This window comes from Pteropus alecto, unplaced genomic scaffold (assembly GCF_000325575.1).
Source record: "Pteropus alecto unplaced genomic scaffold, ASM32557v1 scaffold251, whole genome shotgun sequence".
Classification (NCBI taxonomy): domain Eukaryota; kingdom Metazoa; phylum Chordata; class Mammalia; order Chiroptera; family Pteropodidae; genus Pteropus; species Pteropus alecto.
This window is the reverse complement of record NW_006431048.1, coordinates 4813117-4880578: the sequence shown is the minus strand read 5'-3', so window position 1 is coordinate 4880578 and position 67462 is coordinate 4813117. Positions and strand designations below refer to the sequence as shown.

At 34.7% G+C, this 67462-nt stretch overlaps 1 protein-coding gene and 1 pseudogene across 5 annotated transcripts; one reads left to right on the top strand and one right to left on the bottom strand.

Annotated features, from left to right (window-relative positions):
• Positions 1-7197: 7197 nt before the first annotated feature.
• LOC107196281 lies at positions 7198-9118 on the bottom strand (annotated as a pseudogene).
• Positions 9119-9237: 119 nt separating this feature from the next.
• Positions 9238-59506, top strand: SNX4 (sorting nexin 4). Of its 5 annotated transcripts, none has more exons than XM_025052139.1 (15): positions 9445-9619; positions 9931-10038; positions 19890-20011; positions 23867-24002; positions 24080-24229; positions 24819-24866; positions 30120-30175; positions 34943-35015; positions 40922-40983; positions 49395-49460; positions 52515-52604; positions 54048-54147; positions 56413-56558; positions 57675-57789; positions 58327-59506. In XM_025052139.1, exons 1-15 carry the CDS (start codon positions 9476-9478, stop codon positions 58372-58374), a joined length of 1464 nt encoding a protein of 487 aa, XP_024907907.1. In that variant the 5' UTR covers positions 9445-9475; the 3' UTR covers positions 58375-59506. The 5 variants fall into 5 exon arrangements, with proteins under 5 accessions (XP_006905645.1, XP_006905644.1, XP_024907907.1 ...); XM_025052140.1 differs by lacking the exon at positions 9445-9619 and adding an exon at positions 10933-10987 and having other exon boundaries at positions 10019-10038; XM_006905583.3 differs by lacking the exons at positions 9445-9619; positions 9931-10038 and adding an exon at positions 9238-9419.
• The last annotated feature ends 7956 nt before the right edge of the window (positions 59507-67462 follow it).

Here is a 67462-nt window from a genome sequence, read left to right as displayed (position 1 = left end):
CCTGAGTCCCAGCTCATCCAAGAGGCCCCGGGGCTCCTTCCTGAGGCCTCTGCTCCTTCCTGCTTTCTCAATTTGAAATGAAACTTCTGGAATAGAGGAGACACGTCCTCAATCCCACTTAGCTTCCCTGCTTAGCTTCCAAGATTAGACAGGATTGGGCTTGTTCAGGGTGGCATGGCCATACACCCTTTCTGAACATTTAAGAGACAGACTGCTTGTTGGTAAGATCCCAGATGTTGCTCTCTCTCTCCTGCATCCTGCCCTCACTTAATTCCTACTCCTCAGAATCAGCATTCACAAGCCATGCGCCTCCCCTTGTTTTGCTACCCTGGGAAGCACTGCTCTCTGAGGGGTGGTTGGTTGAAGTGGGATCCCCTTAGGAGGGCCGTGCCTCTGATAAGTGATAGAAAAAGTGTTCCCTGTGGTAGTCAGTATAGCAAGGAGAGAATGATAGCATAAGTTCCAAGTAGAAGATTCCATCTAAGACATAAATATTTAAAACTGATTCATGTTAATTTAAATTTATTCACAAATGCATCCTCTCCCCTATTATGTTCTCCCCCCGCACACACACTAAGGTTATTCTGAGAAATGATAACTGCAGCCTCAGATAATAGTTTACAAAATGCACTAAATATTGTGAAGCAACTAATACAGGAGGTGTGTCGGGCGGGTGGCTCCTCTCAGAAGATGTGATTGGTGAACTAGGAGTGAGAAGGCAGGTCAGGACATCTCCAAGCACCACCACATGATGGAATTCTTCTGTCTTCCTGCCTTATGCCCAATACTTTTTAAGGAAAATTTTTCTACTTTTTAAAGAGCTCATAATTTTAATTCCCAAAAGCAGAAATCAAATCATTCACTATGTCAGAATAAATTAAAAAACTAGACCTAACTATGTACTGTCTATAAGAGACATACTTTAAATATAATGACACCGATAGGTTAAAGATAACTAAATGAAAAAAAATCTACTATATAAGCATTATATAGCTGGTTCTGGCCATATTAGTATAGACAAAACAGTCTTGAAAAAAAGAGTATTTGCAGACATAAAGAGATACTTTGTAATGATAAAAATGCCAATTCCATTAGAAAGATATAACAATCATAAATGTATATGTACATAATGCACAACTCCAAAACACATTAAGCAAAAATTGACATAAATATAAAGGGAGAAATAGACAATACCATAATTATAGTTGGAATTTAACATCCTTCATAGTAACTGACAAATCAGTAAAGCTAGATATGATTTGAACAACACTATCAATCGCTTAGACCTAATTGTTATTTATAGAACAAGATATTCTATAACTGCAGAATAGTCTTTTCAAATACACATGGAATATTCACCAACTTAGATACTTGCTGGGCCGTAAAACAAGTCTCAATAAATTTAAAAGAATTAAAATCTTACAGATTATGTTCTCTCGCCAAAAAATAATTAAGTTAAAAATCAATAACAAGATATCTAGAACTCCAAATATTTGGAAATTAAACAACACATTTCTAAAAAATCCATGGGTCAAAAAAGAAATCACAAGAGAAATTAGAACATATTTCTAACTCAATGATAATGGAAAACATGCTATCCAATTTTGTAGAATACAGATAAAGCAGTTCGTAGAGGGAAATTTATACCCTAGATGCTTATATTAAAAAAGAAGAAAGGTTTAACATTAATGACCTAAGTTTCTACCTCAAGGAACTAGGAAAAGAAGCAAACCCAAGATAAGCAGAAAGAAGAAAATACTAGAGAACAGAAATTAATATAAAGAAAACAGACAAACCAGAGAGAAAATTACCAAAGCCAAAGTCAATTCCTTGCAAAAAGAGCGACAAAGTCATTAAGCCCTAGTTTGAAGGATCAAGAAAAAAGAAAGGGAACATAAGTTATAGAACACAAACATCAGAAATAAAAAGGAGTTATTGCTACAGATCCTATACACATTAAAAGGATAATAAGAGAATATAATGAACAACTTTATGCCAACAAATCTGACAACTTAGATGAAATGGACAAATTTCTTGAAAAACAGAACTTTTAAAGAAATTCTTCACCAAGAAAGTTCCAGGCCCAGATTGTTTCACTGATGAACCCTAGCAGAAATTTGAGGAAGAAATAACACTAATATTACACAAACTTTACTGGAGACTACTGAAGAAGGTAACACTTCTGAACTCACTTTTTGAGGGCAGTATTGCCTGAATATCAAGACCTGGCAAAGACATTCTAGAAAAAGACAATTATAGGCCAATATTCCTTATGAATACAGATATAGAATACTTAAATTGTTAGATCTGTCAAAAGACAGGCCACAAGTAGTTGAAATTTTTCTACAGATAGAGTCAATTCAATATATGGAAGAAGCCAAAACTAGACAAAGAAGAAATGGTTTGTCTCAGAAAGTGGTAAGGTACAAGATATAAAAACAAATCAAGGTTAAAACACCAATGACATTACTTTTTTTTCATCTCTCCATCTGGCAGAGATTTAAAAACCCACAATTGATGTTAGTAAGGGGAAATGTGCATTCTCAAACATTATTGGTGGAAATGTAATACAGTACATTTTGGAGGATGGTTTAGCAATGCCGATTATGAATGGGGATTCCATCCATGCACCTTCCTTTCTTAGATCCAGTTTTCAATAACAGGAGAAGGGCAAGTCCAAGTGAACAAAGATGTTCAGAGTACAGTGTTGGGTACACCAGAGCAGGTTTCATACAAAACATTTTATAAAACATGATCCTATATTTATGAATTATATTATGTATGTCCATAGGGTGGGGCGGGGAAGACTGTTTGAATATATAGTGCTTGCTTCTGAATCTCAGTATTATTGATAATTTTTATTTTCTTCTTTTTGCGTGTTGGTATTTCCTGAGTTTTAAAAACGATCATATACATTGTTTCTGTAGCAAGAAAAAAATTAAAAATCATTAAAAAAAAATAGTGTGATCCTTATCCACGGTATTATTTACAAACATGAATCTGGATAACCCTGTGGTAGGTATGTTGGCAGGAAGTTAAAGCGTCAGGTAGAAAGTTAAACTTCATGACTTCTGAAATTCCTTCTAATCTAATTGTGATTTTACATATTTCTGCACATACTTGTCATTGTGTGTGTGTGTGTGTGTGTGTGTGTATGACTGTGCATATGTTAATGCAATTCTGTGTATCTGTAAATGTATGAATCATGTCTTTTTATTCTTTGATGCTTTGACATCTTGGGACTTTGCTGACCCTTGAGAGACTGCCCCTCCCAGGGATCCTCAATTCCTAGAGGTAGTAAATGATTTGCTTACACGTGCATCTTTCATATGTAATCAACCAGTCAAGAGCCCATACTACCAACCACCTCCCTTATGGGCTCTTACCCTCTGGGCTACAAATCCCCTCTCCTAACCACCCCAGGGCCAGCTAACAGACAACTGAGGACAGCCTTTATGGCCCAGAACCTGCTGAGATTATTCAAACTAACCAATCCTAAATCTGTTTATGCCACCGCACCCATTCTTTCCACAGAAACCACACTAAAAGCTGTGCCCATGTTTTCCCTTCACTCTGCTTCCCTGTGTGGTCCCCATGCCTATTTCTAGGGATCTGTGAGTATGAAAAAAGTCTTTCTTCATGACAATCATTTCCACGTCTATGTGTCTTTCCATACCTGATGAAAACGAATCCTGAGTACTCTTAAACAGTGACTATATGTGACATACTTAGATCCTCTTCTACTACTAATTTCATTAAGCATAAACAAACACAGTTGGAAGAGCTTTTGTTCTGGCAGCAATCCTATAACCTATAGTCTGGTTCCCTGAAATTGGGGTCTATTTTATTCTTCTCAGAGCAGAGTCTTTACATATTTGTTTGGGACAGGGTGACCTATGTCTGTGAACTCCTAAAAAAAAAAATCTACCCAAATGATACACTCAAATGAATTTAATATAATTTTGGAGAAGAAAGTAAAACGACAGAACAAAACCAAAAAAACATCACCACCCTCTGTATACTCCCCCATTCCCAGTCAGAATTATGTAATAAATTCTTAGTAACTTTCGGGCAGCCCTAGTTTTCAAAGATCAGGCTTATGAATACCAAAGAAAACTGCATTACTAGAGACAATTGCCAGGTGCTTCTGAGGCTGCAAAGTACTCTTACAGGTAAGCTGTTGCTCATATATACAATGTTAGTTGAGCGGTGCCACAGGCTCACTTGTCCCAAAGTACCCTGCCAATAATCTGCCACAGTGTTTTTTTCCAACCTATCTGGTTTGAGTTTCTTAGTTATAGTGTGAACAACTATTTGCTTCAGAAGACCTCTATCAAAGCATATTTAAGTCATCTGGGAGGCGAGAAATATTTCTGTCCTTTTGTGACTTTCATGATTTTTAGCTGCTGAAGATTCCAGTTGCTGGCTTGCTAGTAGGACTTTGGGGGAGTTTCTCAAGCCATAGGATTTAGGATATGGTTTTGGTGATTTGGGGTGTATATTTATTCCAGTCTTCTCCAGGGCATATAGGCATGAATCAGTTTGTATAACTGCCTTGGCAGACAAGGAGACTGCTTGGGACAGGGCAAGTGTTGCATGTTGCATGGTCAGTTGAATAGATGGGAGCTTCAGTTACAGCTCTGTGCTGCATAGAATAGAACCAGCTCTAGTCACATGAAGCTAACAGAGAAAATCCTGGAAGGATATCATGGAATTAAGTCTGGTGATTCAGGCTTAGAAAGTCACAGAATCAAGGTAGCTCTGGAGACTTGGCACAGAGCCTATAGAAATTCATGGCTTGGGAGCAGTCTGGCCCTAGCACTACCACTGGCCCATTATTTGCTCAAATCTCCAGTATTCCCTCTTATCCAAGATTCAAAGTCCTGGGAGTTTCAGGGTCTGAGTGGTTGACTTGAAATAATTTGCCCAGAGATAGGATCTGAATTCTTCAATTGTAATGGCTGCAACAGAAGGCACACAAAAAGGCACACAAATTCCTCACACAATGGGGAATTTGCCCCAAAGGAAGATGGTAGTACTAACAGGAAGATGGCAAATTAGATATTATGCTGTGAACAAGGAGAGATGTCATTGTACTGACATTAAAATGCGAGATGGGATGCGGTTGGGGCTGGTTGCTGGTCAAGGATGAAGGAGAGAGTTGGCTCCACAGTGTAGTGGTTAGCACGTCTGCTTTACACGCAGAGGGTCCTGGGTTCGTGCCCCAAGTGGAGCCATGGACCATATCCTGGGTGCACAAGCCCCCAGTTGCACCAGCCCCAGGTTGCACGCCTCTAGCATGTGAGAGGAGATGCCCTTGTGTGTAGGAAGAGACGCCTTGCCTTCAGAGATCCAGTTCTTAAAAAGGGAAACTGCAACATCCATAGGTCAGGGATGGAAGGGCAGGGGGGATATTAAAGAGGGGAGGAAAAAAAGGGTGAAGGAGAAGGGTGTCCTTTCAGAGGAAGGAGACCGTGGGGCTCTGCCCAGAGAGCAGGAGGAGAATCCTGGGGAGGGGAGAATAGAACTAGAATGATGAACAGCAAAAGAATAGGTGTTTCATGGTGTCCCTAGGCTAACATAGGAGCCCAATAAATATTTGCTAAATAAATGACAAAATGGAAATCTAAATCATGCTATTCAGATATGAGACTGAAGTTCCTCTGACTGGATGAGGTGGAGAGTGTGTCCTCACAGAGGGTGACTCATCCTTTGGACTAGCCTGGCTAGTCACCCCTGCTCCTCAGATTTTTCCATTTCATTCTGGAGCAGTGACCTTAAGCCATCACCTAGTGTGGGGCTGGGGGTGGGGTGGGTATCCTTACTCAGTCTGAATCAGAAGAGCGGGGTGTACCTGTATTCAAAATCTCCATGGACTTAGCCTTGGGCTTTCCCAGACTTTAGCCAGACTGCAGTGACTGCCTTATATTCCAAGGAAATGTGCTCCTCAATCTGGGTTCTCAGGTGAGAAATCAACCCTCAATTACTGACAATTATTTGCCTCCTTTTCCAGAAGAATCTCTTTTTCCTCTCCCCCATGCAGAGCAGTACATTACAAGAGCTTGGATTCTGGTTGCCGTATAAATCTGGGTTTGAACTTAGGTCTTCTTATTTGCTCACTGTGTGACCTTATCAAATATTACCTGAGCCTACTTCTTCCTCTGTGAAATGGCAAAAATATGCCTTTCAGGAGCATTTCATGAAAATGTACGTAAAGGGCCAAGCACATACAAACTGCAGGGCATGGTGTTCAAAAGATAGACATCAAAAAGTTCAAGATATCACCTCTTCTCCCACCCTAGGTTTTTTTTTTCCACATAAACACTAGTTATTATCTCTTTATCAAAAAGAATTTGTTAGCTTGTAGGCAGCCCCAAGGGTAAGACATATTGTCTAGTGGATACAAATATCAATTTTTGAGGATTATGTTATTTTGCAACAGACCTGAAATAATTCCTAAGGTACTATCAGAGCTTAAATGAAATCTTCCTTAAATTCTTCCAATTCTTATTTAGCCTAAAAAATATAACTGGTTAGGTACACAAATATGTTATGTAGAAGGATGGTCACTGCAGTGTTGTTTATAAAAGCGAAGTTTAGAATCAACTTAAATTATAACTATAAAGGATTATAAGAGAAAATAAATTACAGCAATTTTTTTTTTTTATGGTAGAACTCTATGTAGTCTTGAAGAAGATTCTGTAGAAATATATTCAATCTCATGGAAAGGTGCTCTTCCTGTATTAAGTGAATAAAATAAATTATAAAATAGCATTATAATGTGATTCCACTGTTATTATATGTATACGATAATGAAGGGGATATATGTTAAATGTTAACAGTGCTTTTCTTTGGGTGTGGGCGTATGGTTAGCTTTTATTTTTATGCATAACTACTTTCTAATTTTCCCGCAATAAACACATAAAATACGAATATAAAATAGGAGAAAATGATCATGTGATCCTTTTTGCCCTAATTTTAGATTCTCCACAAACTCTTTTGATTTGGTTTCTTCAAAGCCATCTCTTAAGAAAATATAGGGACAAAGTTATATGCCATTGAAAAACTTAAAATAGATATCAAAGGCAGTCTTGATTTTTTTCGCACACGAAAAGGGGTGTAAACGAAGGGGAAACAGTGCCCTTACTCTGTTTGTTTTTTTTTTTTTTTAAATTTTATTTTTACTTTTATCAGCATTTACCCCTGGGCCGTAAGTTTTGGTTTCTTCAATTTCTTCTGGGATATCTTTTTCTTCTGTGCAACCTCCTCTTCTAGATTAGGAACAATCGACTCTTTTTCAGTGAGGATCATCTCAATGCAGCAGGGAGAGCTCATAAGGGGGTTAATCTGTCCACTGAGCTCTGTAAGTTCTGTGGACATCTTGGGAACTTTGTTCACCTGGATGCATTCAATGACCAGAGAATCTACATCTAAACCCTTAAATTCAGTATCACTCTCTACATTTTTAAGCACGTGCAACAAAAATTTAGCGCTCTTTTTAGGCTACCAACCCTGGGGCCAGCCCCACTGGCCTGGGCACACTTACCAACTCCCCTATTTTTAATGATGGAATGGCACATATTGCATCTGTAAAGTGATATCCTTCGAATACTTGGTGGCTTTTCGGATATGCATACCCTTGATGGCCTGGGCAGTCACATGAGTGTTCTTAAATTGAAAGAAGATTCGAATCTCTTGATTTGCATGATTTTGTGAGGTTTTCTGGGTTAAGTGAATGAATAGCTAACCATAAACAACCACCTTAGGCTGCTTATGGGAAAAAATGTTTTAAGCAGGGCCGAGAGGACCAAACTGAATCGAAGAGAGTTTCTCTTAACTGCCCTCCCACCAGCTTATTTCCTTATTTCCTTCCTTCCTTCCTTCCTTCCTTCCTTCCCTCCCTCTCTCTTCTTCATTTCCCCAGAAACTGCAGATAGCACTGTAGCCTTCCCTCAGGTGACACTTTGTCCAGAGCCTTTTTTCTTGTTCCTACCACCTGCAGGATGAGATACTCAAGTCACCAGCCCAGAGAAATTATCCTGATGGCTCTAGAACCTAATTTTCTCCGTATTTATCTCAAAACTGGAAAAAGGGCACAGGGTAGTAAATACAATCTGTCCCTGGAAAGATATCTATCTCTCCTGTTATAAAATATTCTCCTGATTTAAAAATGTTTCCTGAGAATTTGCCTAGCATGAATAATCCCTAGTAAACTGATAAAATGCCTTCAAACATTTATTGAATGTCCTAGGTTTGGTAAGAGAAAAATATAATAAGATAGGGTCCCTGTCTTAAAGGAGTCCAAAGTCTAGTTGGGGCAGACAGACAATTATAAATAATTGTAAAATAATATGAGAAAGGTCAATAACCAATTTATGACAATGTAATATCAGCGCTTAGATTTGATAACTAAAGGTTTTAGGGTGAATGAGAAATTCACCACCAGGCCAGAGAAAACATGCAAAGAGGAGGAAGAAATTGTGCACCACAGCTTGAAATAGCTAAGTATTTCGGCATAAAGACCAGTTTTTCTCCTTGAAAAGTGATGACCAGATTTCGTATAGGAGGTACCTCAGGGTATTCACAGTCTGGCATACCTAGTGAGCGTTTCCCATCACTTTACCACAGCGAATGCTTGTCAAGGAAGCGGTTACGCAAATTCGAAATGTTTGTAGAAAATTATCAGAAATCTCCTGGGCTTCATGAAATACTTAAAATAGAAATCAAACACTGCTTCAGTCAAGCCCTTCACCACTCTCAAACACTTGGAAGTGTTACCTTTTGCTGAATGAGTTACTCAACCTTCTGAAAGTTAATAATTTATGCTGCTCTGATCTTTCTAGAGAAAAAAACAATGAATAATGGCAGGCAAGACAGAGGAGAAGAAGAAGAATGTCAGACAGCGGCCTCCAATTTCTTTTGAGTTTCAAATTTTCTTTAGGTGATCACCAATACCTACTCTGGTCTTCACCTTCCCCTTGCCTTTCTCGATTTCTCTCCCTCCATCAGTTCTTCCGGATTTCGGGATCTCCTGGCTTAGTAGCTGAAGTTTCTTTGCAGGTCCACCTTTGCACATTAGCTCCAGCGCCAACTCCAGCCCTAGCCCAGGAGCCCTCATGAACTCTGCCACCCGGAGCAGGCCAGGGCGGGGAGTGGCGGCTGTGACGGAGGGGGCGGGGCCTAGAAGGGTGGCCACGGCGGGACGGAGGGGCGGGACGAAGGGGCGGGGCGGAGGGCGCGCAGGCGCACTGGACCCGCGGCGCCGAACTGCAGCCATGGAACAGGCACCTCCGGATCTCGAGCGGCTTTTGCATCCCGCGCCTCTGGAGCCACTGGGTCATCCCGACGCTGGGCTGGAGGCTGCGGTTGGTGAGGAATCGGAGGGGGCCCGAGGCGATGAGGGCGCCGGGGACGGCACGGTGAGGAGAAGGGAGGGCGCGCAGGCGCACTGGACCCGCGGCGCCGAACTGCAGCCATGGAACAGGCACCTCCGGATCTCGAGCGGCTTTTGCATCCCGCGCCTCTGGAGCCACTGGGTCATCCCGACGCTGGGCTGGAGGCTGCGGTTGGTGAGGAATCGGAGGGGGCCCGAGGCGATGAGGGCGCCGGGGACGGCACGGTGAGGAGAAGGGGCGGCAGACGCCGCCCGGCCTGTGTCGTGGCCTAGCGGGCTGGGATAGGCTGCCGGGGGCCGGTGGGCTCGGCTGCGAGGCCCAGCGGTGACCGGGAAGCGGGGCAGAAAGGCGGGCCTACAGGTGTAGTGGCTCAGTGGAAAAAGAGGGCCCTGGCCAGGACCTGCCAGGCCAAGGGGGGAACGTCGAGAGGACGGCAGCGACGGGAGCGGAGGGTATCTGTGGGTGCGGTTACGTGGGCGTGGAGGTGGACGCCCGGGACGGGCCAGGCTGGATGGAGCAGGTTCTGTTTTCACAGGTCGGGGAGCCCGGAGGTTTGGGCCTGGAGAAGACCCTGATGTTTCTGGCAGTCTGGCAAGGAGTTGTGCAGAGGACGTGGCTTAACGGAGGCATCGTGGAGAATGGGGTGGGGAGTGGGCAACAGTGTTTGAGAAAGAAGAGAATGGGGGACTCGAGGAACAAGTCTGGGGCAATAAGGGTGGTTGGCTTGGTGCCGCCTTTAGGAAATTGAAGATAGTGTTAGATTTAAGAAAAAGTACACGTTAAAAAATTTTAGACTCCTTATTTGGCTGTAATTTCTTCATTTGTGGCTCAGTGCTGTATTTCCCAATGAAGACATCATAGGTATCCCATGTAGCTGCTCTGTAAAGTCCCTTTGGTAATTAGTAATTTTCATTTGCTTGAGGAGAAGAAAAAAATGCATCATTTTATATTTGTAATTGCTTTCATCCCAAAATGTTTTCACGCATGATGAGTAGACCAGGTTAAATGAAGCGTTTCAGAAACTCCATCTAGTTAGTGCTCCACATAAGACCACTCTACCTTGAGTGTGCATTGCTCATCCGTTTTGCTTCCTTTTTTTTTTTTTGGAACAGGTGTTAGTGCTCATGTAAAATTGCCTTATGATAGATGGATAAAGAAAAATTAAACTCCTTTGCTGATTGCAACTAGGAAGAATTCATGTTTAGAGACCAGATAGCTGGGGACTTCAACACAGGAGTTGAAGGTTTTTGCCTACTTGAGGGCAAAATATATAGAGAGTAGCATGAAGACTTTTTGGGTGAATTTTAAGTTTTTCCTTTAATTTTTTCTAAATTCGAGAATTATTTGTGGAGAGGTTAGGATCTCATTAAATATGAGAGAGGTGTGTGTATTCTGTAGTGCATAATTACAGCTCTTACATGATTTACTTTTTATTCAGGTTCCCATCTGTAGCTTAGTTTTTCTTTCTTTCTCTTAAAAAAAATTATTATGAAGTATGTCATTACTGCAGAGAAAGTTCACACAAAATAATTTTCAGTTCCTTTGAAGCCTGTATGTTGTCCTGGGTTATATCCATTTCCTCCACCACAGAGGTAATCAGTATTTTGAATTTTATATTAACAGTTCTCTTGCTTTTCTTTATAATCTTTATCAGTATGTATTCCTAAACAATATATTGTTTAATTTTACTTAATTTTGAAATTTACATAAGTGTAATAATTATAGTATGACTTCCTTTCTTTGCTCAATATTGTTTTTGAGATCCATCCAAAATGTGACTTGGTGAGTTTCTATTTGTGGCTTTATAGTATGCCATTTAATAGATAATTCTACAGTTGATTTCTCCTTCTGTTTACAGATGGTGGGTTGTTAGAAGATTCTTGCTATTTCTAAAAAATTGCCACTACCATGAACTTCTTCCTATATATCTCTTGGTGCAAATGTCTGAGAGTCTAATATAAACTTAGGAGAGGAGTTGCTGAATTGTAAGGTAGTAGCATGTTCAAACCTAGTAGGTAGTGCCACAATGTTTTCCAAAGTGACTATACCAGTTTATACTCCCATCAGTAGTGCCTTATCAATACTTAATATTTTCAGAATTTAAAATATTTGTTGGTCATGTGGATACGTGTTAAAGCGATTTAGGTTGTTTCAGAAGTAAGAAGTATATCTTTCATTAGCTACATCATGAGGTTAATTTGGTTATGATGATAAAAATTTGGTAATTTTTTTTGTGAAATTCTTTAGAGACTTAAGTAGTATGAAGTTGAAACTATAGTATAAAATCCATTTAGGCTAATTTAAAAGTGATTCTAAATATCTCATTTAAAAAATCTGTGTGTGTTCACTTTAAGATATGTGAAAACCCAAAGATGACATTATTCAGTAAAAGTTGTAGTTACATAGACTCTTTAGGAAGATGTTTGTGTTCCAAGAGACCATCCGTTAGTGACCAAATTTAGAGCATTTCCTAAAACATCTCCCCAATTATGTAATTCAGAGACATAAGACATTTGGGCAAATATTTCAGAATCACCAGGAAGTTTTCCTTTTGTTCATTCCCAGTTGAGATTGTTATAATTATAGCCATGTTGCTACTGTTACTGATAGGAATGTGTTCTGTGCAGAAAGGTAAGTTACATTTGTTGTTTGTGTGCTGTATGCACTTATAAGGCTCTTTGGTTTAATTTTCAAAATTACCCCCCAAAGATAGATAAAGATGAAGCTGAGGCTCAGAAATAAGTGATTTGGCCAAGGTCACAAGGTAGCGGCATGGCTGGGATTCGGACTCAGGTGTGCTTGGCTTTGAAATCAGTGCTCTGTCCCTAACCTTTTTGGCTCCAGGCACTGGTGCTTCTGTGAGAATTTAATGCCTGATGGTCTGAGGTGGAGCTGAGGTGGTGATGCTAGTGCTGGGGAGCGACAGCAAATACAGATGAAGCTTCGCTGACTCGCCTGCTGCCCAGCTCCTCCTGTGAGGCCTGGTTCCCAACAGGCCATGGACTGGTACTGTTCTGCATCCAAGGGGTTTGGGGACCCCTGCATTAAACCATGTGGCTTCATTCCAAAAAAACCAATAATAATAATTAAAAATAGTCTTGTAAATTGCTCCAATACTGTATTTAAAAATTTTTTTTTAAGTTAAGTTGTAGTTTTAAGAAGAAAAAAAAATATAAAGGTTGTGTTGCTTTATGAAGCCTTTTTTTTTTTTTTTTAACCACAAAGATGTCTAAACAGATAGTGTACAGAGATGGCAGAAAGCTCACCTCATCAGTTTTATTTTCAGTTCTCCAAATTTTGGACTGAGTAATTTGTACCAATTGCCCTACATCTAGGGGTAGTGGAAACAAACACTGCCTAAGAGTTCTAAGTTTCTTCTGGTTTTAAACGTTACTAATTCTTTAAATTTGGCTATAAGCTCTTATTTTGTAGTCTCTTCTTTTTCTTTCTGTTATTCTTTAGTCCTTTTTCTTTCCATTGTTTAATTAGAGGTATCCTTCCTTTTCCTTTTGTGCTTTTTCCCTGTAAGGAAGAATGCATTCTTTTTTAAGTATTGTCAGTTCTATTTAAAGTATTTTAGAAAATGGAAAAATTAGGGAGGAATCTAATCTCCAAGACAGTAGTAATCAGTCCTGACAGAAGAGAGAGGAAATAGCAAGGGAATGGAAGTAACAATACTTCTTTTTTAGGATGGTATATTCCATTGAGTTGGCATTTAAAAGTGTTTGCCTGGAGAAGAACCACTGCCTGAGCAATCTTTTGCGGGGAGAGCACTCTAGTCCTGGGAGTACTGGTGGAGGCAAAGAGTGCTTGAGCAACTGGTGCTTAAAAATTCCTGTATAATTAGTACCTTCGCTGATTGGCAGCAAGGAACTGAGTGGAAGTAGGCCAGAACTGGAAGTAGACTTTGAGGCATTTCTGGATGAGAGTAACAGTGGAAAAGAAAATGTATAGGCGTAGTTAACAGAGTTTATCAGTTTAGCAGCAGATGATTAAATCATACTCAGGAATGTTTTTCTTGTTTTCTCCCTCAGCAGCTCTCAGATAGTTTTGAAGGCAACTCATAGTACAAAATATATTTTACATTACAATCAGCATACATACACTTTCATACATGTGTTGTTTCAAGAAACAATGCTTAACCATTACTTCATGCAATGCCCTCTGATATTTTTTCTGTTTTTATCATTAAAAAGAAATGTTGGTATCAACCCACCAAATTAATTTCATGAACCATGTGTTGTAACTCAGTTTTCCAGTTTGGAAAACTGTTCAAACTTATACTTTTTAAAATTTTAACTTACAATTTATTTTAAGTAAAAATTAATATTTTCTGAGTAACTGTGCTCTTTTTAAAAAATATATTTTTATAGATAAAAAATGCAAGAAAACAGGCCCTGTATTATAACCCTATTTTTCTTAGTTATTTAAGAAATAACAGCTCAAGTAAACTTCACTATTAGGCCTAAACACTTTTTTTGTTGGCGGGATGGGATGGGATGGGTGGGGCCTAATACCAGCTACCTTTGACTCAACGCAGACATATCTTGTAAGGGGAGTAGATCCAATGGATGATAGTTTGTAAGCTTCAAATTTCTGACCTATTTCAGTAATACAGAAGCATCACACCTAGAAAAAAGATTCTAAGGAAGTATACCAATATATCGACCATGATTAGCACTGGGTTATGGGGTACAGGTGATTTATATTTACTTAATTTTTTTCCTATACTTTTCACTTTTTATGCATTAGTATGTATTAGCTTTCATAATCTGAAAAATTTAAATCTACAAATAATAGGTGCTAGGTAATACTTGAGCTCTTGCTTATGTACTAGGCAACTTTAAAAACTCTTTACATGCATTACTCATTAAATGTTCCCAACAACATTACGTGTTAGGTACTTTTGTTTCCATTTTACAGATGAGGAAACTGAAGCAGAGAGGTTAAATAATTTGCCCAGAATTACACAGCTAATCTATGGTTGAGATGGGATTCAAATTCTGGCAAGCTGGTTAACTAACCTGAGGGAGAATTGATCCTCTTCTAATTACACACTTTTATATTTTCCTGATTACCTGCTTGGCCTGATGCTACACCGGTTTCCCTTGTGTTTGTCCATTGCCACAGGGAATTTAAAACATTTACATTTATCATCTGAACTGGCTTTATTTTTAGTTGATTTTATTCTGTCATATTTTATACTTTATTTTGGTTTCTGTTTTTGGGTCTTCCTTAATAAAACCATAATTTCTTTGGTTTTATCTCTGCATTGATTTGGAAGGCATGTATCTTTGTTTTTTTCCTTCTCCAAAACAACTGAGACAAATTACTTATGTAAATGTAATGATTTTAAATTTTTTTTTGAAATAATCTCATCTATACAAGTGATCTCAAATTTATATAAACAAGCACAGTACAAAGAATCCTTTCCCCCAAATTTAAGAGTAAGCTGCTGTGAATTTGAGAGTAAGCTGCTATCATGATACTCCCTCATCTCATCCTCCAAATTTTTAGTATTTCAAGGGCAAATAAGGACACTCTCCTGTATAACTACAGTACTGCCATCAAAATCAGGAAAATAACATTGATAAATTACTGCTCTCTAATCCTTTGTTCAGAGCAAAGTGATCCAGTTCAAACACATGCATTACATTTAGTTTTATTTTCTCTCCAGTCTGCTCCCATGTGGAAGTTTCTCAGTCTTTACTTTTGTGACTTTGATCCTTTTGAGGATTAGAAACCAGTTATTTCGTAGAATGTCCCTCAATTTGGATTTGCCTGATGTTTTCTCATGATTAAAGTCAGGTTATGTGTATGGCATAAATTGCCACTAAAGTAATGCTATGTTCTTCTAATGGAATCTTATCAGTTTGTACATGATTTGGATTTATCCTAAAACTTTGATCACTTTTTCTGCTAGGTTTCTCTAATATAAAGTTATTCTTTTTTTCCTTTGTAATTAATAGTTTGGGAACATACTTTGAAACTATGAAAATATCTTGTATTTATTTGTTTATTTCAGTATGGACTCATGGATTTTATTTTTAAAGAACTTTATTAAGGTATAATTCATATACCATAAAATTCACTCATTATAAGTATATAATTTAGTAATTTTTAGTAATTTGCAGAATTGTGCAGCCGTCACTGCAACCCAATTTTAGAACATTTTTGTCCTCCCCCACAATCCCCTCCCTCCTTCCTCTTTGTAGTTAATTCCCCTTCCCACCCTAAGCCTTAGGCAGCCACTGTGCTTTCTGTATATGTTTGTTTTTTTGAGATATTTCATGTCAGTGGAATCTTACAATGTGTCAGCCTTATAATGTTTTTGAGATTCATCCATGTTATAGTATGTATTAGGAGTTCTTTTTTTATTACTGAATAATTTTTGATTGTGTGGATATATCACATTTTATCTGTTCATCATTCGATGGACATTGGGGTTGTTTTCAGTTTTAAGCTGTTATGACTGTTACTGCTATGAACATTCATTCACATGCAAGTTTTTGTGTGGATATGTGTTTACCTTTTTCTAGAGTTAGATTTGTAGGAGTATAATTGCTGGGTTATATGGTAAGTTTATATTTAACTTTTTAAGAAACTGCCACTTTTCCAAAGTAGACATACCATTGAACATTACCACCAACATTATACGAGGGTCATATTTCTCCATATCCTTGTCAGCTTTTGGCGTTGTCTGTTTTTTTTTGTTTGTTTTTGTTTTTTTTAATGGCCATTCTAATGAGTGTAAAGTGTTTTAATTTTCATTTTCCTAATGACTGATTGTGTTGAGAATCATTTCATGTACTCATTGCCATTTGTATGTCTTCTTTGGTGAAATGTCTATTCAGATCTTTTGTTCATTTTTTAAGTTGTCTTATTGAGTTGTACATGTTGTTTAGATATTCTGGATGCAAGTCTTTAAGCAGATAATATGACTTGCAGATATTCCTCGCACCTCCACCCCACCTCCAGTTTGTGGCTATTTTCTTTTTCTTTATGGTTTCTTTGAAGAGCAAAAGTTTTTAATTTTGATGAAGTCCCGTGTGAAGGCAATTTTTTCTTTTATGGATTGTGCTTTTGGTGTTGTGTTTGAAAACTCTTTGCATATCCAAAGATTGTGAAGTTTTTCTCTTAGAAATTTCAACTTTAGCTCTTATATCTGGTAGTATAAGTTATTTTGAGTTAATTTTGCATATGGTATGAGTTAAAGGGTCTAAAATTTGGTGTGGGGGGCGGGCGTGTGGGTACTAAGCTGTCCCAGCACATGTTGCAGACTCTTCTTCCCTTTTGACCTGCCTTGGTGTGTTTATTAAAGACAATTGACCTTAAATGTAAGGATTTATTTCTGGATTCTTATTTCTGTTCCATGGATCTCTCTCTCTTCTTTGCTAATACCACACTGCCTTGCTTATTTTAGCTGTTTAATAAATTGAAACCAGATAGTATAGTTCCTGTAACTTGTTATTTTTCAAAATTGTTTTGGCTATTCTAGGTCCTTTGTATTTATATATAAATTTTAAGAACCATTTATCAGTTTCTACAGAAAATACTGCTGGGATTAAGTATGAGATTAAAGAACAATGTGTTAGTATGTTTTATAATATTCAAGCATGTTCTATGCATGATGCTAATTTGTCATTTATTATTGTGAAGTCTAAGGCAAATCTGGTCTTTATTCTTTTGTAGTGATCTTGTTTCTTATTTTTCTGCCTTAATTTTGTTAGGAATTTTTTTTTCTTTAAGCTGAAAATGTTTAAGTTTTTTAATCCATTAAACGTGGCCCATACCTTGCAAAAATTTGAAGCCCTAGAATTTTTTTCAATCTAGGAAGGATTTTTGTTTGTTTCTGTTTTTATACTGAAGGTTATTATTTCTGTTTTGTTTCTTCTCATTTCTTCTTCAAGAACTTCCGTTAATTAAACATTGGTTCTTAGTTTTCCTTTTTTTATCATCTTTCGTCATTTTTACTTTTTTAGGTCTTTGTTCTCAGCATTCTGGCAGACCTTCTTACTGATTTGATTTCTTGCAATATTAGTTTTACTGCCCAAAATATATTTTTGCTATTTTATTTTTCTTTTCATTCTTTTCTGAGTTAGCTCCATGTTCATTTCAATCTGCTTATTTTTTTTGCCTGTTTTAATTTTATCTTTTTTCTATAATTTTCAGTATAACAGTATAATATCTTTTAGTATGTAATTTAAATAAGATTAAATTAAATGCTATAGACACTCTACTTTTTTCATATACAGCCCTAAAAATTGTTATAGTAAGGCTAGCTTTCATTTTTTTTTTTAAATCTTAAAGAGCACCTGAGATGGACAGAAGCTCACTGGAGGGTTGAGGATTTCTCATGCAAGCAAGCAGTGAACTGCTGAACTCAGGCACCTCGTTTTAGTTATCCTCTCTTTCCTAATGACTGGCATTGTGGATACTCAATAAATATTTAGTTATTGAACTAATAGTTTCTTATTGTCCCTTTTATCATTATTATGTGCTTTATGCTTACTTTAACTGTCTTCACTTTGCAACATTTAAAAAACTTACAATAGATTATATTTATTTTTACTCATTGAATTGGAAATAATTTCATCAGCCTTTTAAATATGTCAATTTTCTACATTTATTTAGTTTTAGATAGTTATTTAATCTTAAGTCAGGTGGAAAGTAGTGATTCACACATCTGACACCTACATTTGGGACATTATTCCTTTGGATACAAGTATAGCATCGCTCTTTCTTTAATGATATTCTTCACTCTGGTAAGAGTTTATTTTGAATACTTCTAAAATATTGTATCTCTCTTTAAAATATGTCCCTGGTCTCATCTTCCAGTCATCAAATCAATTCATTTCTAAACCTATTGAATGTGTTTTAGCAATTGTGATATCAGTTGGATTATTCTTGGCACTGTTTGTGCTTTAGTATTGACAGCAATTTTATATCATCTTTTAAACCCTGCTGGTATTATTGTGCCATTTTTTAGTTTTTTTGAAAGCTGATGGTATTCTCTTAGGTTTTTTTTTTTTCCTTCTATGAAATTGGGTGGCATAACAGAGTGAATTCATGACTCATATGCATTATCTTTTTGTCTGGAAAGATAATTTGCTTTATCAGTCATGTGCTTACAGAATTCAGGGAATTTTTAACTGAAATCGAAGGCAGTAAGTCATAGTGCTTGCCTGTTGGCCAAAATTATGATTTTTGTATGCATATCTCAACCAGTGAGGACTTCACAATCTTTATGTTGAGTGGTTTGTGCTTATGTAATTTCTTGAGCTTTCTTTTAATTGAATGATTTCTCCTGTCTCTTATTTTATCTTAGTACATAAACATACAACTTATATTTTATAAAAATGTCTTGTTTGATGACTGCATGTTTTCTGCTTTTATTGACTAATAACGTTCTCTGTCCTTTATCTTCTTTTAGCATTTTTACTTTCTCCATTTTTCTTCAGCATTATGGAGCACTTCCTAAGTGTCATCATCTTTATTTATCACTGATTTAACTTTTTGCACTACTACATAGCTTTTTCTGTTATAGCACATAACCTTAATTTTCTGTGTAAAGTATCACCCTGGGTTTTAACCGCATGCAGCTTTTTCTTTTAAACTTTGGTGCATTCATCTTTCAATTATATCACTTCTCCCAAATTTCTCCCAATTATAATATAGTACAATGTTTTTCATTAAAACTCACCTCTGAGCAACAGAGTTAAAAACCAAAGCACATGGGTCTCACTTTGTTTCCTTGTTTAGACTTGGAGTTACTTTGGGTATACTTAAGCCCCTACTTAAGTGGCGCACTTCTCACACATACTGCCTATGACACACCAGTGATGTGTTTGTTGTTTTTAGTCCTTTCATATAGACCTGGGGATATTCTAGTGGGAAAAAGAAAAGCATCTTCTTCTCCCTTCCCTTCTCAAATCCTGCTGCTGACTCACAGGTGGAGCCTGTTAACCACTGCCAAAAAAGTTTAGGTAAATTTAAAGTTGAATATAAGATGACTCCTGCTTTAAAAAAAAAAAAAAAATTAAACTGCCTACTGAAAATCTTTTCTTTTGGCATATGTATAGTATCTTATTTTTGAGAGAGCTTGGTAAAATAAAAAATTAGACATCAATATTGAGACTCATTCATCTTTCTACAAAGTGTTCTTAGATTTTTTTTCTTATGTATTTCTATATAGATTTATTCTTGGTCACTTACATGAAATGTCTATATTTTATTTTTTCACTTATTTTATCTATGCTTTAATAATTAAATGTATGATATCTATTTAAATAGCTTCAGGAAAAGCTTAATGTGCTACAATATGCTGATAGAGTGAGACATATCATTTGTTGCTGTCATTTAGCTAATCCCAGCAATTTAAGAATTACAAGGAGCTAGCTTGAAATATATACCAATAATGGATTTTATTATAATAGCTGGGACGTTTTTCATTACCATCTTAAAGGTGTTATTATTCCTTTTGTTTTTATCCAGATGACAGAAAACAATTTTTGGTTGAAGAAGATAGAAATTAGTGTGTCAGAAGCAGAAAAACGAACTGGAAGAAATGCCATGAACATGCAAGAGACATATACTGCTTACCTCATTGAAACAAGGTAAGTGATCAGAATTAGGCCTGGGTTTGGATAGAAGCAGCTTTGGTAGCTGCGAGTGTAAATTCTGTGGTATAACGGAATTGTTTACAGGTCACTGTCTTTTTAGGGATTGTGGGGTTTTTTTTGTTGTTTCTTTGCTTTTTATCAGGTAAATTGAGGTGTGTCTTTTACTATGGTATTCTTGGTAGCTATATTCTAATGTGCTTGTTTTGGGGGAGAGGAAAGGTTAGTAGAATACTTTGCGTCCTGGAGTGTTACTTGACACATGCTTTGGTGGAGTTCTTAGTGTTATATACAGTCCTTGTGCAATTTTGAGAAAAGTTACCAGGTTCTCAGGGGCGTATTAAGTGGATTTAGGTAAGTGGAGGTGGTTGACAAAGAAGTCTAGAAGGAGAGAATAAGTCATTTTAGGATAGTCGGGAGTTACAGAGATATTAACAGGAAAAAAATTGAGGCTGCAACATTAGACTTTGGGGGTAAAATTGACAAGATAAAATAAAACACGGAGTAAGAAATCAAAACTCACCAGAAAAATTGTCTTATACCTCATAAGGAAAACGTTAAAGGAATTAGATTGTTTTGTCTAGAGAAAGGCAAGGGAAGAATCAATTTATTTTGCTCGTTATAAACAGTTTACATAAAGACTACACTGACTGGTTCTTTTCTCTTTGCAGACTGAGCAGAAATACTTTCAATTAAAACAGATATGAGATAACTTTATGATAGTAAAGTAAAATAATAGAAGTACCAGACCTAATTGACTAAGAGTAATAACCGTGTTTTAAAGTGAATACATTTTTAAGGAAAAAAATTAAGAACCCTTCATTTTCATAGGCTTTACCAAAAGTCTCCGAGCTTGCCTTAAGGCTGAACCCTGTAACTTTTCAAGGCTTTCTCCAGGTCTGTGGTTCTACCCAAAATGAAAGTTAAAATCTTGGTGAAAGTTGTTTAATTTGTGGACAATTCTGAAAATCCTCTTTGTAAGTATAGTTTCCTTTCTCCACTAAAAAAACAAAAGCAAAAACAAGAGAAATTTGTGTGCAATAGGAATTTTAGAAAAAGAGGTAAGGTGGATTTTTTAAAAATTTGGTCATTTTGTGACATGTATCACAAAGATTTTTAAGGTGATAAAAAAAACATGGTCCCATGAGAGGGGTTATTTATTTTTTTTAAATTAGCCACTTAAAAAATCATACTTTAGAAATTAATGTTATCTCTAGCTTTCTAAATAAATTTTTTAAGTTTAAAACGAATAAGGATATTTTAGTATGTGCCTATTTCTTTACCCAGTCAAACAATGAAATTAGCTGTTGATTACTTTTACTGCTGGAACAGCTCTTGATTTGAATAATCTGGAATAATTTATAGTTGTTTACTCTTGACCATGAAATGAATAGAGTATTATATGTTGGAACTGGAAGTTAGAAAGGACTGTACATGAGTAAGATAGCTACACTCCAAATACATATTTAGGTAGATCATCAGTAAATGTGTGGTACACAGACATATTATTGAGTTGATTTTCCTGATTGTATTTTGTTATAAATTTATTTTAAAATGGTGGTTCTCAAACTTTAAAATATATAGGAATCACTTGGAGAATTTGTTAAGCCAGATTTTGGGTGGGGTCCAGGAATTTACATGGACCATACTTTTGATTACGTTTTAAAATACAAAGGCTTTAAATTTTAAGGTAGTCAAATTTAGCTGACTTTTTCCTTTATTATTGTGTCTTCTCTATTTTAAGAAATTTTTGCTTACCCCATATCATATAAATATTCACTTTGAGAATTGCTATTTTGAATAGATTATTAGATTAGTGCTGATTATTTTGTTGAACATCTACTGTGCCTCTAAGGTTCACTGACCTTCAACAACTCCAGAACTCTTGAATTTCTAAATCATGTAGGATTCTTTCTGTAATTTAGTGTTATACAGATAATCTTGGACAATATGAATATTACTGGGCCTCGATAAGAACTAAAGTTGAACTTTTATCATTATAGAAAGCAGAAAGCCCATTTAGCCATTGCCAATAGTGTTACAGTTTAGTAGGCTAAGATTAAATAAGCCTAAAATTAGAGGTTTTTAATTTCTCCAGGGATTTTGTGTTTTCGTGTTCATAAAATATGAACCCTTTAAAAATTGATAGTAATATACCTCTTTTAGAATAGATAAGAATGCCTCGGTGGCTTGGGAGGCAGTATGATGTCATTACTTAGTTCTAGTAATTCCCCCACCCGCCTTCTAGTAGTTTGTAAAACAGGGCTAATGATGCTATCTGCTTTATTGTGAGGGTTATATTAAATGTTGCATGTAAAACTAATTATGTGCTATTAAATATTTGTTAAGCGATTGGGATAGTTTTGTGGTCCAATGAAATCTTCTGTTTTTATTCAGTTTCCAATGACTACACCCTACCTTAAGTGGTCATTTTTTTTAAACTCTTAGCAGATCTTCTAACAGCCTTGTAGATATACTGTTTATAGCCTGTACTGCTTATAGCTATACTACTTATTAGCAAGGTGTGGGTTCTGTTGGTAATGATTTTGAATAATTTGAAACTGGATATTAACCTAGATGTTTTTTCCACTGAAGTCGAGAATTTGAATTGGAATAGGATTAATCATAGTTAATGGTTAGGTCAACTCTTTGTAACATACTATGATTTAATAATCCTGTATTTTTGCCAAGGAGCCATTTGTACATTTAGAATTTTATAATTTGTTTTCTTTTTATTAATACACAGTGAATAAATTTTGTGGCAAACTTAACATATAAATAATAAAAACGTTGAACATCTCTGTGCTGAACACAACATAGTGTATATACTTTCTCAAGACTTTATTCCAAGACTGATTTATTCTGTGCCTTTATGCTCTACTGTGCAAATGCACATCATGGTTATGCACATGTTTATTAAAGGGCCTTTAAGTTATTGTCAAGCAAACAATTAGAAAATAGGAAGGTCCTGATAATGTTTAGAACAATGTTGCTTTCTAACAGTGAGTATGCTAGCAGAAATCTTAAGTAGTCAAAATAATTTCAAATGTACTTTATATGATTTACCTGAACTTCCTCCAACTGTAAGTTGGACTTTTATATGGATGAGACATGACATTGCCTGAAGCTCTTAATATTAAAAATAGGGCTAGAGGTGAATTTTTGCATCCTTACTCCATCACCCTTTTAAAGTTAATTAACATTTTACTTTTGTGGATATTTCCTGGTTCTTGGATGGATCCGATTCATTTATAACCTCAAGGCGAGATTTTGCAGTGTCTTGGTCTTCGGCATGAATGTTGTTCTCTCATTGTGGCAGAAATGCAGTTAAAGGTATTTTTTATTTAATGAATCAGTAGCTAAGCCAGGTTTTGTTATAGTATACAGTCAGTTATCCTACGTTAACTAAATACATGGAACCTTTCAGGATGTTCCTAATATGAATAGTTCTCTTTAAGTCCAATAGGTTTTCTGTAACAGAAGGAGAGTGGTTAGGAGTGAGGGCTTTGGAATCAGGTGCATCTAAGTGCTCTACCCACAGATCATTGTGATTGTAGAAAGAGCATCTACTGTGCAGCTGCTTCCTCATCTGTAAAATGGGGACAATCCCTGCTTCATAGAGTTGTTGTAAGGATTAAATAAAACATGAGAGCATTTGGAATCTTGCTTCCTGACATATCATCAGTTTGACTTAAATAAAATCTTATTAAAAAAAAAAAAAACCCATGAAAAGTTCTTTTGTCAGTGCCTGGTTCATAAGCACTTAGTAAATGGAGTTATAAAGTTTAAAGGAGGTTGTGTACATGAATTTGTATTTTTTAAAAATGATGGGAATCTTGTATTTCTTTTCAGGTCAGTTGAACACATTGATGGTCAGAGTGTCCTAACAGACTCACTATGGAGGCGGTACAGTGAATTTGAGTTGTTGAGAAACTACCTTTTAGTTTACTATCCACATGTTGTTGTGCCGCCTCTACCAGAAAAAAGGGTAAGAAGTGAAATGGCAGTATAGTTCAGAAGTATTTAACATTGAGACTATTTTTCATGATTGTTTTATTTACCTAGGCAGAATTTGTTTGGCATAAACTGTCCGCTGACAACATGGATCCAGATTTTGTAGAAAGACGACGAATTGGTTTAGAAAACTTCCTCTTGAGAGTTGTTTCACATCCCATCCTTTGTAGAGACAAAATCTTCTATTCGTTTTTAACACAGGTATTTTTCTTTTATTTAGTTTTTTAAATATTCATTTGACTTGGAATTTTTAAAATTTTGGAATGCTTTTTCTTATAAATTTTTTTCAATTACAGTTGACATTATATTGTTTCAGGTGTACAGCATAGTGATTAGACATGTATATAACTTATATAACTTGTGATCACTCCGATAAGTCTAGTTAAAATGCCTAGTCTTAAGGATCCTTTTGGAGCAGCTTTGTTAATTTGTGTGCATTTCATTGTTTTTTGTTTGTTTTGAATTTCAAAATTATCGGTTATATCATTCTTTTGGCTAACAAAATACTTAAAGATACTAAAGGCAGTACTTTTTGATATCACTTAAATGATGTCAAAGTTAGTCTTTAGTTTTTTGAAGCCCAAATTGTAAAATCTTGGGTTTATCTTTTGGTAATCTTTTGGAATCTGGACTGTATGTTTAATTTTGAAGTGAAAATAATTATTTTTTAAATCTCTCTCTCCCATCTCTCCTGATAAAAGAATAGAATGATAGGTATTTTATTTAATTTGGAATATTCCTTATGTTGTTTTATTTTGCATTGATTTCTAAAATTAATTTTAATTTTTAGGAAGGTAACTGGAAGGAGACTGTGAATGAAACTGGGTTTCAACTGAAGGTAAGAATATTTGTATGAAATAGTTTTTCGTGTACAATTGCCGACACAGTGCCATGTATTTAATGGGTACTTGCTATTTTTTGAATTTTGTGCTAAATGTTAAAATTTAGCACAAAAAAAAGTAGAAAGAGAAAAAATTTTTTCTACACCGAAAATATAATCGGTTATCTAATTCTGTCATAAACTCATAATTCATAAATATTTTGTTGGCAGATTACATGAAAAAATTAGAATTTTCTTGGCTGTATTTAATGACTTTGAGAGATATCTAGAATTTTAATTAAGAGGTAGATTTGAAATAACTCTACTTTAAAAAATTTATATTTTGATAGAGCTTTCTGAGAACTCTAAAATATGTTAATAAGGAAAAGACAAAACTAAAATATAATTGTTTTGGTGATGTCTTTTTATATAATAGAAAATTTAAAAATTTTTAGTCATTGTTTTAGTCATTACTTGTTTGTCCTTGAACCCAGTTTTTGGCCATAACTTTGGCAACCTTGAGAAAACTATTGAATTTCTCCATCCATATAGACTATGCTGTTTACTGACTGCTTTGAATCTTGTGTGTAGGTGCTATTTAAGTGTTCAGACATAATATATTATATTTGGGTAGCCTTATGGTAAAACCATGGTTTTACAAAATCTTTGAAAGATAATAATACTTAATATACAATATAAATAATTTGAGAAGTCAAACTTAATGAAATGGACCAGCAGTAAAATGGAGAGAATTTGTATTCCTTATTTCATTGTATCCGTTTCTTGTTTTAAGTCCTTTCTTCCATTAAGGAAATGAGACTTTTAGACTATCTCAAACATATATATGCATCCATACATAAAAACATATGTATGTGATGTTGTCTACATACATACATATATGTAGTCACCTTTCACTTATCCAGAGGTCATGTATTTAGCAGTTACCACTAACCTGACCACAGTTGAAAGCTGTGATTTAAACAAAACTAACTTCTAAGATGTTCAGGTGGATGTAACATGGCTTACTACTATACCTATAGAAATACTTCGGTCCTTTCACATATTACCCACTTAATCTTATTATAATTATTCAGACAAACTTGACTATCTAATTTCTAGGCTGCAACATATTAGAAGAAACTTTAAAAGGTCTAAAAGCGAATAATACTGTTGGAGACAGGCACACTGTGACAGTAGTGAAAATTGATAGCTAAGCCTGCTAGCAACGAAGGATAACAATGATATGAGAGTCAAAACTGCAGTATGAGGGCATTTGATATGGGGCCAAATCCCAATGTACCTGTGTAGCCCCTAGAGCTTCACTATATCATAGATGGGTTCAGTATTATTTGTTTATAGGGGTTACCTAGAGCCCTCAAGAAAGGTTGAATTATGCTTGCTGTGTACTCATAATTCAGTATTTTTTTTATTTTTAGCCTGCAACTAGGTTTTTGGTTTTTAAAGTTTTTTTCATTCAGTGTTTCTTACTGTACAACCAGCCAGTTTTGTGCATCTCAATTTGTTGGAATTGTTTGTTCAAAATACCGAATCCTAGAGTTCACTCCAGATATATTGATTCCCATCTTCCTAAAATATGACAACCATTGCTGCAAGGTGATAGATGAGAATATTTTTAGGAAGATAATTTTAGAGTGTCAAAAATGGTAAAAAGAGAAAAGAAAACATTTTTTAGAACCTAAAGCAGTATCTTATCTGAGTATTATTAGCATTACATGTTTACTATGTGTCAAGCACTGCACTATAATATACTGTATTTTTTTTTTGGCTAAGTATTGCCTCAGTAACTTTGAGGTTAGTTCAGTATTCCTATCTTTCAAATGAGGAACTCTAGAAAGTGCCTTACCCAAGATTACATAATTAAAAGTGATGGAGTCTGAATCCAAGTCTAGGCCTAAATCAGAGCCCTTCTTAATTACCATCTCATATTACCTCTCTTTTCACTTATTAGCTCTGTAATTAATGTATGTAAAGATGGTTGGTAAAGGAAGTGTTGGAAACTATATTTCAATGAAAATGAGATCATTCTGAATCAGGCCAAATATTTATGATTTTATAAGAATATTTAACCTTGGCTATTGGATTGTCGTCCTCAAATTGAAATGTCAGCTTACTTTAATTTTCCTTTTATCAGATGTCTTTAATTTAATCTCTAATTTGGGCCTACTAGGTTAATATTTTATTCAATCTTAGAGTAATTATTATATCTAGCAAGATAATTATAAAAATTTAGTTTGTTTTTATCTATGCTCTATTTAACATAAACATGAACAACAGATATTTTCATCACTGCTGTATATTGTTTTTTTTCTTGAATATTTATGTAATACTCATGTTAATCAATTCAGTGAAAGGAGAGCAAAGAGTTTATCTCTAGAGTAATGAACATATAAACTAAATAGTTTAAAGTAATATTTTAACTCAGTTAACTTAGTAAGTTACTTACATGAAAGTAAGTGTTATTCATACGCCCAAACCTTAAATGAATTTAGGCTGACTCAGGAGAATCCGGAACCCTGCCTGTTGCTTGAAGCAGGGACTACCAGAGACAAGATCTGGGCCTTTAGAATCTCTGCTAATCTGTGTATTGCACAGGAACTCTGAGAGAGCCAACATGGAGATTCTAAATGCTGGGTGCCCATAGAGTGTCAGGTACTCTGCTAGGTGCTGTGGATAATTATTGAATGATCTGAAAACTTTCTTATGGAGCATATATTTTAGTAGTTGGAGACATCAAATTAACATTTAAATAATATACTTTCAAGTAGTTGTAAGTGATATAAATTTAGGAAATAAATCATCTTTGTGAAAGAGTATGACAGCAGAGATTTTATTCCAGTGGTTATTTTGAGATAAGATGACAAAATGGGAATACTTTTGAGAATAAAAAGGGTTACTGTTACCAGTTAGACTAGGACTACAGGTATAAAAACCAGGACTGTTCTGGGCAAACTAGGTCCCATGGTTGAAAAGGTAACATTTGAACTGAGACCTGAATAATAAACCTGCAGTGGAGTCAACCTCGGGGGCCTCTGTTAGAGAGAGTCCAAGCTGAGTGGTGGTTTACTAGGCAAGGTAAGAATTAGGAAATGAAAAAAGGAAAGAAAAGGTCCAGGACAAGGAAAGTAAAGTATGTAATAGGAGTTGAAAAGGGAGGGAGAGGTGAGTTTTAAAGGAGAACATGGGAAAGCGAAGTTGGGGTTATAGAATAGTCCTGGTTATTTTTTCCATTCAACCGATACTTTTTGCATGTCTGTATTCTGTCAGGCATTGTGAGGCATAGGGTTAAAGCAGTGAACAAAAAGAAGCAGATTTAAAATATTGCTTGGCAGCCCTTGTGCGACTCCAGAGCGCACCATTCACATTGCACTTTTTTTGAATGGCTCATATTCTAGTGGATAGCTAAGGAACAAGCAACTAAGATGATTTCAGATAGTGCTGTGTTAAGGAAATAAAATAGGGTGGTATGAAACAATGATGTAAGAGCTTTTTAATTTTACTTTAAAAATTTATATCTAATTGTAGTTGACATACAGTATATTAGTTTCAGTGTACTACATAGTGACTCAACATTTATATACCTTACAAAGTGATTACCACAATAAGTCTTAGTGTCTGTCACTGTACATAGTTATTATAATATTGACTATTCCTATGCTGTACATGACATCCCTTGACTAATTTTATAGTTTGTACTTCTGTAAGGGCTTCTTTAGATATGAATGGGGAACCTGATAAGATCGATGGTAACCTTTCAGATTTGGAACAGTCCAGGTAGTTTATTAGAGATGTAGCATTGGGGAGAAGTTTCTAGTTTGTTGACATTTTAGACGGCTTCTCTTTTTATGGAATCTTGTGAAATGATGAGCAGATCGAGTTGGGTGTTGTGATGGACTTGACCTGACAGATTGTTTGGTAAGCAAAGATTAGGATGGTGATGGTTTACATTTTATATGACTTCTAAATTGGTAAGTTGGTGATATTAAAAGTTAAAAAAAAATTGGTGGTATTAAGAAGTATGAGATTCATGAAAAGATACAAAATAAAATTTTCTCCTTTACCGATGGTTTTTATGTAATTTTATTATCATTTAAAAAAATCACATTTGCACGTTACTATGTCATCAATACTTTGTTTAGTGATTTTAATTAATTTAAAGAACATATGTCTTAAATTTATAGGTGCTTTTATTTGTAAAGACTTTTGTTAATATTAGTTTGTTTGCCCTTGAGATGTAAGGAGGGTCAAGAATTGGTAAAATACTGATTTTAGAAATAAGACAGTCCCCCGAAATCAGTGACAAATTAAGCTTCTTTAGATATTCTTGATAGCCTCCTTTGAGTTTCTTTTGGTCTGAAGTTCTAGGAGTCTGAGTTTGTGGAGTAGCATTATATGTTGCATTTTAAAATTTTCTTAGCAAGGATTGTAGGGACCTCTAGTATTTTTGTTTTGTTTTATTATTTTGGGAATATTTGTAATTATGCATTGAAATTTGGAATAATGTAAAATTTTTAAGCTGATTGGGATTTTAAAAACCAAACCACATTACGAAATTGATTCCTGTTTTAGCTACCTTTTATTGAACCCTGTAGTTTCTGTGCTTGGTCAGAAAAATAATTTGGTGGTTTTTTGTTTTTTTTTTTTTAATTGAGAACTTAGAATAGGTAGTTAAAAAGTTGTGTTTTCTTATAACATTTTCTGACAGCTAGAAAGTAATTTGGTATTATCTGGCTTGTTTTACTTTAGTAGATTTATTACTTTAGTACTGTCATTTCCGTACTTTGTTTTCTAAAATACTGATTATGAAAATAAGGAAAAACCAATACACATTTGGTTTGGATTCCACCTGAGAATTACCCTTGGTATTGCATAAACTTCAAAGCAGTAGTTTTATTTAGTTTATATATACAGATTATTACTTTTCTTCATTTAGAGAAAAAGTAAACTACTTTTTTCAGTCTATTCTGTTAAAATAATGCAGAGCAGTATGCCTGTTAGCATGTTGGTGTTTATAGTTGCTTTACTTTGATATTGAATGCCATGTATTCAGTTTAATTTATAACATTATTTTTGTAGTGTTTTCAAAAATAACTACTACTTTTTTTTTTTTTTTTTAGTTATGTGGAATGTGTTTGACACAAATAATATGAAAAAAACTGTACTTGAGCATCTTAATTCTAAGGGCAAAATAAAACTGTTTGGATTTATACACTGAAATGTAATTGTATTAAGTGAATAAATTATTTTTTCCAGGCAGACTCCAGGTTAAAAGCGCTTAATGCAACATTCAGAGTGAAAAACCCAGACAAGTAAGGTTTTGTTTTATAAACAGTTACAATGTTGTTTTGAATGATGCCTATCAATCTTTTTAATTTTTCATTTCTGAATGTATGCACTTTATTTGCTAAATATTTTAAATAGTAATTCACATTTAGTGAAATCCTTTTATACTCTAAAACTGCTTTTGAAATTTGGTAACTTTATTTGGTTTAAGTCTGTGAGTGTCTGAAATTTTAGAAAAGTAAACTACTGCTTTTTTCTAGAAGGATTTATTAAATGTTGTTGAAGGTATCAGAAAAGTGAGAAAAGCAATTTTAATATCATATAAAATAGTTTTTCTTATATGACTTTGTCAAAAATGTACAAAGCTCAAGATAAGATTATACATTTTATATTTTAATAATAAACTTTCTACCTTGCATACCAAGAAAACTTGGTATAAATGCATACTAATATAATAATTTTATAAAGTCAATTATTTGACTTCATTAATGTCAGTTTGGTATTTGTGAGAGCATTTCTATATTAAAGGAAGCTCATATATTCAGAAATAATTTTTCTTAGTATGGGACCTACGTATGTCTTAAGATTTTGGTTTTGCTCATTCTCTGAATTTGGTAGATAAATCAAGCTCTTCATTATATGGACCTTTACCTGGAGTTTGGTTCAGTTGTTTTTCAGTTAGAAGTGTGCTTAGGCAGATGAGGCTTTTCCATTTTTGGCAACCAAGTTTATGAGGTCTGTTAGAATTACTCTAGTTAGGCCTTCAAGCATTAATTTCTACATAGTGTAAGTACTCAGTAGACGAACAAAGGCCAAGTTTGCATAGTCTGATGCCTGACTTTATAAACCATAATTCATTAACATAATGCCTCTGGTTTTTAATATACATTTTGAATATAAAATAATATTTTAGAGTTTTGTTAATTAGGAAATTGTGATGGTGACCATTGAGTTTTTTTTTTTTTAAATAGACTTTATTTCTTAGAGTAATTTTAGGTTCACAGCAAAACTGAACAGAAAGTACAGAGTTCCCACATATCCTCGACCCCTACACATGACACCGCTCCCATACATTCAGAGCCACTCCCACTCTATCAGCGACCCCGCCAGAGTGGTACATTTGTTAAAATCGGTGAAACTACATTGACACATCATCATCACCCAAAGTCTGTAGTTGACATTAGGGTTCACTGTTGGTGTTGTATATTACATGGGTTTTGACAAATATATGACACATATTCATGATTATAGCATCATACAAAGTATTTTAACTGCCTTAAAAATCCTCTTTGCCCTACCTGTTTATCCCTCCCTTCCCTGGCAACTACTGGTCTTTTTATTGTCTCCATAGTTTTACCTTTTTCAGAATATCATATCATACAGTATGTAGCCTTTTCAGATTGGCTTCTTTCACTTTATGATATGCATTTAAGATTCCATTGAGGTTATTTTTAAGGGTTATAATGACATCCATGGTATATGAGATAAAAAATATTCTCTAGATTAAGAGCTAAAGTTATGTCACCCTCCCAAAAAAGCTAAGTCACCCTCCCAAAAAAACCTTATAAGGAAAGTTTATGACCTTGATGGTGTACATTCATTAGAGGAGCATGTAGATGAGACTTTTTCAAATTAATTTTTATATTATTTATTAAATTAAGTAATATATTAATATTTTATCAATTGAGTGCTTTTCAATTTAATGAAAAATATTTTGTCAATTGAATGTCTTCCCTTTTCTCACCTTAACCAGGTTATCTAGGTTGTGAAATTTTATTTAATATCCATACTATATACAGTCATGTGCCACGTAACAACGTTTCAGTCAGTAGTGGACCACATATATGATGGTAGTCCCATAAGATTATAATGGACCTGAAAAATTCCTATCTCCTAGTGGTGGTGTAGCCATCTTAAATGTTGTAAGGTAACACATTACTAACATATTTGTGGTGATGCTAGTGTAAACAAACTTTCTGCACTGCCAGTTCTATAAAAGAATAGCACATACAGTTATGTACTGGTTTATGTATTTACCATACTTTTTATTGTTATTTTAGAGTGTGCTCTTTCTACATAATAAAAAAAGTTTGCTGTAAAAGAGCATGCTGCGTTAATGCTGGCAACAGCCTTATACATCTTGTGTTCACTGCATTTCTTGATTGCATCATATTCTCTTATGCTTGATTTATTTTCGTGTTATTTTGTATAGTGACATGCTATAAGGCTTGTAGCCTCAGAGCAATAAACTATGTCACCGAGGTTTGGGTAAGTACACTCTGTGATGTTCGCACAATGATGATATCACCTAACAATGTATTTCTCAGAATGTATCCCTGTTGTTAAGTGGCGCATGACTGTATAGAATTTTAAATATGATATGACCAATAACATAACCAAGGCAATTTCTTGCTTCTAAGTGCTTGTTAAAGTGTATAATTAATGTCTAATTAGTATTGGAATTCATTTGCCTTAAGTTCTAGATAAGAGAATTGCCTACATCAGTCATCGTTATAACAGATTCTTAATATATGGAATCTGTTCTAGGTCTAGCTGGCCCAATAGGTTAATTATTATTCATGCCATTACTAAAATAGTTTACATCACTAAAATATTTTTATTCTGTCCTTTTTTAAAATCTAGAAAACCAGAAAGATTGTTTCAGAGGGATTGCCAAAGTGGATATTTGCTTTAAACTAGACTGTTAAGAGCAGTGAGAAGAGGACCTTGAGTCTTCCACTTTGATGTGGCAATATTTAGACAGTATATGGGCAATATTTAGGAGATAGACTGACCGATTAGTAGAATGTGTAGGATGAAAGAAAGAATATATAGCATGAAAGAATGCATAGGAAGGACATACAGACGACACCAAGCTTTTATTTTTAAAATTGCTAGGAAACATACAAGAGAGAGGTTGGCGGGGAGGAGAGAGGATAAGTTGAGTTTTGGATATGAGGAAGTCCAAATATCTGCTAGTCGGTTGACTTTATAGATCTGGCATTTAGGAGAGAGAGTTGGGCTGGGGGTAGAAATTTGAAATTCAGCAGCTTGTAGATCCTCATTGTGAAGCTTTGTGGGTAATAAGTCACATAGAATGTATAGATTGAAAGAGCGATTGTAAGATGGCTGAGGACCTAGAACTGAACCCTGCAGAAGCCAACACTTTAAGGGCGTTTCCAAAGTGTAATTGAGGATTACCAGCCTCTGAATCCTGTGGGTGAGCTTGTTATAAATTCAGATTCCTGCATCCCACTAGGGCCTTTGTGTACAGTTGTGCTGATTATTCACACTCCTGTCTTACTGAGAGGCCCTCAGCAGTGTTTTTAACAAATACTTCAGGAATTCTTTGCACACTAAAGTTGGGGTGTGAGAGATGGGTGAAGGAAGTGAATACTGCAAAAGAGACTTTAGGAGTGACCAGAGAGTAGAAGAGAAATCACAAGAAAATGACACTGATGTCAAGGGAACAAATTTTTGAGGAGGGTGAGGTCAGCTGTTACATTGCTGGAAGGATCAAGTAAGATGAGGACTAAAGTATATCGGTGAATTTTAAAAACATGAAAATAGTAGGTGACTTTGTCAGGAGTATTTTTCCACTCTAATGCTGGAGGCAAAACTAGATCATAGTGGGCTGAGCAGTGATTGGGACTGGAAGAAATGATTATTGCTGGAGAGGTAATGCTTTGTAAAAGAATCGCTGTGAAAGGTGTGAGTATTGAGAAGGTGTTAACAGTTGGGTGCATTGTCAAGGAAATTTGTGTTTGTGTGTGTGTAAATCTAGGAGACACCTACATTAATATACTAAAGAGAAGGAGCTTAAAACGAGAGGAAGTTACAAAATAAGAATGTGGAGTATAGCTGGGATTGAATAGAATATTGGATAGGAAGAAGGATCCTAGAAGGAAGGAAGAAATAATAGATGTAGATATGGGAAGTTTCTTAAGTTTACTGACAGGAAGTGGGGGTGGAAGTAGTTTCTATCTGATGACTTCTGTTTAATCTTTGAAGCTTGGTTGGAGAGTGACAGGTGGTGGTATAAAAAATTTCAGATCTTAATGGAGAATGGTAGTTAATTAGATTAGGGAAACATTACTGAACAGTGTTAAGATTGAGGTTAGATACCATGAGTTTATGGCTGCACCCTAAGATTCTTTAAGCACTATGAATTTTTTCCTGTTTTTTTGTTTTGTTTTGTTTTCAAGTAATTTTTCATACCAACAAATAGTATCTCTGTCTCAGTCCAATAGTACAAATTATGAAATATGACATCTTTACTTGGTTTTAAAAATATTTTTTTAAATGGTTTTATTTTAGCATTTTTTGAATTTGTATTGGTGTGTAAATGTTCAAGATCAGCATGTGGTTAATTAGAGTCAGTTTTATTATTCTCAGGAATTACAGTTTACCCTGAAAAATGTGGGAGTTAGGGGTGCCAACCGCCCCGCCCCCTGCACAGTCAAAAATCTGCGTATAACTTTTGACTCCCCAGGAACTTAATTACTAATAGCTCACTGTTGACCAGAAGTCTTACTGATAACATAAACAGTTGATTAACACATGTTTTGTATGTTATATGTATTATATACTGTATTCTTACAATAAAGTAAGCTATAGAAAAAAAATCATAAGAGAAAATACATTTACAGTATTTATTGAAAACAAAATCTACATTTAAGTGGAACTGCTCAGTTCAAACCTCTGTTGTTCAAGGGTCAACAGTTCTGTTTTGTCTTTCAATTTTTGATATGTTTTCTTGAGAAAAAATGATGTTTTATTGTTTCCTGTTTCAGGAGATTTACTGAACTAAAGCACTACAGTGATGAACTACAGTCTGTCATCTCACATCTTCTTCGAGTCAGAGCTGTAAGTGGTCCCCAAGAGTTTTTGACACACATTTGTACAAAGTGCTTCTTATTTAATCGTTATGTTTTTAAGTTTTATGATGAATAACTGATTTTTACATTCAAATTGGTGTGTTCATCATCCAAACTGCATTTTTAAAAAATGTGAAATCGTCTACGGCCATGTCACCCTGAACAAGCCCAATCCTGTCTGATCTCAGAAGCTAATAAGTAGGGTCGGGCCTGGTTAGTACTTGGATGGGAGACCACGTAGGAAGAACAGATGCTGTAGGTGTAAAAAAATAAAAATAAAAAATAAGGGATTGTAAGCTGACAAGGTCCTTGCAATCTGTGAGGTCAACCAAGGGTTGTCTCATCTGAAAAAAAATAAATAAATAAAAAATGTGAAATGTTTCTGGCATAAACAGTTTGGAGAATTTTAGCCTGTTGTTTTCTTTGTAGTTTGTATATGGTTGTTTTGACATCTTGTCAAAAGACCTACCATTTCAGTGTTGGAATATGATGAAATAAGTGGTATTTTAGATCTACATATAATAATATCCTGCTTTTTTTCCAGGCTTTTTTTTTTAAGATCTGTGAAATAGTTTATATGTTATGCTATCTAGTGTCTGTGCTGTTAAATTCTAAGTGAACTTATTTGAGATAATGGTCTGCCATGACAGAAGGCACTAGAGATCAAGGAATAATCATTGTACTTAGCTGTATAGTTTGACTATAACAGACATGGAGGAAAATACATTTGGGTAAATTAATGTACCCAGAAAATGTTGTGTCATCCACTCTGGTCCTTTGGAGTAAACTAGAGGAAACTTATAGCTTGCCTTAAAGGCTCTGAAGGTACTGGGTTACCAGGTCTAGGATCACATCTTATGCTAATGGAATCTTCTTGAAATGAAATATATTATCTGAGATTTGTTTTAATAAAAGAGGCTGGGTGGAGAGTGGGCCAGTTTTGGAAGAAACTAGATTGCCATATAATAATTGTTGAAAGTGAGTGTTGGAAAGTATATCCTACTATTCTCTACTTTTTATATGTTTGAAGATTTTCATAATAAGTGTAAAAAAACAGAATAAGGGGAAAAAATTCTTCTGAAGATCCTGTTCAATTTCCTGTTTAACCATTCAGAGTACCATTGGACTCTTTAAATAAATTGTTAGATACTTTCTAGAGAAAGAAAAAGGTACCCATGAGAATTAGTAAACTGGAGTCAAGAATTGGGTATTGGAAAGGACTGTGGATTAATAAGATAAAATTTCTAGGCCTTTAGTTGCCTTCAAATTACCCAAACAAACTAGGCAACAGTTCTTTTGGAAAGTAGAGGTAGAGGACAAAGACGCCCCAGAAGAATGGAAGGACAAGTCATACTGCTTTGTCTTCTGGGCCAGAAAACTTAGAGAATCTACTTAAATTAGAGGCCTGGCACAATTTTCTATCATTTCCGCATCATTTTCTGTCATTGATGTTGTCTGTATAGCAACACTGCCTGACATTGTATTCTGTACTTGTGTGTTAATTATCTCCCCCACTGGTGTATGTGCGCTCCACTGAGTGGGAGCTTAGTTCTTTCACTGCTAAACCCCTGGGATAATGCCTAACTTGTAGAAGGCACTCACTGCATATTTATTAAATAAATGAATAAACGAATATATATGCTGACAGTTTTTTATTTAAAGAGATCTGAAAAAGCAATAAAATAAATTGCTTCTTGAATTTAATTATAACTGACCAGGGAGAACTGGTAATTAATGTATATTTGACAAGAACCTTTGAAGAAATTGACCTTGTCATCAAAGAGTTCGTAATACACAAGAGAATTCTGGATATAGATATTTGTCCTCAACTTTATGAAAACAGACTTCAGAAACTTTATTGAAAGGTAGCTTGAGTTCTTCAAAGAAAAGGCAGCAGTTGATTTGTGAGTCAGATTGAAATTCTGACTGTATAAATGAGAGAAATGCCAATGAAAAATATAGAATGCTTTTTGATTAGCTAAAATCCTGATTGTTTTAAAATTGGCAGAAATGCTGTTTAATCATGGATAGTAACAGAAAAGTAAAAATGAAAGGTCAAAACCTTTGTGGACAGAAGCCTGCAAGACAATGCAGAAAGCACCACAGGGAGGGCCTTTTCGTGATATTCAGAGTGTTGAAAGAAGAAGGCTTAGATACCATTTGAGATAGATGATGAATTTTTAATAGATATGAAAATAGACTTATTTGACTGTCTTTTCTGTCAAGGAGAATTCTTTTGAAAGTACAAGAGGCAAAAAAAATAAATTACAGATAGGTTAAAGAGTTAAATATTTAAGACATCGAAACAGAACAACCAGAAAGGGCAGATGGCCTTAGACTGAGAGGAGCTGGGTTTGGAACTTGTCTCTGCCATTTGCCAGGTCCTTATGACAAATCCAGTACGTTTTCAGAATTGTTTTTTTCCCCCAGAAAATGGGAATATTTGCCTTGCATATAATTAAGTACTTAATATTTGTTATGTGAATGTGTGCCTTATTCGTAGGGTTATGAGACTTGGGAGAAATAATTTGTTTTGTAAACTAAAACAAAAAATAATACTGATGTCTAATGTTTATTTACCACTATATATCAGCCATGGTGCTCAAGCATATTATGTTGTTCTTACCTAATTTTCATAGTGGCCCTTTGAAGGTAGGTATTGTTCTTATCCCCATTTTATAGATTAGGAAACAGAAGCAAATGAAGTTAAGTAATTTGTTTAATACCACACTATAAATAGATGTATGGAGCTAGAATTTAAACCTTTGTCTGACTTCAGAGCCCATGCTCTTAATCACCACAAATGGTATATTGATAAAAGATGTCAATTCAAGTAGATTGAGGGAGAAGAGAACTGATTTCCACTGAGCCACCTTACTTATTGGTAGGAACCTTACAAATGTCATCTCACAAAGTCATTTGATGAAGATTGTTTCCATATTTCCAAGAGAAAGGATAGTAAGGCTTGGAGTAGTTTAATATATTCTCCGAAGTCAAACCCTAAAGTAAACAGGAGCTGAAATTTGAATTCACATTTGTCTGACTCCAAATGGGGAAATAAAATTTAAAAGGGAAGAGGGAATGTTTAACTTTGCTAATACTCTAAAAATGCAAGTTATAATTATCAAGATACTATGTAACATTTAATTTTTAGTCATTTATAAACACAGTAATATCTAGTGTTTGTGAAATATTTAGTGGTGGTGCCAGTATAAAGTATTACATACAGCTCCTTTGAGAACCATTTTGGCAGTAAGTATCAAGAGTCTTAAATTTTAGAATTGTTAACTCCTTAGGAAATAATTCAAAATAAAAGAAAAGCTGTATGTGTCCATATTTTCAAAATAAGATCATCTAATAGAACACCATTAAATGTTGTCCTTTTAATTGTTTAATCACCTACTACTTCATTGAGGATAGGGGAGACATTCTTATAGATCCAAATGATTCAGAGCTGGGGAGGATGTTAAGATGAGTTTGTCCGATTTCTTCTGTTGTCATAGAATCTGCTAGGTGTCAGTTCTCCTCCTCTGTCAATTGTCAGATGATCAGTTTTCAAAAAGAAAGATTTGTCAACAAACATGAAATTGAAAAGTAGTCTAGGCTAAATCATTGATACAACCTCTTTTTCCTGGCACCAGTATTCTTGATTACCAATGACCATTGACTTAATCTAGTTTTAGGTTTTAATAATTCATGTTTTGTTTTTCTTCATTTTTGTCTTTCCTTTTCTCTAGAAATGATATTTTTCAGTCTTTAGTTTACAGTTTTTCTTTGCTTCATCATCATCTTTCTCACTGCCCTCATGATCGAGATTCAAGTCACTCCATATTTTAGTTGGGTAAAACAATTTGTTTTCATGAATAGTTCATACCAGAAACATTGTTGGTCCAATAATAACTGCTGAGTGTCTGATTTTTGCCTTGTTCCTGAGTAGAGTAGTTCCTTGGGGTTGCTCAGCTTTTTGGAGTATAAAAACTCTTGCCTGTTTTCATCATGCTTTATGGACCAAAATACTATGGTAGAACTCCTTCTATAGCAGCTGCCAGGAATGATATACTTTAAAGAAATAAACTTTTAACTGAGACTTACAAATTTTTTCTTTGAAAAATTTTTTTGATTTGCATTTTATACTTATGTTGCTTCTAGTATTTGTTCGTATGTAGCTATCTAACAAGCTCTCTCCCATGTTTAATATCTTAAGTGGATAATAAAATGCTCAGCATTTAGGAGGAGGTTTCATCTTTAAAAGTGCAAGGATCTAGAAAAGTTAGTGGTCTAGAATGACATTTTGCATTTTATGTTCTTTGGAGTGCCAGTCCTGTATAATGTTCCCTACTGCAAACCATTTCTCTCTTGAATAGTCATGATTCATATAGTATTAAAATCTAAGAAATTCTGCAGAATGTTTACCAGATTTACTTGATGATAGAAGCACTTTAAAAAACAACCTTTGAGGCCATGCCACTCTGAACATGCCTGATCCTGTCTGATCTTGGAATCTAAGCAGGGTCAGGCCTGGTTATTACTTGGATGGGAGACCACCTAGCAAGACCGGGTGTTGTAGGCGTTAAAAAACAAAACAAAACAAACAACAAAAAAACCAACCTTTGACACTGTTGGGACTCTCAAAAAATAATTGGGAAATAACGTTCTATAAAAATTAGTTTAGAGTTGTGGAAACAGCCCAGGAAAGTTTCAAGCAGAAAAATGACTATGAGCTTTGTCTTGAAAATTGAGTCCACTGCACGGGTTAGCAAACTTTTTCTGAAGGCCAAATAGTAAATATTTTCAGCTTTTTGGGCTGTATGATCCCTGTCGAATTTATTTAGCTGAGCTATGAAAGCAGCCATAGACAGTGCTAACATGCACGAGCATGACTGTTGCAAAAGACTACAAAAACAAGCTGCAAACCTGTAGTGTGTGCTGCCCACTAGTCTAGTTTGTATGTGTTTCTTCAGAGGAGGCCAAGGAGAGATGAAAAACATTTTATGATACTCTTAGGCCTGCTTCAAGTATTTACAGTTGTGGTTTGTTCGCTTTAAGCTAAAGTATTGAAAGGGTTAATATGGTTAAGTCTTAATTCCTCAAATTACTCAATTCAAGTAAGGAATTAGGGAGGTAATTTATCCTCATGGTTTACATTTCGAAAGTGAACCAGGAATTTTTTTTCAGGGTTTTATATGAGATTAACTTTTTGTCTTCCAATTCATGTCCATAACATTTTGGGGGAAAGTAAAGCAAATTACTTGTGGTGTTTTGTTTTGTCTTTTGTAAAATTTGAAATTATAATTCTGTTGTTATTAAAAATCTAATGTGTTTGTTGGTTAGGAGCATTGATGGAATAGCATAAAAATATGTTGCATTTGTTGAGCATTTATGTATAAAACTATTAATAGAATTGAAAATATCTATATTCTTTCCCCTGGTAAATTCCACTTTGAGGACTTTATCATAAGGAAACAATCTGAAATCTAGAAAAAGCCTTATTCTCAGAGATACTTATTACATTATTTATAATACTGAAAAAAGTTAGGTTAACTAAATATCCAACAAGAAATGCTTACATATTCTATGTACTATCAGGCGGGATTTTATGCAACTATTTAAAGTGCTTTCTATTAATCTGTTGGATAAAATTATCACTCTTGATATAGGAAACTTAAAGACATTAATTAAAACCCGTGTATAGAAAGAAGTATGAAAGTGATTACATAAGATGACACTATTTTTCCCCATGATAAAACTTTGTGAGATTTAAATTTTTTCTTCTTTTCCATCTTTTCCAAGTTTATTGTGCTAAGCATGTTTTTATTAATGAGGATGAAATCTTTTTTTTTTTAAGTAATCTATATATAACTTTAACCTAATAACAGTTTCTTTTAAATATTCTAGAGAGTAGCAGATCGACTCTATGGTGTATATAAAGTACATGGGAATTATGGACGAGTTTTCAGGTAAGCATTACATAAACTTAAACAACAATTAGCTCTAATTAGCTTTTTGCCTGAGAACTATAATTCTTAGAAATTTTTGACTCTGTAAGGTTGAAGATATTTTAAAATTATATCCTGTAGTAGTAGGTTTCAAACTCGTTTAAAGCCTTTCTTTGAATAAAAAATATTGAGGAAATCTTACCTATTGGGCAGATAAAAGTGAAACAACTCTTAAGCAGTGAGTGGTACCTTTTACTTTCTTGGCAGAATGCCCAAAAAGATTTCATTGGAAATCATTGTCTTATAGAATTAGTGATTTTCACCTTTTTTGTCTTCCTTTATGTCACTTTATGATTTCCGAAGACCTACAAGATGGGTTTTTGCTCTGGAGGCAGTTTTAGTGTAAAGTAGAATATCTACTTGCATATTTTGGTTATTTGTAAACCTTTTGTGAATTTTTGTATGTGTTTATTAGGTCGTGAAATTTTAGAAGTTATCCAAATCTTTTTTTTTCTTTTACAGCTTCATTGAAATATAATAGACAATTAGTTGCTCATATTTACATTGTACAATTCAATGAGTTTTTTCAGTTATAGTTGGCATACAATAATATATTAGTTTTAGTTGTACAGCATAGTGATTAGACATCTATATAACTTACAAAGGGATCACCCCACTAAATCTAGTACCCTCCTTCCCCTTTACATATTTATTACAACTTTGTTGACTATTTTCCTTGTTACACTTTATATCTCCATTACTGTTTTGTAACTATCCATTTTTACTTCTTAATCCCTTCGCCCTTTTTCACTTCCCCACCTCCCTCCTGTCTCATAGCCCTCAAAACATTATCTGTATCTGAGTTTGTTTTCATTTTTGTTGTTGTTATTTATTTTGTTCTTTAGATTCCACATGTACGTGAAATCATGTGATATTTGTCTTTCTCTATCTGTCTGACTTCACTCAGCGCAGTACCCTCTAGTTCCATCAGGGCAATTTTTTTTTCCATCCCTTTCTTTTAGTCTGTGTGTGTCTTTTAAACTGATGTGAATCTCTTGTAGGCAGCGTATGTAGGGATCTTGCTTTCTTATCCATTCAGCCATCCTATTTTTTTGGAGCATTTAATTCTTTTCCATTTGAAGTACTTGTTGATAGAGATGTAGTTGTTACCATTCTTTATTCATCTTTTTGATACATGTTTTTTCTTCTTAAAGAAGTCCCTCCAATATTTCCTGTAATACTGGTTTGGCATTGATGAATTTCTTTAGCTTTTTTTTTGTGCGTGTGTGGGAAACTTTATCTGTCCTTTGACTCTAAATGATAGCTTTGCTGGATAAAGTATTCCTGGTTGTAGATCCTGGGTTTTCATCACGTTGAATATTTTGTGCCAAGCCCTTCTGTTCTGCAAAGTTTCTTTTGAGAAATCAGCTACCAGTTTTATGGGTGCTCCTTGTAGGTAACTGTTTTTCTCTTGCTGCTTTTAAGATTCTCTCTTTGGGGACTCTCTGAGCTTCCTGGGGTTGTACATCTATTTCCTTCACTAGGTTAGGGATGTTTTCCATCATTATTTCTTCAAATATGTTTTCAACTTCTTGTTCTCCCTCTCCTCCAGATACTCCTATGACGTAGATGTTGTTACATTTAATTGTGTCGCATAGGGTCCTTAAATTATTATACTCTTGGCCTCTTTTTTCTTGCTGTTCTGATTGGGTGTCCTTGGCTCCTCCGTTCTCTATCAGTGATTCGAGCCTCTTCTTCATCCACTCTGTTGATTCCCTGTAATATACTCTTCATCTTGGATAATGTGTTCTTCATTTCTGACTGGTTCCTTTTTATAATATTCATTTCCATTTTTATGTTTTTTTTTTTTTTTTATCTCTTCGTTAAAGCTTTCACTAATTTTATCTACACTTCCCCTAAGTTCATTGAGCATGCCAGTGTTTTGAACTCTGCATCTGTTATATTGCTCCATTTTTTCTGGATCTCTGTTCTGTTCTTTCATATGGTTTCTGCTTCTTTGTCTTCCCTTTTTGGCTGCCTTTCTGTGTCTGTTTCTATGTACTAAGTGAAGCTCCTAAGTCTTCCGGTCTTATTAGTACGGCTTTGTTTAGTAGGTGTCCAGTGGCACAGTCCTGACATGGGTTCAGCTGCAGGCCAAGTTTAGCCCCATCCTGTGCCCCTCTAGGACCACCTGTTAAGATTCAGCAAGTAGTCCACAGATGCTGTGCTTATAGTTGCCTCAAGAGACCATTCTAGAAACCAAGGTCAACTGCCACCAATGTGGGTCTTGGAGCTGCTCAGCAGGTAGCCCAGGATTTGCCAAGGACACAACTGGATGTGGCTTGGGTAGGGCCGTGAGTTGGGGGAGGTGGAGTTTCAGGGAATCCTCTTGGTGGAGCAACCTGTGTTATCCAGTTTGATGAAGTCTCAGCTGTGGTGGTGCTGTGTCCTCCCACTGGGAGAGGGTATAGGGCTCAATAGAGGAACAATGGAAACCACTGGCACTTCTGCCCAGAGAAAACCTTGACTCTGGCTCTCACTCCAACAACTTGGTGTCCCCATGTAAGTCCCTGGTTTCCCCCAAGCAGCCGACTGGATGCTGGTACTCAGAGCAAGCAAGTCTGTCACTGCGAAAGTCTGGTTGCGGACTTGGCACCTTTAAGAGGAATGTCCACAGCTGCTGGCTGTCACTGCCATAGCCTCTGCCCCACTCAGCCGCTTAGGACTGGGCAGCCTCGTGTCTTCGCCCCCTCCTACCTCCTACCATTGCAGGATGATTTCTTATTTCTCTCCCTAGTTATAAGGCTTCTGTTTATCTAGACCCCAGGCAACTCTGCTTGCTGTTTGCTTCACATTTCCATCACAACTTTGATGTGGTCACAAGAGGAGATGACCAAAGCCTCTATCTACACTATTTTGCTTGGCCTCCCCAAGTCTTTTAATTAAAAATAAATCTTGCTATTGTTCCATTATCAGTCCTTTCGATTGAATTAATTTAAAAATATAACTCATTTTACATGTTTAAATAGGTAATACATTGATATGGCACAAAATTCAACAGAAACAAAAGCTTATACAATTAAGTCTCCTCACTCTTGTCTGCCATCCACCCAAGTTGCCTATTCTGAGGCAACTAATATTTGTCTCTTGGTTTCTTGTGTATCTTTGTAGTAAAATGTTGTATTATAAATGTAATATATTAACTACAAACAAATCCATGTCTTCTTTTTTTTAACATAAAAATGGAGCATGTTGTATGCATTGCTATGTTTGCTTGCTTTACCTTGCTTTTTTCACTTAAAAAACTACTCTCCAAGATATATTTTTATCAGTAAATAACAACATGTTTACTGTATTGGGCTTTATATTATTATAATTATTTAACCAGTTCTTCTTGATAATTATTTCCAGTCTTATGCAGTTGCATTCAACGCTGGAATAAAAATTCTTGTTCATGTCATTTCACACTTGTGCAAATACATGTGTAGGATAAAATTCTCTAAATGTTATTACTGGGTCTAAGGATAATTGCGTTTGTAGTTTGGGCAGATATTGTCAAATTGTCCTATATAAAGATGTTAAAGTTTCACCAACAAAATATTAGTATCCGTTTCCTCACACCCTCCCGCAAACATTGTTAGCAAAAACAAAAGTTAGCAAACTTTTGTCTTTTCTAGACTGATGATGCAAAATGGTTTCTCACTATAGTTGTAATTTACATTCCTCTTAATTATGAATGAAGTCAAACTTTTTTCCTAATGATTAACAGCCATTTTGTTCCCCCTGTTTCATAAGTTGTCTATATTTCTTTTGCTCTTTTTTCCCGTTGGGCTGGTAATATGGTTTCTTAGCTGATTGGTAGGAAATCAGCTCATCTTTTAGGAAAATTGGGCTGTGGGGCAGAAAAACTTTTCCCTTCTTCCTTTCTAGATTCTTTGGTTGGTCTAATAATTACATTAGCATAAGACAGATTAACGGGAGGAAAAAACAAATTTAATTTCATACTTAAGGGGAGCCTCAAAGATATGAGACTCAAGGGCATGTAATCCTGAGCAAAGGAATGGGATAGGGGCCTGGGGCTTCAAAGGGGAGGGTGTTAGTAATTCACAGGATGTTGAGAAGAGCAGAAGTTAATTGGTATAATTCCTTTTTAGGGATTGCAGGAAAATTCACAAGCAAATTTCTTTCAAAAAGCCATGTACACATGATTAGGGATACACAAAACTCATATAACCTCAGAGCTCAAAGACCCAGGATGTATACTTTAAAAAATTTTTTGGCCGTGTACATGGTAAGTGGAGGTAAAGAGCTCTTTATAATAAAATCAAAAACCAGAGGTGTTGTAGGTTGCGATTAGTAGATAGAACACTATTGGCAGTTGATGCTAATCTTAGCTCTGTCTCTGATCAGCTGCTTGACTTTGAGTAAACCATATTAGATCTCTGAGCCTAATTTTAAGTGTCTGTCATAAAATAAAACCCTTAACTGCCACAAATTTTTTTGAAAGAATGATTTTATTGAGCCATATGCTAGCCATAAAAAGGATCAGGTCCTGGGGCATGCAGTAAAAGTCATCATCAGCAGAGCTAGATGGAGAAGACATCACAGCTGCTGTCCTGAAGCTGACTGGGCTTTTATACATTAAGTCTGGAGAAGAAACACTTTATTTTGAAAGAGGGAGTGTGAGAAGGGGAAGCAGGGCTAGTTCTGAGGTACATGCATAGTCCGTAAGGAAGAAGTGTTTGCTATTTTGGATTGGTTGTGAGTAGTAGTCCAGAAAGTTCATGCCTAAGCAAGATGTGGTGGCACCTGGTGGTACCTGATGATCTGCTACTGGATTATTTTCTCTAGAGGAAATAGCCACCTGGAAGTTAATTCACAATTTCAATTTACATTCAGGAATGTAAGCAGTCTTTTGTTGGTTTTGGCCTGCAGCTTGGTTAATCTCTCTTGTCTCTTCCACCCTCCTGCCTGCTGTAATTTAAGTTTAGGATATTTCAGAACTTTTTTCCTTGTTATTATTCAATTGTGGGGTGAAATGAGGAGACTGATTTTCAAACCCTTTCTTAGCCTGGAACTTTGCTTAAATGAAATCTTATACAGAAGTATAAACAAAACCTATTACCACAGGCCTGCTTTGGGTTGGAGGCTTTCCCTCTTGTGCCTCTATCCCTGATAAACACCAGATTGGGAGAACTAAATTTAGCTCTAAATCTCTATTTTTGTGGTAATAATATTTTCAATGCCCCAAATCTTGCTGCTTCCCACATTCTTGGAGTCTTTTCCTTTCTTTAACAAAATGGTAAAATACTAGAGCAGGAGGGACCTTGGTGGTTTTATATAGTTCAGGGTTCTTAATCCAAAAGGTGAGGATGGATTTTGAGTTGTCTATTTGTGATTTTCCTCCCTTAGGGAAAACGTTTAAAGTCTTCATAAGATGCTGCAAAGATCAGTGAACCTCTTTGATCTGGTTTATTGAGGACCATCAGCCACCCATTAAGTACTTTACTATAGTAATTATATATCTTATAAAGTTAAAGCTAAGTCCTTCTACCCTTTAATAGCTCTTCATATGTTGATAGTTTCCCCCTGTTCCCACCAAACTGGTTTTCTATTTCCAATCATAGAAATATCCATGGACCCTGGGTTAGAACCTTTGTTTAGCTAGTGCTGCTTACATTTGAATGGGCTTACAAGTCACCTAGAAAACTGTTAAAATAAATGTTCTGACTCAGTAGATAATGGACTGGTTCTTGTGATTCTGCGTTTCTAACAAGTTTCTTGGTGACGCTGCTGCTAGACCACGGTTTGAGTAGCACAGGGCCAGACCACATGTACCATGAGGGGAGAGGTCTTGTGCCTAGCAGTGGTGATATGTAGAACTCAGTACGTGTTTCTCTCCTCACATTTATTAGTTCATTTATTGGTTCATTCTTTTATTTTACGTGCCAACTATAAATGCCAAGTATTTATCAGGCACTAAACCATTTAACAAGACTATGAAGATGATTAAGTGTAAGTCATACCTTCCTTGAACTAGATTTTAGTCTTGTTTGTTAAAAAAAAAAGGAATTGAATTTGATTATCTTGACCTTGAGTTGGTATCCCATAAAAAGGTGCTCAAAGATTAGATGTATGAAATAACTTGCAGGTCATCTAATAGATGGTTGATCTGGACTGTCCATTAATTCTATTAACATGAGCTATAGTTACATTAACTCTGATTGCTACCTTACACATGGCTAGTTATGCTGGTAATCTGCCAAAACCCCTAGATTTTCTTTTTCATGTGAAGAAAGGGGCTTTGGATATGTTGAATTGGAAGTGACAAAGTTATACAAATGCAGAATTGTCTTCTTTTTCATGTGGAGAACTGAGCTTTGGATACTTCTAATTTGAAATGACAGAGGTATATAAAGGCAGAACTGTTCTCTAGGCATTAGAAATATGGCTTTAGAACTTAGATAACATAGCTAGAGATTGTTAAAAATCCATTTGGAAAAACAGCAAAGCACTAAAAGAAAGTTTAACTGTTGTTATTACTATTTTGAGAGTAAACATGAGGGAAGATTATCAAAGGGAGTCTTACTTATTTTGTTACTTAATCATAACTGTACTGTTATATATGTGATTTATGTTTGTTTTGCTTCCTTGACAATATTAAAAACCATGTGACTTTTTTCCTTCGAGTACTATAAGCATATCTGATATTTCAAGAACAGTGTCTAAAAACTATAGGTTAACAGAATAATAGTATTTAAGGTGTTCTTTTATGGTGCAATTGAAGATATTTATCATACATTCTTTACATAGCAGAAAAATTGGAAACAACCTGAATTGCCAGGAAAATGGTTTAAAGAACTATGAGTTGCCATCCGAAACTGCTTAGAACAGATTATTTTAATAATACAGGAAAATACTGTTAAGGGGGAAATGCATGGTACAAAATTACATATGTTATATGATCTCAGACACATTAAAGTCAGTAAATAAAAAGACTAGAAGGAAACATATCAACTTACGTTATCTCAATATTTTGGATTATAGATTGTTTTGTGGAGGCAACAAAAATTATGCCAAGAAACTGAGTTGTCTTTGACAGCAATTTATTTAGCACAGGTTAGCTGTGGGAATGATAATAATTTCAAAAACCAGTAGCATACAGGATAATAGCCAATAAAGAATATTTTCTAATAAGCCAAATAAAGAAATGACAAACTTTAAACAAATGACAGATTAATCACACTATAGTTCTAGGCAAGGGGAGACGAAGGAATAAAGTACAAATTTAATACGAGGTACACCTCTTTGTATGAGGCAGTGACCAACCAAGAGCTGATTTCTAGTTGGCAGCGCAAAAGCAGACGTCCCCTGTTGCTAGAGCACGTTGCTAGGGAACAGAAAAGCTGGTGTTGGCAGGCAGGCTGACTTCCTTGTGGGGCCAGTGAGCCACTGTCCTTAAGAGAGTAACTCTTAATACAGCAGGAGCTAATGCCCCAAGGGACTTTGGAGAATTTTTTGGTTAGTGAAGAGTCCCCTCGCCAAAACCAAAGCTCTCAAATAGTCCTCACTATTTGAGAGCTTATAATACTATAAAACTCAGTATTTATAATCCAGTGTCTGCTCAGCTGAGGAGCTTATCAACATAAGATGATAACATCTTAAACCACTTAATTTATTCTTGTTTCAAATCAAGTTCTAAAAAAACCTCTTTTTGTCTTTGTCATAAACAAGTGACTTAAAACAACTTTATTTAAGTAGTAAAAATGTGCGTTTGAAATCATTAAACCACTATTCTACATAGATTTATTTTCAGTTTGTTATAATCTACATGTATAGCTTCCATAAAAAGGAATTTTTATTTGCAGCATTTCACAGAAATGACAAAATGATTCATGGTTTCTGGTAGATTTTCTTATGAAATAGTAGTTCAAATTACTGAAATTTCATTGTGCACCTGTTACTGTACCATCGTCTTTTTCTTTTAGCTGTTAACACAGTGGCATGTAATCAGATGTGTTCATCAGAATCCTCTGTGGCATGTTTAAAAATATACATACTTCGGCTCTACCCCAGAGGTTCTGATCAAGTTGATGAAGAGCAGGGCCAGCATCCATAGCTTCTAAAGCTCCACAATTGATTTAAATAGGCACCCTCCCTGAGAAAGTTATTTATAAGCAGAAGCTGTTTTGTATGATACTTACTTTGCACTTAACAGTAGCAGGTATCAACTTTTGAACTAACATTTTAAAGCCTTTACTTGCTTTTAGTTGTTAAAGTTAAGGAGAAAGCAGCATATTTGCATCACAAAATAAATCCAGATACAGATACCATATATAGTTTAAAAGCTAAATAGGAAAAAACCTTTTACAAGATTCCATTTAATGTTCCATATCTAATTCATGTTTTTGGTTTTGTCTTTTTCTTCCTAGTGAATGGAGTGCTATAGAAAAAGAAATGGGTGATGGACTACAGAGTGCCGGTCATCATATGGATGTGTAAGTACCTAGAGAATTTAAGGTAAAACCTGAGGTGAAGATTAGCGGTGAAGTATTAATGATTTTCTGTTCTGTTTTTATCAGGTTTACTGGCATTTATTATCATGCTTTGTGTGTACAGGAGTTTATCTCAGCAATGCAAGGTTAATTTAACATTCAAAAACCAATCAGTCTGATTCACATATTAGCAAAATAAAGAAGAATATCTGTATGTTCATTTCAATATGTGTAGAAAAAACATTTCAGTATTCATTCACAGTAAAAATTCTCATCAAACTAGAAAAAAAGGAATTTTCTCAGTCTAAAACTTAAAGCTAATATTGTACTTAATAGCGAAATATTGATGCTTTCTTCTAAGATGAGGAACAAGCCAAGGCTGTCTGCTCTCACCACTTATAGTAAACATTGTCCTAGAGGTCTTAGTTTTGCAATGAGGCAGGAATACCAAACAAGAGCCAAAAATCTAAGAAGTAAAACCATTTTTATTTGTAGTCAACAGAATCTTTTACACAGACAATCATAAAGAATCAATCAAAATCAGAACTAACAACTGAATTTAACAAGGATGCAGGATACAGGATCAATATATAAAAAATTATTTTTACACACTAGCAACAATTGGAAAATAAAAATTTTAAAACAATGCTACTTATAATAGCATCAAAACAGAATACTTAGAGATTAATGAAAGATGTGTAAAACCTCTGCACTGAAAACTTTATATATAAACATTGCTGAGAGAAAGACCTAAATAAATGGAGAGATAAACCACTTTCATGGATTGGAAGACTCAGTAGTGTTTAATATGACCATTTTTCCCAGATTGCAATCCCTATCAAAATTCCAGTGATTTTTTTAAATAAAAATTTGTAAGCTGATTCTAAAATTTGTATGGAAATTCAGAGGACCTAGAGTAGCTAAAACAATCTTGGAAAAAAACCAAGAATATATTACCTGGCATATGTTACCTGATTTCAAAATTTACTATAAAGTTATAATTATCAAAATAGTAAGGTGTTGAGATAAACATATCAGTGGAACAGAATGGAGTCAGAAATAGACCCACATTCATATAGTCGATTTCAAGAAATGGTTCTGGAAATAACTGGATATCTACTTGGGGGGAAAAATGAACCTTGAGCCATATCTCACATCTTACCTAAAAGCTAATTTAATTTGGATCATATACATAAGTGTAAAAGTTAAAATTTTAGCTTTTAGTAGAAAACATAGGAAAATATTGTTGCAGCCTTTGAATAAGCAAAGATTTCTTAAAGAGAACATGAAAAGAGAAATTTTTAATGGTAAATTGTTCTTCATCAAAAGTAAAAACTGCCTATCAAAAGATCCTATTCAGGGAGAGAGGAATGTGGGAATTACTGTTCGGTGGTTATAGTTTCGTTTCATTTGAGGAAGATGAAAAGTTCTGAAGTTAGACAGTGATAATGGTTGTACAACAGTGTGAATATACTTTATGCCACTGAAGTGTACACTTAATTGTTAAGATAAATTTTATGTTATGTATATTTTACCACACATACACACTCACAATTAAGATAATGAAGAGGCAGGCCACAGACTGGGAATAAACATTTTCAATCACAATATATAAATAACTACAACTCAATAAAAATCCAAAAATCTAAGTATTATTTTCCTTTGGCTTATATTCAAGCTAACTGGCTACTTTTCAACCAGTTTGTTAAGTTTTTCTGCACTCTGTTGACAAAATATTTTCAATATTTGCAGGAATCTAGGATTATCCTTCCAATTGATTTATTTAAAGTGTTAAGATAAAATTAATCTCAGTACTGATAGCAAAAATCCTTTACCACTTATACTTTTCTACCCAATATTGTACTATTTATTTCTATGTTCAAGCCACCAGCCCTATGGTTCTTTTTGGTTTCCTTAACATTAACTCTTTCAGAATCATAGATTAATGAACTAAAGGCAGCTTTTCCTACTCAAAATAGTAATTCTTAAGACTTTTTTTGGGCACATAGAAGAAATTCCACAATCTACAAATGTAAATTTATAATTATGGAATATATAATTTGTCTACTTTTATAAATCCTGTAAGCACATTGCTTTTCAGTGAACTTTAACTTAAGTTTACTTATTTATTTTTAGAACTTCAGTAAACTTTACCTACATAAAGCAGGCCTGGGAACATAAACTACATTTTTCTTTTATTCCCATGCTAAGGAATCAAAGTTAATTTGAAAAAAGCATGACCATTATACCACACAGAAGTAGTAAATGAAGCAGCCCATATCCTTACAGAATTTATAATGTGATCAGAGAAGTAAAACCAGTACTCAAGATGTTACTTTGATAATGTTTAAATTCTAAATTGTTGCCAAGAGGTCAGAAGTAGAGTGATGAATAAAGACTAAAGTAGTCTGAGATTTCCTACAGGTGTTGAGACATGTACTTGTAAGATTTGGAGAAGCAATGTGGAGAGCCATTGCATTTCTGACAAGGAAAGACTCAGAACCAGGAACGAGAATGGCATGACAATGAGGAGTTTGTCTGTATCAAAGTAGAATTTGCTATTGAGAATTAGAAGGAAATAAGGTTTCTAAAATTTTCTGTAATCTTTTTTTGCTTGACTTTTCCTTTGGTAGTTTTTTGGTATTACTCTATGTAGTTACTACAGAGGAACACTGTGTACATCAGTTATACTAAACTGTTACTCTTCCTACAGATTTTGTAGCCCTTTTATAATATCTTTGAAAAAAAAATAATACAGTCTTACAGTGCATCTTCAGCTACTTGTAAGAAGGATCTTTTTTTTTTCTTTCTTTCTTCCAAGTCATTGCTGATTGAAACATCTTGGTAAAATTCAGTAAAATTGTCTTGGTAATTAAAAATTGCTACAAATGGTTCTTAATGCTTATTCTCACTTTCTGTTCTTTCTGTCACTGATAGGTAGCAAGTGGTCTATGGACCACACTCTGAATAGCTCTTCTTTAGAACACTGGCACTTTATGTCCTGATAAAAGTTCTGTAGTGTTTTGTTTGTTTGTTTGTTTGTTTGTTTTTAAACAGGTATGCGTCTTCTATTGATGATATTTTGGAAGATGAAGAACATTATGCAGATCAGTTAAAGGAGTATCTTTTTTATGCAGAAGCACTACGGTGAGTGTTGTGTTCCAGCTGTAGCCCTGTAGCTGGTCACCACTCTCTATAAATGTACTTAAAAATAGAGATAGTAAGGTGATTTTTAAACGAATTTATTATTCCACATATTGAATGAGGTTTCTTTTTATTCCTCTGTGTTGCAGAATGATAGACAAAGAAATTTAAGACAGTCCCTGCCCTTGAAACGTTATATTGACAAAAAACTGTTAGTCTCCGGCATCTGTCTGTATGTTGTTGTTTCTACTTTTTTTTAGTCTGAAGATTGAAAACAAAGAACAGATTGAGTGTGTGTATACCACTATCTGTTACTAGGTTGTATATTGCCATTTTTATTCGGTAATTTTTTCCGTAACTGCATATCTTATGTCCTCAGTAAGGTTGTAAAACTACTTACTATCAGAACTTTGTCTCCTGTGTTTATGGTATCTCCTGCAGAGACAAACAGAGCTCTGGTAGATAGTCATAGTTAATTAAGAAGTTACTGTATTTTTTCTATTTTAGAAAAGTGAATCATTTTCCTGTAATAGGTGGCTTTTGGTTGTAGCTACTTTTGGTCATTTTCCTGTCACTTTTTAACAGCAGTATAAAAATTCTGTTAGTAAAACAGCGGAGCAGTATCCATTCAGTAACCAGTTCAGTAACTAGTGTGAAAATATATTGTTAGCCTTTTCCCTTATAGAGCTTTGAGTAGTAAAAAGTTCACCAAGGTATTTTTAAGTTACAAAGGAAAAGAAAGTTGCTGTGAATACAGTGGAATTTTCTGTAGCTCTTAAAAATTATGGAAAAGGTTAATGTATATTGATAAGGAAACAAGTTCATGGTATGTAGTTAAGTAAGAAAAGATGTGGAATCACTTAGGGCATGTAGATATGTGTATTTATAAATGCCTAGCTAAAGTCTGGAAGGACATACACTATCTATTAACATGGATTTTGTCTGGATAGTGGGATTGGAGAAAAGAGAGGAATCTTGAAAGTTTTCTTTATGCATTTCTGTATTAGAACCTTTTTTTTTTTTCCAGTGAGCATGGATTACTTTTATGATAAAAAAAAAAACTAAGACATTTCTAAATAAAAAAAGAAGAACACTTTGAGATATCTTTTCAAAGAATACTCAGTGTCTATGTGAGATTATAGCATTAGTTTCTGTGTTATATGAAGATTCTTTTTTTTTAATGATGTGATAATATGTTTATCAAAAAAAATTTAAATATCTAGAAAAAGCCTATTTTTGTTTTACATATATAAAGTTTTTATGCTTAGGTTTAGCTATGTTTAGTTTTTAATGTTGGGTTACTGCCTTTAAACTTGAAAATTCTGGGTACACAAGTTTTGACCTTAGTAAACATTGTAATGCCTCCTTTTTACCCATGAAAAATATTCGAACATGTTAAAAGAGAAGCCACAAAAATTAAATAGCAACACTTTTTTTCATCCCTAGCGCTGTGTGCAGGAAACACGAACTCATGCAGTATGACTTGGAGATGGCTGCTCAGGACTTAGCATCCAAGAAGCAGCAGTGTGAGGAACTGGCAACTGGGGTGAGTGTTTTTCCACTTAGGTCTCTGGTATTGTTGTATCAAGCCTTATGTGGAATGGGCTGCAGTTGTAATACTCAGGATGCCTTTAGTTTTTACAGAGGAATAATTTGTGGGCAACTTTATAATTCTTTGGGTTGTGATCTTGATATAAAAAGATGTAAGCTGTATTATATGGTATTATAAGACATTTTGCTAAGGTTGCTCTGTGTGATAAGTATCATCTCATTTCTGATAAAGTCCAAGTGGAAAAACCTTATTCTTTGGGATTGAAATAATGACCTTTGTCAGGTTTAATTTTATAAGGTATATTAGAGAAATTTTAATTTTCTTTGAAAAGCCGTACCCAGTTAGAATGAGTGCCTCTCTCTAACAAGGAACTTTTTGTGTACTTTATTCTTGAATGCTTACAGTGAGTACTTGTGAAGAAAATTCCATATCTTATTGTATTACACTCAGGTCATTTTTACAGTCGGCCTTTTATTGGAATAAATTAGCTCTCACAGTAAGAGCACACAATCTGGAAGTAATGAAGCCCCGACAATGCTACCATTTATAATTTATAAGTCACTTCATAGTTGACAACTATGTTAGTTTTAAAAGTCCTTATAGGTTATCCACTTGCTACGTGTATGAAAAGTCATTGATATATGTGGGAAAAGACCTTTGACCGTGAAATAGATATACAGTAGTCTTAATTTATTTTTAAAAGTCAAAGGGAATTCCCAGGCCATTTTCAGGGAGCTTGGTTCTCTCTTCCTGCATATGAAGGGAAAAGTGTTTCCTTCAGTCAACTCCAGAGAGTGAGGAAGTGTTAAAGCAGTGAAGCTTGAGGCTTGGGCTTAGGCATCCTATTTTATTAAAGATGCTCAAGTCTCAGTGTGAGTTATGCCGATTTTAAGTATGTTTTCTTTGGTTTATCTCCATTTTTGCCTGTTGAATTTTATCTTTTATGTCAGTAATTTTATTTTATTTTTATTTTATTTTTCAGTTACAGTTGACATACAATATTATACTAGTTTCAGGTGTATAACATAGTAATCAGACATTTTTATAACGTATAAAGTAGTCACCCTGATAAATCTCGTACCTATCTGATACCATGTATAGTTGTTACAATATTATTGACTGTATTTCTTATGCTGTACTTTACATCCCCATAACTATTTTGTAACTACCAATTTGTATTTTTTAATCCCTTCCCATTTTGCACCTGTTCACCCAATCTCTATTGCATTTGGCAACCATCAAAATGTTCTCTGTATGAGTTTGTTTCTGTTTCGTTTGTTCATTTATTTTGTTCTTTAGAGTCCACGTATAAGTGAAATTATATGGCATGTGTCTTTTTCTGTCTAACTTACTCCACTCAGCATGATACCCTTGAGGTCTACCCATGTTGTTGTAGATGGCAAGATTTCATTCTTTTTTTATGGCTGAGTAATATTCTGTTGTATATGTGTACCACCTCTTCTTTATCCATTCATTCATTGATGGTACTCAGGTTGTTTCTGTATCTTGGTACATTGTAAATAATGCTACAGTGAACGTATGGAGGATGCACATGGCCCAAAGTAGTGTTTTGGGTTTCTTAGGATAAATACACAGAAGTGTTACAGAGTAATTTTAAAAGATATGACCACCAATATAAAGAAATAACTTGCCTAATACTTCAGCTAGAAATTTTTCATTCAGCTAAGAAGTTCAGTCAGAATTTTACCCTTTTTGACTATTTCATATTATTCCAGTGTTAGCAATCATATTAAGAGCTTCTTGGTTATAAGGCTTATGGTGCTTTTGTCTGAGCTAGGGGGGAAATGGCAAAAGTTTTCTATTTCCTTTTTTAAAAAATATTTAATTGTAAAATGTACATAACAAAATTTGTCATCTTAACTATTTCTAAGTGTGCAGTTCAGTAGTATTAAGTACATTCACATTGTTGTGCATCCAGTCTCCAGAGCTCTTTTCATCTTGCAAAATTGAAACTATACCCATTAAGCATCAAGTGTCCATTTCCCTCTTCCCCCAATCCCTGGCAACACCATTCTATTTTCTGTCTGTGAATTTCACTACTCTAGATATCTCCTATAAGTAGAATCATACAGTATTTATCTTTTTTTGAATGGCTTATTTTCTTTAGCATAATGTCCTCAAGATTTATCCATTTTAGAGCACGTGTCAATTTTCTTCCTTTTTTATGATTGAATAATATTTTGTTGTATGTATACATCATATTTTGTTTACCATTCATCTGTTTCTTTTTCTTTTTAGACTGTGAGAACATTTTCTTTGAAGGGAATGACTACCAAGCTCTTTGGTCAAGAAACTCCTGAGCAAAGAGAAGCCAGAATAAAAGTGCTTGAAGAGCAAATAAGTGAAGGAGAACAACAGCTGAAGTCTAAAAACCTGGAAGGCAGGTAAAAATGCTGAGATGTTTAACAAAGCTAGACCTGCAGACTACGTGGCAGATAGTTGCTTTATAACAATTCCCAGCTTCATTAGCATCCCCAGATATAGCCTGTTCTCCCAAAACGAAGATGGAATTCCTAAGAAATTTGATTCATCAAACATCATGTTACAGAAACAGTTGTTTTAGCGTGTGAGAAAGAGGAAGAAGAGAGTTTCAGCTTCATAATATTTTCCTGTACTTTTCAAGATTTTTATCCTTAGCACATTTCCTCTGCCTTTTCTTTTCTGTCATTTCACAAAAGCCTGATCATTGTTCAGTGCCTAGCTCTTGTGGTGTACTTTCTTTGTGAAGCCTTCTCTTATCCTCGCAGGCTCTTGTAGCACTTGGCTCATGTCACTGTAGTGTGGCAGTTTTGTACTGGATAACAGTTAGTTGTTCTGTGTGTGTGAGTCCCTGGCTAAATTATGAGGCCTTTGACATCAGTGACTATGTCTTTTTCATCTTTATGTCCCAGCGCCTTACATAGGGGTTGGCATATAATTATTCTGTAAATCTTTCTAGAAATTCAGTTTCTAAAGGTCTGCCATCACTGTTTGTTTCATTTTTCTTATTTTCATTTGGCAGTGAGTAGACCAAGGCAAAGAGTGTATCAGTGGTTTAGAGGTGGTTTTGTTAATTTTTAGAACTGCCGGCATCAAATAAGTCAAACTAAACTCTCAGAATTTTTAAAACTCTAGTTGCCGTTTAAAGCAAGGACATGAGAAATGTGATACATAATCCATCTTGTCAAAAAGAGGGTCCATTTTCCAGTGACCCCAGCAAGGCAACTTCATGTGGCATCTGTTAGGCTTGTGAGCTGGTTCAAGGAGCCATCTATATCTGTTTTATAGGAATAATTTGAAGCTGGAATTCTTACGGCAAAAATATAGATTAATAAAATGTAGAAGAATATTTGCTTTTTCTCACACTAGTTTTTAGGAAGAAAAAATAAAACTATCTTATATAAGCAATACCTTTTTCCTCTATATAGACAAATAAAAAACTCAAATGAGAACTGGTTATGTGAATTTATAAAATAGTTTACTTAAAATAATAATAATAATGGTCATACTCTTTATTTCAGAGAATTTGTGAAAAATGCTTGGGCCGATATTGAACGCTTCAAAGAACAAAAGAACCATGATTTAAAGGAGGCCCTCATAAGCTATGCAGTCATGCAGATCAGTATGTGCAAAAAGGTAGGTTTTGGTTTCAGTGAAGGTATAAGTACAGAAGTGCTTACAAAGTTCTTTAAAACTAATTTCTCCTATTTGGACCAAAGTATTTATCGTTTTCATTTTTAAAGCCCATTCTTCTCCCTTTCCAGAATATTTTCCAATTGCTTTACTTAATTTTGAAAGAAATATCATAACCAAAATATCAGTTACTGAGTCTGCATTCATCTAAAGTTCCAAATTGGTGTGTTCCATTTTATCGGTTGTATTTGAAATATATACTAACAACATTACCTTGATTATATGATGGATGTTCTTGGACAGGGCAGTAAAACACCATTCCTAACAGTGATGGACACTTTGACTGAAAAACAGCTCAAAGATTATTTTGGGAAAAATGAGATTATGATATAGTTTGTTAAAGTAAATCCTTCATTTAGCTGATATCTGTAGTAGAAGATAGAAACATAAAATTTAGCATACTAGCAAGCCAGATACTTGGGTTTTCAGAATACTTCCAAAATCACATTTTAAGCTCTTTTTTTTTTTTTTTTTTTTAAGGGAATTCAAGTTTGGACCAATGCTAAGGAATGCTTTAGCAAGATGTAATCTTGTGAAATGAATTTCTCTTCAATCAAAGTGCCCCAAAACAGAAGCACAAGTAAATAAAAAAAAATTTAAGTTGCTACCTAGTATATACAAAAATGTATGTTGAATAAATTCAGCTTTCTATAATTTGATTGTAGTTGTGTTAATATAGCACAAAAAGATGTATTTTAATGAAGATTAAATATTATAATTTGAGGTTTTGGGGACTGGTGCTGATTTCAAAAAGTTAATTTGATAAAATATACCAACAGATTGTTTGTCAGGCTTCTGAACCAATGACTGAATGTCAGGATGTTAGATAATTTCTAGATGTTCATTTCCATGCCAGCTGTTTCAAATCTGTTTATGTAGGGAGTTTTCTCCTAAGATTGGATTCCTGTCTTTACTTGGTAAGACTCATGAATCTGTTATAGGGGGTTATTTTTTCTTGCCTTATAGTTGAGCTGTTTGGTTTGACAAAGCTCAGCAGAAACTTAGTGTGAGATCTAAAATTTTCTCCCACATTCATTGATGCCCCCTGTAACATTTGCATACACTAGAAAATGCCTTCCATTTGTGTTTTACCAGAATTTTGATACTGGTCAGAAATTTTATACTGCCAACAAAGAAGACTCAACTTCTCAGATATATAATGAAGTACGTTGTTATGATCTAGGAATTGCTATATAGAAGGTTTTAATTGAGTATGTTACATATAAGCATTAAATTCTTCCCAAATAATTCTAAACCTCAGTGATGAGCCTAAATTTACTCTGCTTGGCTCTCTACACATGGCATTTCAGGGTATAAGATGTAGCATTTCAATGTTTAAGATTTATGTAGTGAACATATCTGTTAGTATCTTCATTATTAACATCCTCCTTTTCTATTGCTTGGCTGTAATTTTTGTGAAGATAAATTATATTGTTTTTTGGTATGTGTTTTTGTGGTCTATGTTCAGAAGCCAAGCACTCTCATTTTGCTAGCTTTGCTGAATCTTACATGTGCTTATTATTACTAATTATGTAAAAAAAAAAAAAAAAAAATCTCCAGTACTGTTCAGCATTTGACTTTTTTACATGTTTAAAATGTTGCAGTTTTTTTTGTGCTGTTTGCCAAACTTATACAATAAATAAATGAAGTATCGTGCTGATTTTCATACGATCTCTATTATTTTAACAAACTCATATGTACACATTAGTACCTGATGCCCCATGAGAAAATAATACATGCCATAGTATGTTTTGAAGTATTTAACTATAAATTTGTCTTATGCCAAAATACTGGGTTTTAAAAAGTATAATGCTAAAATGAGATACAATTTTTAAAATTTTACCTTTTTATAAAGATAAAATTGTTGGAAGCAAAAATCTCTATAGATACACATTTTCCATTGAATTGGGTCTCTCTTGACTCATGAAATAAAATAACTCTCCGATTTGGCATTTAAAAATCAAAAGGCTTATTCTCCAAACTAACCTTAGGCTAAATGCAAAATATATTAGATTTTTTTTCTACTAGCTGATTTAATTTGAGAAATTAAATTACCTATGTTTTCAAAGATGAATTATGAAAAATATTTTATTGTCTTTTCTAAAATATACAAATATTCAAAAAATATATACAAATATCCACTTGGTTGTATGTATATTTAACTAGGAATATTTTGACTTGGGTTGATTTTGAAAAATTTATTTCATAGCATAATCATTCCTTTAAGAAAAACTCTTAAAGTAATTTTGTGATGGAAATAATTTTTCGTACTATCCAGAATAAGTATAAAGAAAATAATCTATATGCAATAACTCTTTTGGTATTTAAAAATCAGAATTCAAAAAATTATTAAAATGGAGAGTTTAGATTTCCAAAGGTAAATATAAAGAAACTAAAGAAAAATTACTCATTACATTAATGCAAATACTTAGTTACAGGAAGATTTCATCTTGACAGTGTATGCAGTTGGTATAGTTGAAGCATTAAAATTAACTGAAGTCACACTTATCTTTCATTTTCATCCAAAAACTTGAGCATGGATGAATGAGTCACTAGTAATTACAACATAGCGTCCAAAACAGGAACTGAGGGTTCTTAAAATTCAAGCATCCTTAGAATTAACACACACCCAGCTTGGAATGGAATGAAAAACCAAGAGTTATGTAATGGGAATGCTAAGCTTTTAATATCTTTATAATCATTCTTTAAATTTATACACATATTCTCTTCCTGGATAGAATTTACTGATTCTCCTAAAAAAAATTTTTCCTAAAAAAGATTTAATAATTTCTTTCACAGTTGAATAACACACAGAAATGAAATAATAAAAGGCCAAATCAGTAGAATTACACTTATTTCCTAAATTATATAGTTTTATTTAGATATTTGAAAGGAAGGAAGAAACTAGAAAAAAGTAAGCAAATTAAGTCCAAAGTAATTGGAAGAAATATTAAAAGAAAGCAAAAATCAATGATATTTAAAACAGAGAAATAATAGAGTTAACAAAGCCAAAAGTTGGTTCTTTGAGAAGATAACGTTAAACCTCTAGCAAAAGTGGATAGAAAAAGAAAACAAATTATCTCTTATCAGGAATGAAATGGGGGATGTTATAGATCTTACGGACATTAAAAGGGTAATAAGGAATGTTGTGGACAACTTTAAACCAGTAAATTACATGAAGTCATTGAATTCTTTAAAGAATAATAGCTTACTAAAACTGATATAGATGAAATAGAAAATCTGAATAGCTTTATATCAAAGAAGCTTTATATCATTTTTGTGTTATCAAAAATCTTCCTACAAAAGAAAACTCCAGGTCCAGATGGCTTCATTGGTGAGTTTATCAAACAATTATGGAAGAAATAGCTTTAGTTCTACACAGACTTTCAGAAAATAAGGAAAAGGGACTACTTTGTTCTCAAAACAATTTTTTTTAATTGAGGTAACATTGGTTTATAACATTAACTAAGTTTCAGGTATACAATATTATAATTTGATAGTTGTATACACTATAGCATGCTCACCACTAAAAGTCTAGTTTCCATCCATCACCATACATTTGACGCCCTTTACCTGTTTTCTCTTCCCCTCTGGTAGCCACCAAGCTATTTTTCATATGTATGAGTTTGTTTTTATTCATTTTTCTTCTTTTTAAAAAATATTTCACATAAGATTGAACTCATGTGTTTTTTGTCCTTTTCTAGCTAACTTATTTCACAGCATAATATCCTCATCCATCCATCCATCCATGTTGTTGCCAATGGTAATATTTCATCTTTTTTTTTTACTGACCAAGTGGTATCACCAATTTTCTTTTTATGAGAACAGTATTACCACAATACTAAAACTGGCTAAAGACATTTCAAGGAAAGAAAGTGACATATCAATATACATCATGAACATAGATACAAAAATCATTAAACTATTAGCTAATTGAATCCAGCAATATATAAAGAGCATAATACACATGACCAAGCAGAGTTTATCTCAGAATACAAGGTTGGTTTAACAATAAAAGTCAATTACTATAATCTACCATATTAACAAAATAAAGAGAGTACCTCATGATTTCAATACATACAGAAAAAGCACTCAACGACAATGATTTATGATTTAAAACAGCAAACTAGGAATAGAAGGAATCTTAGTCTGATCAAGGGCATCTATGGAAAACCTACAGCTGACATCCTACTTAATGTTAGTAAAGTTAAGTCTATCACTAGACAACTGCCCACTAGACTATATGTGTCCCCATTCACCCCTCTCCTCCCACCAATGCCGAAGTCCCTCCAGCTTTCACCCAGTCTCCCTCTAACTGTTCCCCTCTCCTATTGTTCCCTGTGCTCATTCCTAAGCCTTTTTCTCAGAATATTTGTTGAACCCTGAAGTAGGTGGATGCTCCATACTTGAAGCTCTGAGAGTGTTATCGCCAGATGGATACTTCAAGTCCAGAAGATTTGGGGAATCCGTTGATTCAACAGATAAGGTAGAACTAGTCAATTTAGTAGCAAAAGCCCAAATGAATACAACATCCCTTTCACACACCTATGTGATAGAAACACCATTCAGCAGAAGACAAGGAGAAATTTCTTAATACTCCGTTGCTAAAGCATTGATTTCAGAGGATATAGCTAACATGCGTCAAATGCTTATTACTGAAGCCGGAACTGAGGCACAGCGTTGCAATGTGGCTTGCCCAAGGTCCTATAGCTGGTAACTGGTAGAGCCAGAATTTGAACTCAAGTAACATGGCTCCAGAGCCTGTATTTTTCAGGACTTTTCCCACTGGGAGGAGCAGAGGTCTTTTAAGTGTCAGAGACCTGGAGGAGACCCTCTGAGACAAACCCACGAGACTGGGGAGGGTTAGAAAAGGTAACTTTCGTGATGTTCAAATTGCAAGCTGCTTGAAAATGTCTTCGGTGCTACTGGGAATGGGAACAGGAAGAGGAGACATGAGAGTGAGGCAGGCTATGGTGAAGTACTAGACTAATTCACCAACTTGACTGTGCTTGTGAATCACTTGGGGAGCTAGTTAAAATGCAGATTCTGATTCAGTAGTTTGGAGTGGAGCCTGAAAGTGCATTTCTCATAAGCTCCCAGATAATGTCATATTGTCAATGTTATTCGTCACTGGGTAGTGAGGTATTAGTGTGTGTGTGTGTGTGTGCACACATACATACATACCTATCTACCTGACCAAACCAAGATCCATTTAGGTATAGTTATTTAGCAAATATACAGAAATTTCACAGTTATACGAAAGAAAGGAAAATTAAATAATACCAATTTTCTAGTACAATTCCAAGTTTATCAAAAGCAAAATGTGAAGCCTTAGTGATAAAGATGAGTAGATGGATAATAATAATGCAAAAATCAAGACTGAAACTCAACTCTATGGTAATAACAAAAAGTATTAGTGAGACTTTCATTAAGTGTTGTGTAAGACTTCCTGTTAAATACAGTGATTTAGACATGGGTTTACCTTTGTGCCTTCTCAAAATTCCTCTAAAATGACAAGGATTTTTTTTTAAAGTACCATTAAGGACAAAGGGAACAGAAGAGACAACCATGTACAAGAAATGCTCACAAAATTTTGGAAGATAAAAAAATGGAGGAGTGCTAATTGATTTAGCAAAATGGTGGCAGCTGAAACTTGCATGTCTTATGGTGGGGCTACTAATGAGAAGCAAGCTAATTTGCGCAACGGAATCCCTGAAAGACTCAAGAATTAGAAGAAACATATACTGGTAAGACTGAATGGGTGTGGAGTTAAATAGTTTGAGTAGGGGTTGGTTGAAAGTCTGTACCAAGAACAGTTAGATACCCAGGCCCTGACACTTTTTCCACATGCTTAGGAGATCACCATTGCACATTACCATGACATTTCAGATTAGTAAAAGTTTCCAGGAAAACACTTAATATATAAAGAATTATCATCAAATAGCATCAGGCTTCTTAACAGCAAAATTTCTTAGATGCCAGAAGAGAATAGAATAATGCTTTCAGAATTCTGAAGAAAACTGATTTCCAATCTGACAGTCAAACTGTCAATCAAGTGTGAGGCAGAATAAAGATGGTTTTGGATACGGTTTCAAAAAATTCCATTACACTTTTTCTCAAGAAGCTACTGGAGGACGTGGTTCATCAGAACAAGAGCATAGACCAAAAATCAGGAAGACAGGGATTACAGAAAATAGGAGGGCCAACATAGAAGAAAGATGAAAGGTATGCCCAGGATCAGGTGAAAAGGGATTCTAGGAAGACACTGTCCAGAGTGGAGCCAGAGATGGAGGGCTCTGGGAGGATCACCTGGGAAAAACTTAGAGTTGTAGGCTTATGTATAGATTTAACAAACATGGAATGTTGTGTTTGGAGGCCACTGGAGTGGGGTGATTTAGCCATAGATAGAAAACTAGGCAATAAAAACACAAAGCTATTATAATATGAGAAAAATAAATGTTTTGCAAGAGGAGACTCATAATCAGAATATACTACATGACTGCTGTTAAAAATATTTACATAATTAAAATCATGGTGCTTATCCAAACATGGGTAACAACTATTGTGCTTGTTGAGAGGGGAGGTTAAGACAGCCAAATACTCATCTAGTACGTCTTGATAAATCTAGACCTAGTACTAGAAACATTGTTTAGGATTACAAAGGTAAGTGTCAAAAGAAACAGCAAAAAGAGGAGACTGAAGAATGGGGAATAGCTAGAAGCAGGGCAAGGAGATGCTGTTTAACATAAACCTTTAAGTACTATTTAATATTTAAATTATGTGATAGATAACTGATTAAAAAATAAAAAATAATTTCAAAGTAAATGAATTGACTTTAAAACATTCCCCTGTAGAGAGAGAAAATAATGCAAGTAACAGAACAGTATGAATAGCATGAGACAGTTTAATTTTTTAATAAAAAGGGGATTGATTATGTCTGTATATGCCTGTGTGTTTACATATGTTTGGGAAATGTCTGGTAAGATACTAAATGATTCATACTGGTTCTGTTTAGGGTGTAGATTGGCAGTTGGTTGAAATAGCCTCTTTTTAGTCCAGTACTGTTGAAATTTTTGCACCATTTTGTAATAAAATTCTAATATTTTAAAAGCGTAGATAAGAAATGATTACCCAAAGAAAAGAAGACAATCTATCAGAAGAACAAACTTATACCTGCAGGTCATAGAAATAATATTTGTAAAAATATCACTATACACCAAACTGCTTTGCAACCAAAAGAAAAATTACAGTAATCACAACTTCAGACAATATAGCCCAATAGGAACTTTATCAAGGTTGCCACATGTCCTAGACAGTGGAATACACTGGAAATTAATATGGACACGGGTAATAAAAGTGATAAAAGCACACATCTCTCCAAAAGTGGCTCCTGAGGGAGAAATTAAAGTCAGACGATTAAAAGAAATAAATATCAGGAATTAAGTTACCAGCAAAATGTGGCTACAGCCTACTCGTATGAAAGGGCGGTGCCCAATCTGCCCCCTCTGCTTATTAATAGATACCTTCATAAAGTTAGGTTTCTAATAACCACAGTGAAGTTCACTGCCTGCATGTTAGAAACGCCGCTTTGTGAGTGTGGCACTCCTTACATGACAGGATGGAGAAAGGATGGGTAGCAAATTCAAAATAATGACTTCTTTCTCCTAATATTTACAAGAAGAGGAGAAAAAGGTACAGAACGATTTTAAACAATATGCACATAAAGGCAAAAGAAAGCCAAATTTTGTTCCCCCAACCTCACCCAAGGAAGTCAAAGAGGTCACATCAAAGACCTCATAGTATTATAAACATCAATGACGAAGGGCTTGTTCAAGTCTCTTAGATGGTGAAATTCATACTTGACGTTTCAATAGAACATTAAAATATCTTTTAAGTTAATATATGAAGATGGTAAAAAAAAATTCAAATGGTTGCTAAAAGCCTATTCATGAAAAGTCGTGTTCTTCCTCTCTTTCCCCTCCGCTCCGTCTCCCTGTTCTTTTCCACAGAGGTAACCACTGTTGTCGGTTTCCTGTATATCCTCCCAGAAACAATCTATCCTTTATTTTTGTGTATACACCCCTTCACACACACAAATGGGAGCATATAGTGCATACTTATATCTTGAAGATTGCTCTTTTTGATCATGTAGTATTCTATATAGACCATAATTTATTTGATTAGCCTCATATTGGTAGAAATGAGAGTGGTTTCCAGTTTGGGGTTATTATAATGACACAATGAATATCCTTATCTTTATGATCATATGAGAGTAAGATAAATTTGATGAGAATTGTTTAAAAATAAAGTTTTATGTCCTATATAAAACAGTACATAATGTATTTCTGATAATGTTGAGTGAACTTCATGTTTGCCTAGTGCAAAAGAAAATGTCAGCTCTTGATAACCTATGAGACTATTGCTCTGTGAGGATTGTCATATAGTGACTGGTTGAGCCTCCTGCCGTGGCATTGGTCAAAATGGGATTGAGAGTGGAGAATAGTGAGGAATAGGTAACTGAGGGGTGGTACATTCTAGCACATGCATGTCTAATTACATTGCCATGCTGGTTTTAAAATAATTTGACAATAACCTACTATTTATAATTGCCTACATTTTACATCCCATGAGGTAAGCGTAACTGTATTATATTTGTTCAAAGGGAAAAGCTATCAAAAGTACAGAAAGGTGATCAATAATGCATGGAGGCTCCACAATGAGATTCTTGTCAGGAGAACTGAGTCTTATGCAGGAAACTTGGGACCTTACTGAGGCTAAAGGGCAGACTTTGGGCCCATGGAAAGTTGGTGTGAGACCATGTGGACATCAGCACCTTTTAGTTTGTGACCTGGCTGCCCGGCCTCTTATTTCCCTGTCCCTGAGCTTCCGATTTGGAGAGAAAGTAATTTGAGAGTTTCTCCAAAAGGACAGAATCATGAGAACAAATTAAAACTTTTCAGTCAAGCACCTGATGCCCAGAAAGGCAAAATGAAGGGAAGATTCCATCTGGAGGCATCAAGCGGATAATGCTTCCAGAGTTGCTAAATTTTAAGAGAATGGTGGAGTGGACTAAGCCAGTAGATGTTTTCTGGTTAAGGGTGATAATGATGGCCAAGGCATTCGTTCCCTCAAAATCAATCCCTGATCTTTCCTTCTGAGTATAATAAGAAATGAGAAATGAATTTCCAGTGGTGCAATTTATGACTTGTTAATTAGCATACTTGATATCATTAGTGGGATTCAAAAATAGGAAAAAAATTAAAATTCATAGGATTCTGATTCATGGAGTTTTGGGTGGAGCCTGGAAATCTGCATTTTCCAAAAAATGTCCCAGGTGATTCCAATGAGCAACCAAGTTGAAACACCTCACTTAAAAAATTTATTTATTTTAACACTTTATTTATTTATTCCCCCCACCTCCCCTCCCCTCTAGTAACCACTAGTCCATCGTCCATGTCCATGAGTCTCTATTTGTTTGTCCTGTTCAGTTGTTGCTTTTAGGTTTATATCCCACATATAAGTGATATCATGTGATTTTCAACCTTTTCTGTCTGGCTTATTTCGCTTAGTATGATTATTTCAAGGTGCATCCATGTTGTTGCAAATGGCAGTATTT

What these genes read in the sequence shown, in the direction of transcription:
- SNX4 (XM_025052139.1), top strand. Translation starts at nt 9,476, where the DNA reads ATGGAACAGGCACCTCCGGATCTCGAGCGGCTTTTGCATCCCGCGCCT. An exon ending in AGGGCGCCGGGGACGGCACG is followed by an intron (nt 9,620 to 9,930) that starts GTGAGGAGAAGG and finishes CTGTTTTCACAG; the next exon opens with GTCGGGGAGCCCGGAGGTTT. An exon ending in AGATCAGTATGTGCAAAAAG is followed by an intron (nt 57,790 to 58,326) that starts GTAGGTTTTGGT and finishes TTTTTTTTTAAG; the next exon opens with GGAATTCAAGTTTGGACCAA.